General features: G+C 40.3%; 1 protein-coding gene across 2 annotated transcripts; it reads right to left on the bottom strand.

Annotated features, from left to right (window-relative positions):
• Nucleotides 1-6,526: 6,526 nt before the first annotated feature.
• Nucleotides 6,527-55,006, bottom strand: nfasca (neurofascin homolog (chicken) a). 2 transcript variants are annotated; one of them, XM_030776125.1, is made up of 32 exons: nt 54,671-55,006; nt 44,455-44,515; nt 40,269-40,436; nt 37,793-37,810; nt 36,779-36,884; nt 35,684-35,880; nt 35,222-35,344; nt 34,259-34,429; nt 31,634-31,745; nt 31,031-31,215; nt 30,571-30,702; nt 30,335-30,478; nt 29,970-30,081; nt 29,674-29,840; nt 29,323-29,470; nt 29,032-29,156; nt 28,467-28,511; nt 28,101-28,202; nt 27,629-27,826; nt 27,285-27,355; nt 26,972-27,194; nt 26,760-26,875; nt 26,387-26,597; nt 26,063-26,185; nt 25,566-25,739; nt 20,792-21,016; nt 20,049-20,168; nt 16,339-16,485; nt 14,959-15,090; nt 14,680-14,749; nt 13,261-13,290; nt 6,527-9,336 (listed from the first exon to the last, which is right to left on the bottom strand). In XM_030776125.1, exons 3-32 carry the CDS (start codon nt 40,360-40,362, stop codon nt 9,108-9,110), a joined length of 4,050 nt encoding a protein of 1,349 aa, XP_030631985.1. In that variant the 5' UTR covers nt 40,363-40,436; nt 44,455-44,515; nt 54,671-55,006; the 3' UTR covers nt 6,527-9,107. The 2 variants fall into 2 exon arrangements, with proteins under 2 accessions (XP_030631985.1, XP_030631986.1); XM_030776126.1 differs by lacking the exon at nt 13,261-13,290.
• Nucleotides 55,007-72,089: the final 17,083 nt, after the last annotated feature.

Consider the following 72,089-nt stretch of genomic DNA (forward strand, 5'->3'; position numbering starts at 1 on the left):
AGGCACTGCAAATCCAGGACAACCAGAGGAGAAACACTGCCTCTCCAAAGTCAAAGGCAATGGGGTTCTGATACAGAGATAAAAGACTCAACCTCCGTGATGATTATAAAGGCTGACAGAGTGCGTTGTGGCCTGCCTGTGCACTACACAAAGAAAGTGAGCCTCTTGACAGCATGGCTTTGGAGTAATGAGAGAGGGTAATGAAAATATCAATTACCCTGAAACTAATGTCTGCATCACTAACTAAAGGGTTGTGTCAGGAGAAGGACCAGGGAACTAATAACCAATACGAAGAACAAAGAGGTAGGTTTCAGCATTCTAAAAGTACTGCTCAGGAGGTGAATATGCAAATGTCACAAAGAGTTGGAAACGATGCATTAATAATCTTTTGTGTGGAGTAGTGCTTCATTGCCACAGAGGTAAGTTACTGAGAATGTTGATTTGGGGCAGTTGGGAGATTTTTACCAACAGAAATTATTTTTATTCATCTACTGATTCATGACTTGACTCTACAAATGCAATGTTTGGTGTCTCGGTCTAATTAAGCACACGTACTCAAAATATTCCATTACCAGCTACTTTAGAATGTCATGGGGTTGTTCAGTACCATAGCAAAATATCCATTATACCAATTTCACACTGAACTTGAGGAAGTTTGTAGCATTATGAACAAATGTTTAGATTTGGTCCAATATGAGGCAAAAATTTGTTCAGGATCTCTTTGGAGTGAAAAGTAATAAAACAATATCAATTTGTGTTCTAGGAAGAGACAATGATATTCTAACATCAGACAAGACCATCTAAACCATATATCATCCTTTGATTAGAAAGACATTAGGCGACAGCAATCTTAATGAAATGCATATTTGAAAGATTAATAAAGATGGCTGAGGGTCTCTTGATAAATAAAATATCTGCTTGTTGTTCACTGTGGGAAGTCTGATGAATGCTGTCTATTCAGATGTGCCTCTTTCCACTCATGGCACCACACAGTCAGGGCTGGACATGAGGAGCGAGAGGGAGGGGACATTTACCCTCTCTGACATGTGAGCTAATTGCCATCCAGTGGCATCTGCCCATTGTTCCGGCAGGAGCAGTTCATTAAGAGCCTCTCTGATGTGGCCTTAGGGATTTGCCCCCTCCCGCCCCCCGGGGGGAAGCGGTAGGGAGGTAAGGGCTTTCATTCCGCCAACGCTGAGCGGCGACGCTGGGAGCGGTGGAGCACTTTGTCTCCTTCAGCCCTTTAGGACATTAGTGTGCCTTGCTTTCTCAGATATTACAGTCTGATCTTATTGGCTGCCCGTGTCTCTGGTCAGATGCCTTAAGTGACATTAATTATTGAAAGCCTGCTGAGTGATGGAGGCTGTGGCTTTTTAGCGCAAAATACACCCCAATGTTAAAACCCTCTCTCCATGACAAATGAATGGTAACAAGATTACGCACAGACTTTCTTTGCTGTTTACTTCCAGTTGATGGACAAGGTATGACGGATGAATTGCAAGATGTGATTTATTGCTGAAGGGTAAGATGGATGCATGTGTTAAAATCTCCATAATGCCCCGAACACAAATATTTCTTTTGACTTTTGGGCTCTTTTTGTCTGTTTACTCCTTTTCTGATGTACATACAGGTACACTGATATTTGATTTGCCCTGTAGGAACACTAAGTTTTTATTGTAGAGTACAATGTATTTGAGCCTCCCACAGAGGCAGGGAAGACGTCTGAGGTGTACAGAGGGTGCAGGCTTGATTTACTGTGCTGCAGAGTGACTCATGATCCACAGGCCACTCAGAGAGATTGGGTGTCTGATGGGTCACAGAGCCAGAAACAGCTGTCATCTTACTGAGAGACAGACAGCTGTGTGTCCATCACTGGCCATGTGGTTATAGCAGATCAATACTGTACACTGAGTGGGAGAGAGTAACAAGGGACTGAGAGTGAAAATATGGCATTTTATTCCTACCTAACCACTATAGTTACATACACACGCATAAGACACATATGCATAAGACACATATGGTAAGACTACCTAACTACTGTAGTTACATACACACATATAGACACATATGCTCTTTGACCTCATTGTAACAGATGAAGGTAAGGTTTGTCAGTTTAATCCTGGGACAACTGCTTCCTAGTTGTTACTCCAAGGCCCTTGTGGAAAACCAAATCCAGGAATAACCAATAGATTCAACAAGACACCTTGTCCTCATGACACTTCTTCTTCACAACACTCCTCTTTTCTGTGCACATACACACTTACCAATTCTGAACAAATAAGATAGCATACAGCATCTGTACTGTGAATTGGTGAGACAAAATGAGGACATGAGAGAGCTGGAGACTGAATGCGATCAAATACAGTGTAACATCAAACATGTTTATCATTAGAATGCTACACTTGGACAGAGTCATTCTCTTATTCTTAGATGCTGCAAATGTTTAAGTTCTCTTTTCATCGATGAAATAGTTTTCAGCATCAAGATTCTAGCATCGGTAACCTTGCACACAACATAAAAATATAGGAATATATGCTTTATTTTAAACAGTTCCACACAATGTTTTAGAAAGAGTGATATACATTAATAATTCTGGCAGCCTTGCTTTGGCATGATTTTGGGGAGTAGCTGCTGATGGGAGTAGTGTCTCTGAGCCCCGTTCTTCTGAGTACAAGGTCATAGGCTTGGCAACACACAGATCAGTCAAAGAAACACATGACACACATGAAATAAAGGAGCATTGCTGTTTGCAGCTTTGATGTGGCAGGTGGGTGGCTTTGGGGCATGCACCAACACAAGGAGTCAGTAAAAAATGTGGAAATAATGCTCCCCATGACTGGAACTGCAAGAAATCTCCTATTTACATCTGTATCCCATGCATTCTATCACACTGAGAAGTCATATCCTCTTGTTACCCAACAGCTTATGCCAAAAAATTGTTTGTTTAGGCCCATAAATTCCTGTGCTTTCTTCAAATATTCCTCTGTTCTCATGTTTTCATGCATGCTGACAAAGCTCAGGTCAAGATCAGTGTTATTACTAAGGTGAATTGCTGTTGTTTTACAAAATGTTTTCTCTTTCTTTATGGCCTTGCAAACATCTTTTATGATGACTGTAAAATGGTCAAGTGCTGTCTTTAGCTCACAGACATGCATGACTCCCTATGGTGCATGAAATATTTTCACTGTCATAAAACAATCAATAAAATCAAAGAAATGCATGAAGATACCATAAACATATGTCACAGCTCACTTTACCCTGTAATAGTAGCAATACATGTAAGGGTATGATCTCATTTATACGAGCAACACTGAGAACCCGAGTAAGAGGTCTGCAGTAAAACGAAGCTCAACAAGATTTCTCATAACACAACTGAGAAATTCAGTTGGCCAGAGTCACTCAGCAGGTATAGGCTGTATAATGTCACTTAGTCTAAAATGACCATATGACCCTGTTCATTTCCTGTAATATGTTCTGTGGTGTGCAATAGGCTACATGCCAGTGGAATGCATTTGTAAAATTACAAAGTCAAAAAGTGTTTGATAAATAACATATGTTCAGGAGTAAAGGGCAGTTTTGGCACTGGCTGCTTTGCCATAACCCCTCATCACAAAACCAAATGAAATCAGGGGTGAATCTAATTCTGAAGAAGGGTCAAATGAAATTCATGCACTCCAGCTGATTAAACTTGGCCACCAGCACACTCCAAGACAGGTTTAAGCGTGGCAACTGGCTTGAGTTTGTGTCAGGAACATCTGGCCCTTTTTATTCTAATTGTCCTCTGAGGACCAACAGACATAAGCTTCGTCATGAGGCTAAACCTTCGTTATTTAGATTCCTTGAAGGACTGTAACACATCTTTCTATTACACTCAAGACTGTGGCAATGGACGGTGGAAGATGATCTGTATTTTCAACTACCAGATGAGTCATGCGCAGAATCCTTTCAACATTACCCTCAGCAAGGCAGCATAACATATTTCCAATTTTTTTCCTTCAACTTGAAATTACAAGCGAAAAATCGATTTGATTTTTTTTTCTTTTGATTGACTGAATGAAAGGACCATTGAACTTGTATGTGTGGAACAGTTGCTCAGTCTTTCACAGAATGTAAGCGGATCTGAATGGCATTTCACAATTTTCACGTTTGACACTTTAAGATCTCGCTCCAGATGGCTGTGTCTTCTCTGAGACAAAAAAAATTTAAAAATCTTTGTGAACACAGGAGGGGCATTCATGAAACATAATTAAACAAACTACTTAAAATCACTTTAGACCCATGCCATTATCTTTCACTGTCGAAAAAGGAAACTCAATTAAAACTCATTTTATCTCAACATTACTCTAATTAATCACGAGTAAATGCACTTTGTAAGTGCCCTAACATTATCGGAGTAACCTAACCAAATTTGTTTTATTAAAAAAAGAAAAAGGAAGAAAAAAGCCATTACTGAGTACCGTCTGGAAATGAGAAGCCAGTGTAGTTTTCAGTTCTGGGCACAGGTATGCCTGCTAATGGTTTCCACGGGAGATATATGTGACGTGTGTGGAGCAGGCTCGCTCTGCTTCTCTTTAGGATGGAGACAGGGGGAAACCATTAATATTTACCAGTCTCATGAGGGTCGAGGCAAAATGTATTCAGCACTCTTTAATAAAATATGCTTGTGGTAGACTCTCCCCTTCTCTCACGAATCACAAATTGATTTATGCTCAGTCCTTTTATTAATCTTACAACTGTTTTTGTGTCTTCCACCCCCATAAAGAAAGGAGACTGGCCACCCACTTTAATAGAAAGTGTGTAATCCAATGTGAACTCTCTGAAGCTGGATGAATCAATGGGAAGAGTTATAGCTCTGTGCTGTAGGTGAGCCTGAGCCTAGCAAGTGAAACTAATGACTACAACACTGCTGACAGGTTGGAACCCTGAAGAGCTGCCATTAGAAGTACGATATGGCTTCAAACTTACACTTGGATTAGAACCTTTGTGCAGAGCTTTCTGCAACCCTGAAGAGTTTGTGAATGGAAGCTGTAGTAAAGATATTTTAAATATGCAATGGCATTGCTAAGGACCTCTTACTTACTGTAACCTTCATACATGAGGCTTCTATCCACCTTCAGTAAACTGTCCAGACAATAAGTTTAATATTATACGAACTCCATTCCTTGAGTTTGGAGAGATGGTTATTTAGAGAGATGTTGTTAATGTTTTTAAATTCTACTTGTTTGGCTAAAGCGACTCATTAAGTTAGATATATCTACAAAAATAATTACACTCTATTTCACATGTTTGTGAATCATGTTTTGTCAGCAGAAGAATGCGTTAGTATAAAAGAGGACCTCGTGGTATATTGAAGGGATCCCAGAAAAGACAGAAAACAGAGGTCAGAAGATAGAGAAAATGACATAGCTTTACTATAAAGAAAGGCGTCTCTAGCAGATTAAGTTGCAGCATCTCATCATACACGCATACATGGTGAATATGGTAATATGCCATTTTCTTTTGATCATATGTGCCTTATAAATACTGTTAATCTGCGTGTAGAAGCAGTATTTCAAAAAGCTGCTTTAATACACAGATGACTGTAAAAACACAATAAAATATTCCACACAAATTAATACAAAATCATTTCAAAATAACATGGTAATAATAATAATAATAATAATAATAATAATTTTGGATTTTAGAAATGCAATACGTGCCTCATTATGCTCATTTGATTTAAAATCCCTGTTTTCCTGATTTTCATTCTTTTTTATTTATTTATTTATTTTTTAATAGACCCATTCAATTTAAAGAATGCATGGTATAGAAATGCACGATGATATTCAAACTCTTCATTGCTTGTTTAAACTTGAAACATTGATATTTTGTATGAGCAAAGTGTGTAGACTATGCATACATAATAAATGCAAAATAAAGACATGATCGCAGTTGGAATACAAATTGGAATACATAATTAGAAAAGCAATTCAAAGATAGAAGGAAAACAATGAGCATCAGCGTCATCATACTTGTGTATTTTTCTACTAACCTGGCTAGTCCACATTTTCCCCCTAGAATTTTGATTAGGAAATTGTGTTAAGAGAACAATGAGGATAGCAAAACTGGCTGTCAAAGAGGTAAGTCCACAGACCAAGTTTGGAGAAATGAGAAACAGACACAAAATTCAAATTTTCATCACTAAACAGTTTTAAATGTTACGTCCCTCACAATGTTAGAAGCTGATGCACTTTCATTCCACCATTTCTGGACATGTGGTTTCACAAGTGGCATCAAAACACATTCTTTTCACCACTCCTTGGCTCCACTGTGCTCTCATGAGTTGTCTGTGCAATGAACATCACAATCTGGAAGCCAGGGTAAAACAAAAAAAAAAAGAAGAAAGTTCAGGTGGAATTTCAAGAAGAAAAATAAAGAAAGGAAAAAAACCCCCAAAAACAACAACAACAACAACAAAACCAAACAAACAAAAAACGAGGAGCTATTGCTTTGAGGTACTGGAAAAATCAGAATCAGTAAGGATCAGTCCACAAAGAGGTTTCTTTTTAATGTAAAGTCATTACATAAGACATCACATCATCATTAGGAAGCTGGAACACGGACCTGATATTGAGCCCTTCCAAAAAGAGCTGTCGCTAGGTTAAGTGGGCCAAGAGACACGGTGGTGTAAAGCATGATGAGAGAATACGACTCTATGTGTAGCCTCACCCAGCAGGACTGAAGTGAATCAACACATAAACAGGAAAGGACAGACTGTCCCTCTGGCCTCGTACAATGCACTTTGTTTTCAAAAAAAAAAAGTTAAGTTACAGCTTTTGAGGATGTGTGCAGAATGCTATCGTGTTAAAGTCCTACAGCTCTTGCTATTTACATTACCAGTTAATATTCCTGACAGATTCTCTAAACAGATAACTGGGAGAGAAGTGACAATGCACCTTACAAACAAACCACAGGACAGAAAAAACTGACTTCAGGCAAATTCTGAAGAGAAATGTCGAACAAATCTCACTGATTGACACCGATCCAAATCTAAGCCAAGAATTAATTTAAAAGTGTGCACGAAGTCTGCCATTTTGGGATGCACCAAATACATTTTTAATGTGGATTCAGATTTGTAAAGCAGGTAGTCTGTGACAACCTGAAAAATAATATTTACACAGATAAAAGGACATTTGACAACAGCCCTATTTATGTAAAACAAATTAAGAATATATGCTTTATGTGCTATGTAAAAGTTATATTATAAATAAATTCTAATATGAACACGTAACAAACATTAATACAATGACAATAATACTACAAGAGCAGCAAAGCAGACAGATAAAACATACTCTCTTTGACAATGTCATGATATTTTGTTAGTTTACAGCAAAATGCCTATTGCAACACAATATCCGTCTGTCATAGCAGGACCACAATGCAGTTCTATCCCACGCTATATGAAAAATCTCTCGAGACATGTGTTTACATCACTCTACTGTGACTTAGTTAAGTCTGATGTTAAATCGAGACATTAATCCTTTAATAAATCAATTAATAATAAATGAAACACATCAGTGGTATAAACAAAGTAAAGGCAAACATAAAAATGGATATCTTGTGCCATACAGTGAGAGCAGCTGTAATAGTGCAGTAGAGGAGAGGTGCTGCAGGTCTGAAGCTATACAGACACCTCCACTAGTTTGGGTGGCACCAGACTTACAGTGGCATGTCTTCTGGGCAGTGTATTTTAACATGCTCCAACCAGAGATCCAGATACTTCTGATAAGCCTCTAGTTATGAAATATGATCTTTACTGTCTTTACGTAATATCTCGTTCATTTGCTACTACTCTACAGTATATGACCAGATTCTCTTGTTCTGAACAGACTTGCCTGCATAACTTACCGGATAACTTCCATAACCGTGTGATTTTTTTTTTTTTTTAAATCTGAATGAGGTTATACTGTGAAAGTTTCCAAACAGTTGTGCAGAGGACCTCTGGTCATCTCTGCCTGTATAGAGCCATTTAACTTTGCATACGCCTTTATGTAACCATTTAACTGACAAAGCGTTCAAAGGCAGTCCACCAAATGCATCGATGCACCCCAACCTTTTAAGACTTCTTGAACAAAAGATACCAGATATCAGTACTGTATACTGCCATTCAGTTATAAATCAGGAGAACTTAATATCATTATTCAACTGTCCCCCTGGTAGGGTTTTATCCAAGACTGATCCATTCCATTGTCTCTTGCACTAATATACTACCATGCTTAAAATCAATAGGTTTTTTTTTTTTTTGTCGTTTACAGTTGATGTCTAACCTGGAGTTATAAACATTTGTGGCAATAATGACATTGTTATAGCTGCAGCAACTGAAAAAGAAAAGCACGTATATAAACCCAGAAGGGTAAAAGTAACAGCAGCGTTTTACTTAAGGGTTTTGTTTTTCTGCACAAGTCAACATTAAAAAGGAAACGAGATTTTTTTTTTTATCACCTTAATTAAACTTCAAACATGATGTGGTAATACATAGTGCATAGTTTTCTAGGGCACAAAGACGTGTGCCGGCACTGTATACAGCATTCTTGTAATTATTGACATAACTATCAGCTGTGAAAGGATCTTTCACTGCAGAAATATCAATATGATAAACACGTCCGCTGACATCCTGCTCTTCTGATGGTCCACAGTTGATATGTCATGGGACTGGCGCGTGTGTCTCCTTTTCTTTGATGCTAGCTACAGATAAAGGGGGGAGGGGGTGAGGGAAGGATTCTGAAAATTAAAAAAAGAGCTTAAGCCACACAAAATGCTTTGAAAAATCCCAATGGTGCCACTTTTTGTCCCTACACCCCACTGCTCTAAAGGCACACCGCAGTCTGTGTGGGGCAAATGGGGAAATAGGTGTCGTGCTGACTGCATCTCCGCCAGCCGCATTTGGAGTCTGAAATCAAGACCTGGCTCGCCTGGGTGTTTTGTTTTTGCTCTCTCCCATTCAGCTCAGGAACCGTGCATCCCATTGCTCTGTGTGTGTATATGTGTTTTCACTTTTTCTCTATAGATATATTGATTTAAGTGTGTGTGATACAGCACCTTCACGCGGTGCCAAGCCCGGCTGGGGGCTATGCCAGTGAGTAGATGGCATTGACGGGCGAGGTGGCTTCTGAGCTTTCATTGCCCTCTGTTTCCTCTTTGTCCTTTTTCACGGTGTATTGGCCAATGAATGAACCATCCTCATTGAACTGGCCATCCCCTCCCTCACCATAGTCCACCAAGCTGTCATCACTCTCCTTGACATTGCCGTCCAGGGACGTCTGGCTGCCTTGCAGTGGCTTGTTGTCTTCGTCACTGCTGGAAGGCAGGAAGAGAGCATAGCTGTCAGAAGAGAGTACAAATTATACATGGAGCATCAATGACATCCAAAGTTAATAAAGGAACACCATGACCTGGAAACTTACAAAAGCGTCTATCCCAAGGTCAGATATTTTGGTTGTGTTCGATTAAAAACCACAAAAGAATTTCTCTTGCACAGGATAAAATAAGGTCGAATGCTCTGTTTTCATGGGACGTGTCATCTATAATGCATTACAAAACTTCTTACAAAAACATCTTCCACATTATAATTCTACTATAGTCAAAAAAGAAGGGTGAAAATACCTTTCACGTATCCGAAAAACACAAAAGGAGCCGAAACAGAAAATACAGTGGGATGGAACATTTTTAGAGTGATAAACATATCAGGTAAATCAACAGGGTCTCAGATGCTCTGCTAAACCAGTCCCTGCTCATTGCATTCCACTACACATGCTGCTTAGACTGAGATAAATGCCTGCGAGGAAGCAGCCTGACCATGCACGGACAGAGGGACCTGCATGTTCCTTCCATCACAGCAGGCAAGTAGTGCAGGACCACCACAGCAAGGTACATAACAAGAAAAGGATGCAAGACTTGCCTTTTTTTATATAATGATTGTTTAAAGGAGTTATTTACAAACTGTTCAGAGATCTACTTTCGTATGTAGAACATCGACTGGCTATGACCCAAGATGGATGGTCCTGTTGACATACAGTCTTAAACCCTTCAGAAGAGCGGATACATTTTATTGTTGAAACAATAATAATTCATCTGAGTAATAAAAATGCTTTTACCTACTGTACGCAGCATTCACTTGACCACAATAAAAAGGTCTGAACTGAACATAAAAAAATGATGGTATTACTGGAAGACACGGTGCCTCGCATGCGACATGCTGCATGTCACCACGCTGACTGGAAAACCATATCAGTAAATTGTAAATAATCAATTAAAACATTAATTAAAATAAATAAATAAATAAATAAATAAATAAATAAATAAATAAATAAATGAACAATCAATGGCAACCAAAATAAATAACATCCAATATCTTGCTCTGCCCACACGGGTAAACAGAGATTACTTTCCATTTGCCTAACCAAAAAGATAAAGAGAGTCGGCAATAAGAACAAATACGTTTTTGTTTTAATCGATTAATTCACCTGGATGTTTCAAAGGTTAGACTGTTATACAACTATTTCACGAAAAGGACGGCGTCACACAAGCTAATCTTTCAAACAGACATAAGATTTGAGAATATTTATTGCATAGAGTGCATGTACTATTTATAAGTAATAAAGCATGTTGATATAATTACTAAATAACTGTCAATCATTAGGATGGGTCGTAAATTAAGTGTGAAATCTTACAGCTGTGGCTCACAAATCATAGCTCATTTATAGATGTATGGTTGCCTAGAGCCAAAGAAATCTGATTTTGTGTTCTATTTAGACGGTTATAATTCAAGTCGAGTATGTGTCAGTTCTATTTCTGATCAGGACAACTTCTACTATTTAAAAGTAAATAATTCATTTTCCATCATTTCATGAACTCTGTTTCAACTAATTTTCAGCACTGACTGTGCTCAAGCAAAAATAACCTTGTTATGAGGTGGTGCACATGTTTCTCCAAAACAGACTCAGTGAAATTGCCAAATGGAAGGGTAAACTGGAGTTAAATGAGACATGTGTAAGGAACAACCTTTACGTTTTTAAATGTTTAAATGATTTACAATATTTTTTAAGAGTCTTTTCAATCTTGAATGATTTGAGCAGAGTTGCATTTGGATGCTGTGACATAAAATCTTGTCACTTTCTAAATCTGACCCAAACAAACCTCATCCATAATGTTACAGTAAAGTAGAAAGAGATAGTTTGCAGTTTGATGCAGGGTCCTTTAACAGTTCCTGCATTCAATAACAGAATGGAACAGCAGATTAGGGCATGTGTATTAATCGATTAAAGCCACAGACTCAAAGCACAGAATGCAAGTACTGGGGAGGTACTGGGGATTAAAAACTCCAAAGCTAGGTACATTTAATGCCTCTCCTTGCATACCTTTCAAGAGACCTTCAATGGACCAACAAGTAAAGAAAAGATAACGGATAAAGGACAGAGAAGGAAGGAAATTCAAAAAACAATACTGGCAAAAGACAAAGTACTCAGAAAGCTCTCAAAATCACAGAAACAGAATTACCTATCACTTAATAAGGTCATTCACAGTTGAGGGCTCTATATGTCAGCTGAAGTAAATTTAAGTGTGTAATAGCTGACCAAACTTTAAAAACAGAGAGCAGAGCTCATCTGTGACAAGGTGAGTTGCTTCACTGTTTACAGGCAAGACACTCCTACCATAATTTTATGTGATTTTATAAATTATATAAATTAAAACGATCAAAAATCATATATAATGATATCCTACATTGCATGATCTTTCATCAGGCCACTGACAGAACTAGGAACTGGTCTTGTTCAGAGAACACCCATGTGACTCAATGCGATCAATAACTAAAGAGACACCTTTAACCTCACCCTCCCCCAAAAATGAGGCTCAAATTTTATTCACACCCATGTCTATCCCAAACCTTATTTTGGTTTTGAGTTCATCTCATTTACAGATGCATTGATTTTCCCCTCATGAAAAATGATGGAATTGTGTCATTTCCCCAGCTTCTGTGTATCTGCAGGCTTGGACTCGCTGCTTAAATAATCCGCCATAGACCTGACTCATCGGCTGACTTCTGTAGGATTCATCGGCTGCCCTGTGCTTGTGCTTATACTTGTGCATATGAAAACAATGCACATGGGCTAAATACTGGATGCTCTTTCTTTTCAACCAGATGCTAAGCAGCTTTACAGAAGACGTAAATGAAATAGCCAAATAAGGTTTTTGACAGACACAGGGGTGGAGCGTAAATACTTTACTGCTAATAATTGACTGAGACTGGAGAATCAAGGAGTGTATGAAATGTTTGTGGTCAGTTAAGGAGCATCGTCTTTATTACTACAATCCTAAAGGTCAATTAAAGAATATGATAGCTGAAAAAAATATTTTTTACTAAAGGAAAGAGTAGACTAACAGTTAATAAGAATAACATCTAAACAACTGAACACTATGAGACTTAACAGTTTTTGTTGTTGCTGTTGTTGTTGTGGGTTTTTTTGTTTGTTTTTTTTTGTGAGGAGAACTTCAAGGGTGTCAAACACAGACACAGGGCAACACTTTGCCCTCACTGTTACTCCACTGAAAGTGAAGTCAACTCTGCACTTAAGGGTTGGAGCTTTTCAGATATCTTTAGAGAAAACAAAACAATTCAATTCACACAGAGAAGAGACAGAACCCTCTTTCATATGGAGCAAACAACTTCAGGACAATACAAGCTGTCCTTTGAGACCTACATAAAAGTGCCCAATATTCAGTTTTACTTTCCCCTAATAAATGATTTGTTCCTTCAAAAGGGTCTGTTAGCAAAGGAACTTGCTGATAAATCGTATACAAGATCTACTATTGCACAATTCATTCAAGTACACTGCTTCTGTTCTCAACAGGCACTAGTGCAAATGACAAAATTATAATAGTAACAGCTTAAAGTTTTATATATTTTTTTTGTTCAGTTTTGTGTTCCAAGAGTATATAAGAATCAAAACTTCACAACATGCCTTTGAGTCATCTGAGCAAGGTATAATATACTGCTCCTCTCTATGATACCTAACTGACATAGTTTAATAGATATATTTATATCCCATTATGCTGCAAGTTGAGACAATTAATTCAAACACGTGGAAATGAAATCATGCTTGAGTGTGTGAAAGTGTTTGACGCCCCTGAATACTCAGGTAAGAACATTAGCTTTCCTGCCATTCCTGGTACCCAACCAGCAATCCACAGGATAACCAAAAACATGCTCAGGCTAAGGGATGCGTCGTTGAAACCAAATACCTGTTCTCGTTCCTTTAGAACCGAGCCGCCATTGTCGAGAGGGAGAGAGGGAGTAACCATGAGAATAGAGAGTAAAGGTGATGAGGGAGAAAAGGAGGAAGAGACAGGGCAGATAACTCACGTCTAGATGTGAGAGTAGAGTTAGTGCTAGTGTAACTGAATGTAAGTGAGAGAGTGAGCATGACATGGGTTTCTCCTGGAAAAGATCTGGTATTAATAAAAGTCATTGACTGATTAAGATTAGTGTTTGCCTGTCTTCATAATTCACAAGGTTAAACTGACGTATTCGGTGAGCACACTACTGTGTATAGGATAGTAGCTGGTTATGGAAAGTTCATGACCAACACTCTTCTGAGACACAATGATGTGTTAAGTGTCATTAATGCATCTGATACATATTTCCACCCTGTTTTTGTCTTTTGCAACCTATAGGATTCAATGAACAAAACTGTAAAAATGTATAAAAGAGAAATTAGGTATTTAAATATACAGTTAAAGGCACACTATTTCATGTTGGTAAGTATATATAAAGAGTTTTAGTAGAAAAAGCCTCTATTTCAGACAAGCAGTTGCAAGAAAAAAAAAATTAGCTCCTGTTTAAGATCCAACTAAGGAACAAATGGGATATAAAACATGAGGTTACACTAAATTGACCTGAGCAATCTAATTAAAGTACCTATGTACACAGACCTGCTTCAAGACGAAACTATCATCGTGAAGTGTAGGTAATAAGGTCAGAATTTTGATTCTGAATATGCTGAGGATCCTGATCAACACTAAAATAACACACAGATCGACTGTGCATCCAGAATAAAGCACCTCTCTGCAACTGTGCCCAGCTTAATGGGCACAGCTTAATGGGGCCTTTGGGTCAGGTTCACAGTTTGGCTTAGAGTTAAAACTGAGAACTGAGGTAGACAAAGTCAGAATCATATATAAAGAGTTTTTTTTTGATTGGACAGTTTGCAGCTCACAAACCTCCCTTTGCCAGAGGTCTCAAATCTAGTGCACAAGTGAAATCCAACAGCAAGCCAACACTATTCAAAACAAAGTAAGTCCCTGGGGTTAGGATGTTTTGCTGTAAAACAGTAATATCTGAACGCAATTGTTAAAACTTGTTTTTGGATATCATTACTGTTGTCATTTAACGTGTTGGTTAAATTAGTTGGTTAAAAAGAGAGAAGCCCAGTCCTCATACTGATATCAGTATGAAATCTGTGTGGAAAATCAGTGGGACCTGCAACAGGTAAAACAAAATGACTTAATAACAGGCATAACACTACACACACACACACACACACACACAAAATCTCTCTCTATCTCTCCCTCCCTCTCTTATACATACACCCAAACAAAACCTTTATTGTTATGCTAATATTGGTATTTTGTATGGGAACTTACTGGTAGTCAAATGATCCATCCTGGTCTTTCTGGTCAACAGGATCCAAAGGTAGGTCTTTTTTGTCTCTCACTAGGAAGAAAAACATTATCACAACTTCGTTTAATATCATATTTCACGTAGAATAATATCATTTTTAAAAACCCAATGAACTGAAGTCAGTTCATATTCAAATTAAAACAAGTCTATTGCACATGTTGACACCCGTAACTTGTTTGCTCTTTAGTGGTAGAGATCTATGGCATTGGAAATGCAGTGGCATTTTTTCTTTAGGGCCTTACCTGGGTACTTCCCTCCTCGACTCCTCTTGATGAAACAGACAATAAGCAGGATGAGAACCAGCAAGGCAATGGCACACATAAGACCAATGAACCAGCCCTGTGTAGCTATGTCCACATGTTCCTTACTGTAGGCTGCCACCCATTAGACACACGCACAAACACACACAAAGGAAAGAACACAGAGACACACAGAATAAATATGGGGGATTAGAAATACTATAGAATAATATTGAAATATAGAATTTGCCAGTATAGTCTATTAGTTTGGGCATATTCAGCTAACTGAACTAAGGCATTATCTCTAAGTTCATTTTTTAATTTTTTATCCAGCTGGACCTCTACATAAATTTCATGGCTTTATTTCAGCCTGCAGCATATGAGTCTGTCTTTCTTTTTTCTTTTATTTTTCAAACCACAATCTTAAAACATATCAAAAGTGCATTGGTGAAAAGAGCACTGCATTGAGAGTTGATTACTTATCCTTGCCTTGGATTAAAATCAACATGAGCCATCTTGAGTTCAGAACCATAAAGTAAAAAAAGAGGCTAAATATAGAAAGTATATCCTTCTTATTCATCCTCTACATGAACCCCTTCTATCTTTCAGCAGCTGTATCCTCCCAGATCCAGGACAATTCCACAGCACTTGATGTTTTTTCTAGTATTACCTCCAGTCCTGCAGTCTTATAAGGTGTGTTCCTCATTCTCCTGATGCAACAATTTTGAGTAATCTTTATGTCTTTTCAAACATGTACTTTACCAGAGTAACGTAGAGTAGTAACTTCACTACAGGTACTGCAGTGTGCTACCAGCCATGTATTTACATCATGCTTCAAAGGAATCCGAAACATGCTGTGTGGAAATCTGCTTGTTTGCTATGGTGTATCACACTGTCACAAGCCACAAATTCTAACTCTGAGAGGAGAAAGTTGCATAGAAGGTAAATGCTAAAATAATCAATGTGAAAGTGATTGCACATCATATTATAGGAAATCTCATGTTGCTTACCACACCTGAGTCATACATGTATAGTCGATCCTTGATGAGAGTTTTCAAAAGAAACACAGCTCTCTGCTTATTGATTTTGTTGGGTTAATGAAGATACTATGAACAATCGATGACACCAAAAGAGAAATTCAAAAGCATTGAGATTGGGTTTCTTGAGTTAGAAAAAAAAAAATCGCAGATCCACTAGGCCAAGCATAAGGCAACCAACAGATTCACATGCAATATGGAGAACAATAGTTCACATCATTTATAGGCAAAGATGATAAAAATGCCAGGGGCTTTGAGCTGTAGTTTCACTTAACCATTTTTTTTTTCTTGGGAGCAGCCAGCGACAACCTCACCCTTTCCATTCATTCCTCCAACCGTGCCTCACCTGTGTTTGTTTCAAAGGTGACATACTGGCTGGTGATGCTGTCCTGCTCATGGTAGTAAACCCGTAGTCGGTACTTGGCCCCCGCTATCAACCCTGCTACCTTAATGGGGGGCTGGTTTACAAGTACAGTTTTCACTGTGCCGTTACCTTTAGGGAAGACATAAGAGAAGTGCCCATCAAACCGAAGAGATTGACCTACCACCACACAGGGAAAAATCGACAGACAACACAGCCTTCTCCCATGAAATGGAGGGCCATGTCCTTGCATTGAGAAAACAAGTTGCATCTGCTCACCCTCCAAATTCTTTTGTCTGCTCAGTAAGAAGAACAACTATTCCATTTATTAGGAACAAGAATTTTTCAAAGACTTCACAAGTTTTCTCAACAACCTTGTTCTGCGGTGTTCAGCATTTCAAAAGTATCCACTTCAATCAGTTACTGCAGAGAGACCATTTTCTCTCAGGGAGTAATTCTCAAGATAAATGTTTGAGAAAAGGACATTTTGTGAAGTAGGAAGAAAGTGTTATGGCCAGCCAAATACTGGACAGCCCTTGCGTGTATAGGAGGGGCTTTCACGCAGAGCTGTTTCTAAATTTTTCATAGGCATCTTGACAGAAAAGAACACTACATAGGAGGGGAGGAGCGTTGTATCTCAATTATCCATAGGCCACTTCTCATCTCTGAGGAAGGTGTTCAGTACCAACCGACAAGCCACGAGCTGCTTTTGCAGAGAGATAACATTGTCAAGAGGTAGTCATGAGTCCATGGCGTTTGCTTGGAACTCATAAAGATGATTTCATGCACCATGCTGTAAGGTGGCTTCAGACAAACAGAGAAACAATACAAAGCGTATTGTAATTTCACATGGCTATTCATCATGAGCTTGGTCATTCCCTGCAGCATCTGAAGCAGCCACTATCATACCACACATGTTTGCTCAGTGAGGCATCAGGAGAGAGTGTCCAGAAGTGGTGTCTATTAATGACTTGGAAGTGCAACTGCTGGCAGAATACATTAGCGAAAATGAAGCAAAAGCTACAAGCTGAATGGTTAATAAGCACAACAGACAGGCTATTAGATTGAAGATCCATTAAAAGTATGGCTAGAGTGTATAACTATTGATCAAATAGAATGATGGGCTTTGAGCTACCTAAAATAGTTTGTAGCTTTAGCTTTGCACATTGTTTGTACAATCTTTGCACATTTTTGAATTCAAATATTTGCATGCTGTATTTTCCAAAAATCATGCTTCTGTCTTGCTGAGCTACTCAGCAGAATATTTTCACATTTTCTTTCCAAACATATCCACAGATTCACATGCATCCAAATAACAGAACTTTAGTAAACTATATTTCTGCAACCTAATTCTTCATGCCTCTCTTTTATTGTGAAAAACTGTGAGGAGCAGTGAAGGACCCCAGCTGAGAAACTTAAAACAGGCTCCCTAACAAGCTTGGAAATGGAAATTTGTTTAGAAAATAAAAAACAGCGCTGTGCATTTGAATCTTTCTGAGTTGATCTAATGTTGTGCTTTTAGATAAAATGTACGTAATATGGACACAATGTAACCTAAATTATATCTGGATAACTATGAGTACTGAGTTTAGTTAATACAATGTAAGAGACTTATTACTTTAATAATACATTGTTTTGGTTTTTTTTAATTAAATGTTTAACACTGTGCCACCTCAATAAAACTGATGCAATCTGTTTCCTCGACTTTCTTGTTTAAAAGTAACTCAGTTTCATGGGCTATGTCTCTTGCATTACTGAAATGAAGCGTTCTGTATTTTAGGATCCAAACCATACATGCAATCAAGAACCATATATTGTCTTTAATTTTCCACTCACGATTTTTTAATATGTAAAAGTGTACAAATGAGAGAGACTTCGCAAGTCAGCTAGAAACTATCATCACACAATTCTCTGACAAAAATGTATGTATAGAGTCTTGATAAGGATCTTTTAGTGCTGAGTAAAAAAGTAAAATGTAAAGGTAAAACTATATATCTTGTTGGTTTAAAATGTTATGTTGGTGTAATATGTATCTACTGAACCACTGAATCATTTTTACAGGGTACAACTGACCTACTCCCCTGTCTTTCTCATCACACTCCATCAAACACCATTCCACATGAAGAGCACCCAGCTGGACACTGAGAAGGAGCTGAGCTGGGCAGATGAAAATCAATAAAATTCCATGAAACATCCAGTTATGAAGAGGTAGAGCCTTGTGTTAGACTCAAGGTCCTCAATTACTGTGCCCGTACTTGCTATACACTATTTGCTGACACTTTTTCTTATGTATTTTAAACTCTGAGTGATACTTTCTCTGATCTGTTGTAAAAAGCAGGTTCTCCTTCGCATAAATAAGACTAAATAAGAGTTTGCTTTGTGAATACTAGTTGGACAGAAATGAAAGTTTCACATGCGTGACAAAATATCAGTAGACCACTGCCCACAATCTTCATTTTGAAGGTCATTTGTGTGATTATGGCAGACCCATGGTGGTGACCTTGGGATAAAAAAAATTCTCTCATTATCTCTTCACTCCCAAAACTCCTCTCTTGTTCAGATCTGCCAACACACCCCCACGATGTGTTCAGTCACTGAGTCAGTTGTGCCCACTAGCTACAACAAGCCAAGCACAGCAGTGAAGCAGCCAGACAAAGAGCATTGCCTATTAGCCATTGTGGACAGCATGGGTCAAGCAATAATGCTTTATGGTAATGAGAACATATTTGAAGGGCAAAGGAGAGAGGAAGAGAGAGAGAGAGAGAGAGAGAGAGAGAGAGAGGGAGGGAGAGAGAAAGTGAGAAGAAGAGAGATGGGGGGAGAGAGGTGGGAGACAGAATGATATCTGTATTTTTTGAGAGTGAAATATTTCTAAATGGAAGTGGATGTGAAAACATATTTACTGTTTTCTGGTTTTGGTAGCCACATCATTCCTTAAACTCTCATTAGACACACACCTTTAATGGAAATGATTCCATTCACGTTTCGGCATGTTTCACTGTCTCTGTTCAAATAGTAGTAAAACCACCAAGAAAAAAAATTACCATGTACTTTTCCGTGAACTTAAATGGACACTAGATGTAGTTCAGAGTCGCTGCATACAGTTCTACACCCTCCCATAATAGAGCAAAATCATATTGATTCCCCTCTTTCACTAAGTATATTGCTCTAAAACTCTCTTTCTCTCACTCTCATAAACTCCAATCTCTCTCTCCCCTCGTTCTTCTAAGCCACTGGAGAGAAAACAGGCTTTCTACAGGGAACATTCATGACCACTTGAAACACAAATAACAGACTCCACAATAAAGAGAGAACCAAGGCTAAATTCTTATTTCCAATGAACATAGAACTAAAAATTCACTTTCAGATTTTTGTGGAAGCATTATTAGCAGTAGATTGCTCTAAGGAAAATTTAAGAGCCTCACAGTATGAAGACAGTGATGTGATAAATGTACCATAATTTTACATTCATTTGTAGTTCTCAGATCGAAAACATTAGTTGTGATTTTCTGTATTGATCAGCATTATAATCTCTACCATAGAAAAAAAAGTATCCTTATACTCAAAAGAGTAATCTTGTAAAGGTTGAAGATCATTTTCTTGTTCTATTGTGGAGTGATTTGAGTCTCTAACAGGCACTATAAAAAACACAATGTTCCCTTCAAAAGCCCACCGTAATGGATTCTGGTTCTTACTGTCCAGTGTGAGCTCTAGCACAAACTCGCTGCTGTCAACGGGGAAGTTGTGCTTCCAGCTGACGTTAGCATAGTCACTGTTAGCATCCACTGTCACATTCCAGATCTTTTTCCCAGGGGCTATGCAGAACCGGTTGGAGAGGAGTACATTTCAGCAATCTCAAAGACAGACAACACCCGTGAAGAAAAGTAGAGCTCAAGCTACCAATAAAAAGCAATAACAGAATATAAAAGTGTACAATACATCCAAATGTTAAAAGTAACTTACTGTAACATTAGTCTTTTCAAAGTTGTATACACAGTAAGATTGATTTTGTTTTCTTCATTGTCCAAAACTCATGTTAAGGGTTTTGTTTAGTGTCATGATCTGTAAGCTGATTTAAGTCAGACGGTCCTATAATCCCATGAAATGAATTACCAGCAGATAAGAACAAATGGTCAATAGCAATTCTGTCTAATTTAAGAAAACAAGCAATATCTCTACTTGCCTAAGGGCAGAGGTCATGCATCAATTATGTCTCTGTCCTCAATAATGCCTTCCTAGCAGAACAGAGCCCAGATAACAATCTGGTACTGAAAACACTAAATACCCACTGATTCAAGAGAGCGGAAAGACAACAGAAATTCTGAACAGGAACTCCGCATTTCGGTGCTTAGTTAATCTTAAATGAGAGACGAGAAGCTTTTGAAGAATGTCCTCAACTGAATCTACAAGCTTAAAATATTAAGCTGGGAGTATCTACCCAGTTTATTCAGATCCACTCGCTTAGCTGTGGTTGTAGGAGTGGTGCTTGAGGTAGTAGTGGTAGAGATAGTAGTGGCTGCAGTAGTAGCTGCAATAGTAGCTATGGTAGGTATCGTGGTGGCAGTTGTTGTTGTTGCTGAGGTGCTAATAGTTGTACTGGGGATGGTAGTGGGAGGTTTAGGAGGTAATGTTGCAAACACCGGGACATCTGTTGACTCAAATACTAGAAGGGGAAAAGAGGAGAAGTTAAGCACAAAATTAAGGAATAACACATATGCTGTATAACACACATGAAAAGGGAGAAAATAAGGAGAATAAGCCATTATGTCACTAGATCAAATGGAATTCCCACAACTATCCAACAAATGCTAGCTTGTTAAAAACAAGAAAGAAAAAGCATGGACAAGTCTTGGCAGATAATTTGCATCTACTTGTAAATGACATAAATACCTACATTACTGCAAGTTGAATAGAATGGGGGGAAGAACACTGATTTTTCTATTTAGGTCTATTTAGGCAACTTTCTCAAGGCAGTAATGACATATTCAGTATCCATTGGAAAAATCAGTCCTCTGTATATGTCTTTGGCATCACTGGCTCTCACATGTGTTGATACAGTATTGCCACCGTGTGGTCATCCACTGTGACTACTCACAAAACAAATGGAAATGTTGTGGGAAAACCATCAGTTTCTATCAATCCCATCATAATACACAACATCATTACAACACAAGAGAGGGTTTGTCCAGGTTAAGCAAACTGTTGAATCTGGTTCACCTTGTTTAAGAATACAATTATCTATCCTAGTAAAAAAAAGGAATTATCATATACCTCTACACTGGCCAGTCATTCACCTTGGGAAAAAACAGCTTTGAGTCTGTCCAGGGTGAATCTCATTCATGCAAAACACAGAGCCACACTGAAAACTCAGCCCCAACATGCTAACATATCTCAAATGATCAACCGATGGGTAAAAGATGAGATGTATGAATGGTGTCAGCACAGCTAGAGGTGCACTTAAACCTGTCCATCACCAAGGTTACACCAGACAAACCCCAGGGGCACAGTGACCGCAAACCTTGTCGGTTCAAGGTTGAAGCTGTTTGAAGGAACGATGCCAAATGAAAAATGCATTTTTCCCATTTAGCACAGTCAAGCAGCCAGGGGCTCATTGGGCTCTTACCTGTAATCTCAGCCCGACTTAAGGAGTAAAAAGCCAATCAGCAAACAGAAAAAAAAGAAGGGAGAAATACGAAGAAACAAATGTGTGATATGTAGCAAGCTGAAGCAAAAGCAGTGAATGGTGGGAGCAGCCGATGGGATGTGACCTGCTTTTATCAAATGAGCAACATACCCAGTTCTAGCCTCACTGTTTGGAGTGCACTGAAGACTGACAAGCTTTTTACTCACTCTCCTCAGAGAGAGCCATGAGAACTCAGCTTATTACGTGACAAGAAATTGCAGTGACTTCTTACTCTCTATATCCCTTAGACGTGAAATCCTCCAGAGATATAGCACTCTTTAGGTAGAAAAAAAACCCCAGCAACCAGTACCTCAGCACGTCACTCTATGTAGAAGACAAAAAAGCAGAACTTGCTCACCATGTCTCAAAAGTGATGGTACAACCTTACTAACAATGCAATTTGCCAGTAAGTCCACGTCAGCTCATCACCTGTGCAGTCACTTCCCTTCCCCTGACAACCCATCCCTTGTTGCCAGGCAACTAAGCTTTTCAAAAGAGGCATCCAAGGAGCTGCTGAGCAACGGGAATTTGAGGAACTGGCCATTCACGGTGCTAATGACAATCTTATGTATATCGCTGTGCGCAGGATGGACAGAGCATAGCATGCTGTGTAAGGCCAGATGAGGCATGTGACAGGAGGTCATGTGGAGAAGGTGGCTAGGTGTCATCAGGGACTGGGGGCTCAGAGAAGCGGAGATCAAGCAATGGACAGATTGTTAGGACGCCAACCAACTGGACAGCAGGTTTATTAGGAAATAAGAAAGTGCATTTGGTTGATTTCATTCTATTGAGAAGAGTATATGTTTGACAATCCGTTACAGGTTATTTGTGCACAGTCTAGAACTTGTATTAATATCAGGTCAATTGGTCATAGGAGCCAATGGCCATGAATGTACAACACACCTGATTCCGCTTAAGTCATTTACCCACAATAATCTTTTCAAATGACATAAAACAAAAAATGCATTGCCTGTTATCAAACAGTGAGGTAATTTTAGGCAAAAACAAGGCAGATGTAGAAAGTGCACTGGGTGCGTCCCATCCCTGAAAGCACATCGTGACATGGAGACAAATGGATAGAAAAAAAAAGACTGAAGGAAACAAATGAACAAACATTAGTAAGCAGTGCAGTTTTTTGCCAGTCTATGTGTAAGCTCCTGTCTCATATAATCCTGTATCCTGGACCCAAATTAAACCTCATATGGAGCCTCTGGTTGTAATATTACTATCTAGGTATAATATTCTAAACATTCTTGACTGAGAGTTCTCTCTACGCAAAGACTGGTCTCAGTTTAGATCTGAGAAACTCATCCTAAATGTAGTAAATGTAAAACCTATAACCCAATGTTTTAAATTATGGTTTAATTATATTCCGTGAGCAAGTGTTGTCTTTTTTTTTTTAATTGTTAACTGATGACTATTTCAGTGACAACTGCTCAAAGAGCATTATAAACAAGAACAGCACATTATTTTGATTCTTTTTACAATTTCATCACGATCCTTTTGTGAAATGTATTTCTTTTTCTCAGAATATTGCCAAGCTTACTCTGCGCTGTAAATTTTGAGGCACTTAACTGCACTGCTGAAAAACTGCAGAGGAAGAGACAGAGATTGATAGGCAGCAGACAGAAAGACAGATAGGCAGGCAGACCATTCCCCCATTACCTATGTCTGTAGAGTCAGTAACTGTGCTGGTAAAGTCCTCTGTCAACACCGTGGGAGGAGAGACAGAGAAGAGAGGGGGAGACGGGTGAGAGCAAGTTGAGGGAAAAATAGGAGAATTGGACAGGCTGAGACAGAGAAAGAGAGAAAGACAGTGTTAAGAAAAGGAGAGTGCAAGCTACAGGGACAGATACAGACAGACAGAGAGAATATTCTCACACTTAAAAGAATATGACTGACAGGACAGACATAGCAAGAACAAGAACAGTGAATGATTTTACCCTGAGAAAATTGTTGTATGTATGAGGTGTAGCTGCAAGACTGAGTATGGATGGGGTGCTGAAGGCTTCCATTTGTTAATGTTCTTAATTTCTTACAAAAAGGACTCCTCATTAACTACTGTTTAAAAAAAAACATACTTCAGTACAACCTAAATTAGGACCAAAATAGATCAGGTACACCATTTTATTTTTTGGCTTTAGCCATCTCTCACCTCACAAATCACTGTGTCCGCACAGTATGGTCTCACAACTCCAAAAATCAGTGCCTCTCTTTGCTTCTGTTTTACTGCTTGACATTGTATGTGTTCAGTCCGAACACAGGAAGATGGTAGTGCATGACAATACAATAAAATGCACTACTGCCTGACAAATATCATTTCATATAACATATATTTGTGAGTTGTGCAGATAATAAAATATTTGAAATCAAAAAACATTAGTCACCATAATATTCTGATAAACATGAACATATCATGTTACCTCAAAGACTTTTTGTCTCTTTCAGCCAAACACTCTCATATAGGTGTGGCTTAATATAGCTGCTGTCACAGAGAAACATCATTCTCTGCTGGTTGTTTCCCATATAAATTGTGAAGTGTGAACTTTAAAATGTATCGCTACATCAGTGCTTACAACCTGCACTACATAAAAGAATCATTTGAGGAATTAGATCCACTGAAATTAAGAGCAAGTTGAGTGGAAACGCTGCCCCTAGTGTACATAATGCAACTGCAGGTAGGATGCGCTGTTTTGTCATCCTACTGTCTCATGGTCTTTCATTCATCTTACAAAAGTTTTTTTTTTTTTTAAATTCCACCGTAGGGTACTGAAAAAGATGAGAATGAGGACATTCTGTTTAGTAAATATTTTGAACCATATTCAATGGCATCTGATCCCACATTATCCATGTTCAGGTAAATTCTCATTTTGTGTTTTATTGATTTAGATATTTTATGTGCTATTAAAAACTTTATTGGAGTGATGCGAATGTCCACTCTAAATGTGGAATCTCCACTCTTTGTGTTATGTGTAATACTGCACCACAATATTAATCACAGAGTAAACAGGTAAACCAAACAATAAACAGGTAATATAATAGGGCTGTATTACCTGTTTATCCCACTCTGAGTCACTAATGCTTACCACCAATGTAGCTGGTAAGACTGGTTACCGGTAACCTTAGCTTAATATTACTTTCCATAACTCTAAAACTAATTATTTTTTATGTATCAAAACATATATTAAATTGGTGCTATAAGATGTGTGTTTAGTTGTTATGTTCTGTATGTTAACCAGCATTGAGACCCTCATCTTAACATCATGTACTAAACCCAACATACGCTCCACTGTTCATCTTGATTTTTGAGGGTACCAACTGTCACTGCTCCGAACTCTTTCCACCTTCAGCCATCACTGTCAGTGCAAGCTTGGACAGCATGAGCAGAAAATGAAGGCTCACTGAGCACAAAACCAGACGAGGAAAAACAAATCTCCCGCATGTCTGCTGAGATGAATGTTTGTGTCAACTTCAGAGCTTCCCTATGGGTGTGTGTAGAGGATTATCAGAAGTGGCTCCAGTGCCTCACCTTCATTGGCAAAATGCGGGGACTCCTCAGCGTAGACTTCTCCTGATCCAACCCGTGTACGTGCAGCTAAGTAGAACTTGTAGCGGGTGGAGCGGTCAGGCAGGCGGATGGTGAACTGTGTCACATTGGGTAAGAAGCTCTCCACCTGCCTCTTTCCCTCTTTTGTCCCATTAACTAGTAGAGAAAATAGTAGGTCACATAGACAAAATAAGCAAGGTGGCAGAGATAAATGGCAGTAAATGAGCATTAATCTTTAATCTCAATAATAATATATAATATGATCTGAAAGATAAAATCGTTTTGAGGTATTTGCTTCCAGACATCCTTGCTCTAAGAACTAAAGACTGAGTACTGCTATAGTATTACTACAACTATTTTTACCATTACCGCAGCTGTTTTTTACTAGTTTTAATTGTTTTAACAGTTTCTATTAGACTTATAGTAGTCAACATAGACACAAGATCTGGGCTACTTCTGGTTATAAGATATATTTTCACCTGTGTGGTACCGAAGTGTGTATCCAATTAGCACGCCGTTGGGCTCTGGAGGCTCGTCCCATTCTAAATGAATGGTTTCCGTGTTCCTCTGCACGATCCTGAAGTACTTCGGAGCAGCTGGCACTGTTTTACAATAAATTGTTAAAAAAAAAAAAAAAGTCACAAACTGCAATTTTAAAGCAATCCGCTCTTTTTAAATTAAATTACACTGTACAATGTACTGGCTAGGGATTTAACATGTTGAAAATGAATTCATGCAGTCGTTCCTGAAATGTTAAAGGAAGGAACGCTGTGCTAACGCAAGACTTAGCAGAGACATCTTACATCCCTCCTTGGTCTTGAACTCCACAGTGTTGCTTGGAGGTCCCTCATACTGTGTGTTAGCCACCACCATGAGCATCTTGTACTTGCTGTAGGGTATCAGGTCAGTGAGGATGCCTGTGAACTTAGAGTCAGTGATAAAGAAACCCTTCGTCTTGTTCTCTTTCTTCACTTTCAAGTCCTTCACGAGGCTGCTCTCTCTCCAGTAGTATAGCTGAGTAAAAGAAATGAGAGGATTAGGACTGTCAGACCTTGCTGATATACATCTCACACTTCCAGCAACAAATAATGCACTTACAAAGGATGGCTCACTCCAAGAGTATGTAAGGTAGTTCTACAGCAGAAACAGAGTAAGAAATATATTTAGAAAGTTTACCTTGTATTCCTTTAACTTTCCATTAATTGTGCTAGGATCCACTGGAATCCAGTGTATGTTCACTGTGGAGTTTTCGATCTTAGACACCTTCAGGTCGGTGGGTGGAGCAGAGGGGACTGAGACAAGAAAGGAAAAGTCACACATGAGTGAAACCATGGCCAAACATCAATGCTTACGGTCTCTGTAATAATGAAGCCCATTTCAGTACTTACAGTCCTCTCCTGAGTAACCGATGACAATGTCTGACTCAGGACCCTCCCCAAAATCATTCACAGCTTGGATTTTGATTTCATAAGGAACAAAGGTTTCTGTGTCATGTACAACATGCTTTGTACTGGTAGTGGTGATGTTCTTCCAGTCTTCTTCCAAGTCTTTCCTCCTCCACCAGACCACATAGCGCAAGTTGAGTCCATTTCTTTGTGTGTCTAGCAGTGGCTGTGAACACACATTGAGGCCATAGTCAATTTAAGGAGATCTCCAGCAATGCATTATAGCACAAGCCACAGATGCTTGAGCTTGTCTCACCTCCCAGGTGATCTCCATGTTATTCTTCTTTGTGCCCCAACCTTTCAGGCCTCCAGGGACAATTTCAGGAACTGAAACACAGAATATTACACTACTATAATGACACTGCAACCAAAAAGGCATTTTGAAATTAGAAAGGCTTCTAAACACACTATCTTTGATGTCCTTTAAGTGAATCCACAAAGCACTGGGAGGAAAAGAATCCGAACATGCTTCTACTCAGAGACTCCATAATATGTACATTTTGTTCTGAGATGTCATTAAGCCTTCCCGTAGACACATCACTGACTGAGTGTGGGTCCACCATTTCAGGCAAAATTGTCCCATCACGTGGCAAGTCTCACCTGTTCCGCTGGTCTGATAACGCGAAGAGGGACGACTGGGCGGACTCGGACCCACTGCGTTGATGGCGATGACCCGGAACTGATAGTTCACGAACGGCGAAAGCTCCAGGATCACAGAGTTTTGGTCACCTTGGAAACTTGACAAGTTCTGCCACTTTCCTGGCTCCCATCGGTCCTCCTCAAACTGGACTAGGTACTCTTCAGTGACAAAGAGAAGAAGAGAGTGAGACCAAATGAACTGTTACCCAACTGGAGAGCTACCGTAGCAGCATAAGAACATACAACATTTATTGCCAGGAGCATGATTATAGCTCTTTCATGATACGTGTATACAGCACAGCTTAGATACAAGTGTAAGCAGGTACAATACTCTTTCATTTTCTGTCTTAAAACTATAAAATTCCACAATAAATGTATCGACAAGATATGTCTGTAGAAGATATGAGTCAAATGGGTAGGAAAGGAGACTCACCTGTGATGGGGCTGTTATTGTCATCTCCAGGGATCCAGGTCAGCCTGACACTCCGTGCTGAGGGGTCTGACAACTCCAGGTCCATGGGGGCCTCAGGATGGCCTAGAGGAAATAAAGAGAGGGACAGTGCCAAAGACTTTCTTATTTCATTCAAGCCAACACTGCATTCAGGACCATGCCATTGAAATCTACCGTATTATTATATTTAAAACTATTAAGAATCAAAAGTATAATATTTGTTCAGATCCACTACAAAACTGCGTTTAAAATCCAGCATGCTCTTTATTTTGGGATTTTTACCAAGCAGATGCAGAGCAAAAAAAAATAAAAATATCTTTGTCTGCACAGGGAGCTCGGAATGGTTACCTGCTAACAAGTCACTACGATTTGAGGGAGACAGGGAATCATCCTCTGTGAGGTAAAGGTCAGAGGTTAAAGGTTAATAAAGCAAGTATTTTAGTCATCTACCATATTTATTGTCATACTACAAATCAGTAGCAAATACAATTCTGCTACAACACTATTGATTGTCAGAGATAGTATTTGCATTATTATTAGTAGAAGCAGTTTGTTTTTAGAATTTTGAAAAACATGCAACACTAATCACAATCAAAAATGCTATGTTATTCCTTGATTCAATTCACTAAATATTTCTTATAATTATGACGTAGGGAGGAAAAGAAAGACATGTACTTCTGGCAGAAGATCAGAAAAGTGTGAGTTTTCAGTGGTAGTATCATATAATCTAAATGAAGGGCTGGTTAATTTTTAAAGATTTTAGAATAAATGAATGTGAAAATCATAGCATACAAGCATTAGTAAACAAGCATGAATATTTAGTGTGCTTTGATTTGATTAGACAAAGCGTTGTATCTGTGTGTGGATACACACATATACATATGCATATGTATATGTCTATGAGCATCTGTACCTAAAACAGTCAGACGGGCAGAGGCAGAGTCCTCATCGATCTCAGTTCTGACTGTGCATGTATAGGTCCCCTCATCTTCCTTTTGGACATTAGGAATAGACAAAAACTCATCGTACTTCTTTAACCTGTTCAAAAAGAGCATCACAATTACCACTACTTACTATCTGGCAAGACAGCAAATGCAGTACATTCCAGAATAAGGGAAAGCGGTTCTGTTAACTGATACATGCAGTAGAGAGGAAATGGGCCTAGGATTTGGATAATACATAGAGATAGAGTTTTTATAGTCACCTCCATCCAAGGCTGAGAGGTTTGTCATCCTTCAGCCAGGTGACTGTGATAGGGAGACTCTGGTCATATTTGACGCGGCAGTTAAAGCGTGCGACACTCCCACGAATGGCTGAGAGGTGCTCTGGGGCACTTACTATCCGAGTGGGTTCTGACACACCCCACAAACAAACAGCAGAAATGCACAAAGTGACATTCACATTATGAGGAGATAAGTATGAAACTCACAGAAATGTAAATTATGAGATACTTTGAAATGTATGCAGTAAATGCAAACAAAACAGATTTGATGGAAGAATTAGAGAAACTGCAATAGAGAAGTCCTCATGTTCTTCATAACTGTTCCACACTGACCTTTGACCTCCAGGCGAACCTGGTTCTCTGACTTTCCCAAGATGTTCCTTGCCACACAGGTGTAAGTTCCCTGATCTTCTGCTCGAGCCTGTTTGATCTCCAGCGTACCATTGACATACACCCTATACTGGCCTCCATCCAGACCACTCCCTAACCCATTCTTAAACCTGACACACACACACACACACACACACACACACACACACACACACAAATTATTGCCTATTTACCTCTGGGGAAAAACAAAACCCAGAAAATGAGTAACCAACTCATGACAATAAGCCAGCAGAGCTTACCAGCGGAGGTCAGGTAAAGGTGAGCCAAAGAAGGGGCAATCTAGGAGAGTACGGTTGTTCTCAATCACTTTGATCAGCTGATTCTTGGGACCAAGCATTCTAGGTGCCATATCTGAAACAAGGGCAGATATCACAGTTAACCACAGCACTCATTCATCAAAGGCTGTACTTATTATAAAACAGCAACCAAAATGTTTAGCGCCAAAATAGCCGTGCCCATTGATTTGGCAGCTCATACAGTTACCAAAGTTACCAAGCTACCAAAAAGCTAGCAAAAAAATTTCCACAATCATATAAGTTAACACATTCGGGGGGAAAGCTGAGAATTTAGCTTTCTGACCACAAAGAATTGGTGCACATCTTACCTAGGATGCTGACAAAGGCATTGGCCAACAGATAACCATGTTCATTAGAGGCATTGCACTGGTACACAGCGCTACTGCCTATTTGCACTGAACGGAAGATGAGGGTGTCACCGATCTCCTGCCGACTAGGGTTCGGCAGCGAACCTGTGGTTCCAAATGCAGAGAACGGACACAGAGTTACAAAGGCACACTGTCATCAGAGTCATGTAATAAGAGGAGAACTTCTATAGACTCACTCTCAATGGGCTCTCCGTTCATCAGCCACTGAATAGTGGGTTTAGGGTTTCCATTGGCCCGACAGACCAGTCTCCCGCTCTCACCAGGAGCCAGTACAAGATTAGTAGGCTTATCCAGCCAATAAGGAGCCGCTTTAGCACAGTGAAAAAAAAGAGGGACATTTTCACAAGCTTGATAATATGATTACATCATTTAACTCTTAAGTGTAGATTTTAAATGAACTGCAAACCAAATGCTACAATTAAAGCTATTATGGTTTCAGGTCAAGGCAGTTGTCAAATTCATGAGATAGAATGGAAAATAAGGATACTGTAGGGCCTTTGAATGCTAGACACTTGGAGCACTGAGTGTGTCTGAACACTGCCGAAGCCATCCATGTCTGATAGTTACGACAAATACAGCATTGTACCACCTGTAATTTCTTTCAAGCAAAAATACAAAGACTGAGGTGAAGCTGACCTTTGACCTGGACAGAGATGGTATGGCGGATGCTGCCGATCTTGTTGTTGGCCATGCAAATGTAATCTCCAGCGTCCTCCTCAGATACACTTACAATCCGTAGGGTCTTGTTGAAGTTCTCGAATTTTACCTTCTTGAACGGCAGGTCTCCTCCTTTCTTGAACCACTTAATACTAGGAGTTGGCCTGTGCGCATAGTGTGTTTGGAGAGAAAACAAACAACCAACACTTTATTAAAACCTTTCATCTTGCCATGATCATAACCAGTCTTCAAAGTGTAACAATGGCTGTGAGCAAAATTTGTAACAGCTAACGTCAACACATAATTAACCTGACATAACATCATTTAGTTTCTTGAGGAAAAAAACTATCATCAAAGCATCACACTAGACATGATGTGATCCACATGATATAATGTAGTTACGTAGGTTGCTTAGGTAACTTGTTCCAACAACATAATGGCACTCTTGTGTATTTATAGTGTAAAGATATCTGATGAAACCTTTGTCCATCTAACGTAGTAAGGGATCTCTAATTCAATTTGTTTAGGTATGTACTTGGATTAAGTCAACGTCTGAGATCATATTTGTTCAGAGAAACTCACACTCCAGCGGCTATGCACTCCAAAAGAAGCTGCTCTCCACGAAGCACCATCTTAGAGCTGGATAGCCGCGTTGGAGACAGAAAGCTAGGGTGTGTTTCTGGCACATTCCGTGCTAAGTAGGAGATAACATGAGTTTATCATTATACAGGTAAACAAACAGGAAAAGTTCAGTGCATTAGTTGACCTGCCAAAAACACAGTTACAGTTTACTGTTGCTTTGATGTTTGGCATTATGGCAGTTGGTGATATGTGACCCTATGTGGCCCATCAGTATATTAGAAAGTGACCTGTCAAAGAAGGTAATCCATTGATGTTGTGGCATATTTTTTTTATCCTACATGAGATATGCTGTTGTCCTAAATTCTGACATTATATTCAACATCAAATACAAGGACATTCTTATCTCATATCTCCTAGCTTTACTGCTTTATATCTACATGTTCTTGTTCGTGAATTACTTTTAATGACCCAGAGCACTGGCTTTTGCTTTTGTTTCTGAATGTTTACAGAAATAAGAACAATTTCTGACAAAAAGCCATGCTGCTTTTAGATGCAATTTTGTAAGTCTAATATGGACATAAAAGCAAATAACAAATCATTAAAAGAAATAAATTATTTAGGTCCTGCTATTACAGACTGCAGGGAATACATTTTAATGTAATTAGTGCAGCTCTGGGCTTTGCACTTATGACATTAGGTTTGTTATCAGTAGGCCATTAGTAGGAAACATTTGGAGTCTGTCCAGACTCCTGAGTCTGGTTCCAAGCTTGGCCAATCAAAGATTTATGTGTCAAACCAAGTCTAGCATAATATTCTTTGAAACATATCAAATGTATAATGACACAGATTTAGTAAGACAAAATATCTGCTTTTTTTTATGTGGCTTAAGACATGAAGAAACTGGCTATGCGCTAAACACGATGGCAAGTGTCATCTATTCAGAGGTCATATTTATTAATGAATCATTTTCCCTTTAGCCCTGGGATCATTTTAGCCTGTTTTCACTGATATAGCCAAGTAGATAAAAAAAATGACAAACATGGAGAAAATAGAAGAGGCATTTCAAAAATTATTGAATTGTGTATTAAGCAAACATTAAAGACTACGAAAGACAGAGAGTTAATTGGAGACACATTTTCATGTTATCAGAAGACACCATAAGCCTGCCTGAAATAGCAGACTGAATGAGCATGGTTTCATTAGCTTCTTTTGTAATGCATATATAGCTGTGAGATTAGCTGCGCCTGAGGATGTTAGCATCGCAAGTGCCCTGCAAACAAAGTGACAACAACCATTGTTAGTGACATAAGACGAGAGGGACGGGCCTCGCCGATTAGTCCAGACAACCGTCAGGGACACATGCTCCACGCCAGTATGACATGTCGCCGTGGCGACAATGGTGCCGGCGGATCATGAATAGGAGCCCCAAGGGCGCTCATGGACTGGCACGGAGAGACTCCCACTGTGTGTTAAAGCGTCCTGATGGAGAACTAGAGTCTAGAACCCTGGAGCCTGTTCGCTGGGGCTCACAAAGCCGCTGTCTGTCAGTGAATGGGCCGTGACAGCTGGCCCTTAGAGCTCAGCACCACCCAGCTCTCCACACCCACCCCACCACTGTCTCAGCCTCCTCCACAGGACCAACCCTAGCTCCACAAGGAAGGATTTGCATCTAGTTATTATTGGATTAATGCGGAGGGAAAAAAAATATGTGAGTTTCCTGTGATAACCATAACTATTGGGTTGAGCTCTTGTCTGCTCACAGCTCCTTAATTAGACAGTGTGGGTTAATAGAGTAATTAAAGCACTGGAAAGGCTTAAAGGTCCTCTCCAGAGACAGACGTTGAGGTGGAGGGGATGCACGCTTGAGATCAGAGCACAATTATTCATCATCTCAGGCTAATACCAATGTTTCTAACCTAAGGGTTATTTCTGTGCTGCAAACATGTGACACTGTGATGTTTCCCTTGGTTTGCAGTTTGGAGGTGTGAGCAGTAGGCTAGTGTTGTTAGGCCAGTCACAAGGAGCTAACACTAAGGTGAGACAGAGCTGGACTGACATCTTGTCGGCTACAGACTCACCACCATACAAGTCAGTGGAGTTGAGAGAAGAGAAGGTATCATTATACGGCTCTTCTGTGAACAGAATTATAGCAGTCCTATTAACATGCAGACAGAGTTTCATAAACACACACACACACACACATAAAACAATGCTCCTTTGCAAAACAATAAATAAATAAATAAATAAATAAATAAATAAATAAATAGCACAGAAAAAAATGTACTAAAATCATAGCACAGTGAATAAAAATTAAACAGTAGCACTACCGCGGTTGTAGGCACAACCACAGTCTTCCAAACTGATGAAAAAGAGATCCAAATCCTAATACCATTTGAAAAACCTGCTACAATAACTCTGATGAAAAGACATATGGGAAAATTATTCAGAAAGGATTAATTCAGAAACATCTGGCCATTGAACACGTCACAAAAGAAAAAAAAAAAGTCATTAGACACAGTGAGAGCGACAACATCACGTCAGTACCAATTTTAAACCACTAGATGTCCTTGTTACACATTGTATGTGCCTGGATGAGCCTTAGAAAAGAGGAGGCATATTACTTACTCGTGATGACTTTGAGAGTGAAGGGGTTCTTCTGCTGGATGGTGTGAGTGAAGAGGAAACGTGCATTGCAGCTATAGTCAGTATTGGCATCTGAGGCCATGACGTTGGAGAAGTACAAGTCTCCGTTTAGCCCCATGGAGACCCTCTCATTCTGTGTGATAGGCATCATGACTGTGGAAGGTCAGAGAGGAACACAAAGAAAAGCAAGGCTCACTCATCATCCGACAAACTGTCTGGCATCACTGCGATGTGTGAACCATGCTGTGCTTCATTGTGATGGCGTGAAAAATTCCAGATTGAAGAAACTTTACTTCACGCCAAGCACGTACAGTGTAGTGAGTAATGGCTTTTCAAACAACTTAACCATCACTAGCTATGACATGGTCCATCTGGTTGTCACACATATGCCTACGGCTAAGCTGGGATCATACATCGCAAAGATAACAGTGAAAGCATATTCCACTCTGAAACTGGAAATAGATATTGCCCTCAGAAGTTATGGAGCAACTGAGGGACACATTTATCTCTCAACAGAGATTAATTGATTGACTCTCATTTAATCACTTTTACTTTGCATGCTTAAAAAGAGAAGATGTAAAGTAGAGGCAAGTCACAAAACCAGAATTAAATGCTGGTAAGCACTAGCTGACGTCATAGCCTTTTAAATATGTACTGAAGTGTGAACTATGATTCCTGACTCTGAGACAGAGGAATCGTCTCCCAGGCATTGGTTGTGCTCCCTCAGCTCTTTGCTAGGCGGTGTTACCGTGTGCACACGCACTAGCTCAGCACTAACACGGTAAAGGACACTGCCTGGCTTAGGAGGAGGACAAGGTGACAGAGGAAAAGAGGGGGAGAAAAAAAACGAAGGAACAGAGAGCCACAGAGATGGAGACAGCAGGACAGATTTGAAAAAAAACTAAAGACGAGATAAGGAAGGAAAGCTGAAACATGATGACTTACTGCTATTCATCCAGAAGGTGTGTGGCGGGGGCAGGCCAGGAGGGGGGTTGCATGGTAGGACCACAGATGATCCTTCACTCACCAGCACCGGTTCCAAGACCTCCTTCGGCCACAGTGGTGCCTCTGAGCAGACAACATAACACGGAGAGATAAAAAAGAATTAACACGGCATTACTGACATTTATAAGACCTGCTAGTACAGTCATAGCTGAAACACGGTCAATATCCATTTGCCTGATTTCTGTAACATTGCTACATAGGCAGGAGCCTGTCTTAAAATCAAGCTGCTGACGCAGAGTGCTAATGTGTGTCAGCTTGATCAGATGTCAGTGAGAAGTTACGGGCAGGAGCTGAAGGGAAACATGGTTGTTTATTCTTGAGATTTTCTAAGTGTTTTTTGCGGTGTTTGATTAGTATTTGTGCTTTGTTTCTGTTGTGAAAAAATAGTGAGTGGCCCCTCACTGGACACTCGAAGCAGGATTTTGTTGGAGATCGCCGTGCCGAAGTCATTTGAGGCGAAGCACTGGTACTCCGCCTCATAGTCCTCCGGCTTCCCGCCGTTCCTGAAATTAATCTCCAGCGTTCCAGAGCGTTTCCGCATGGACACCTTAGGATCTTTAATCATGTTAAAGAACTTCCCATTTCGCCTCCATAAAAACCTGTCCAAAGACAAGACAAGTCACACTTGTTACTATCTCTCAAAACATCACTCCAATGCAAAGCCAAAGTACAGTGATGACGCAGACAGCCTCCTCTGAGAGGAAGGCCTAATCAAATTATTTGGAAAAGAGAACAAACCATATCAAAGTTGTAGTAAATTTTAAATGCTGATTTGAGAGTATGAGTGATTCCACTGAACATTTCATTAGTATGAATAGTCCACTGGTCCCATTATTCTATCACAATGGCTTTCATGGGATGGCAAGAGTGGAGGGTTACATAAAGCCCAATATGGCAACAAACAAACAGAGCTCTGCTCAATGGAGCTACTGTCCTCTGTTGCTTAGCACCGGTTTACGTAAGCAAAAGGGGAGACGCGAGGTGGTATCTAGCAACCCCAGCCCTGCTATCTGATGGCATGAAGGGAGGAGGTCATGGGCAAGGCTGGCAGTGCCTTTGTCAGGATGTGGCACTGGATGCCATTCATCCAGAAATGCGTTCTGCTCTTCGTGCTGTCACTAATGGCTGTCAGCATTAATTAGACAGGGAGAGAGAATACAGGGGAAAGAGACAGGGAGAGAGGGAGAGAGAGGGAGAAAGAGGAGAGAAGGGCAGGACAGGGTTACAGTATGGACGTGGGATGAGCGAGTAAGAATGGATGTGGGCGTTGAGATAGATGCAAAAAATATGGGAGAATGTGGACAAAAAATTAGGCAGTTTCAGTAACGATGGTGCTACAGAAAGTAGCAGAGAGAGAGAAAGATGAGGAATTACACACACACAAACACGCGCACACACACACACACACAGACAGAGAGAGAGAAAGAAAGGCAAAAAATGGTGGGAGCAACAGTAGAGCGGGAGAAAACGGAGAAGAAGGGCATTGTCCGTCCTTACGTTGGCACAGGGTTCCCCTTGGCCTCACACTCAATGATGATGTTATCTCTGGGATCAACAATGTAGTCCTTTACAGACTGCTTCACAATGGTGGGGGGCTGTTTCACTGTGTCAATGTGAAAGAGAGAAAAACTCATCAGACCAGTATTGCACAATGATACTCCACAAAATAATGCTCTCGTATGACTTTGCTTTAGCTATGCCATAAGTGCGTTTATAGTTGAATACTTAGGTCTGAAATCTTGTATGAAGATGTACATTCCCTTCAGAATTACAGAGAATCAAATTAGCGTTTCAAGAACATACAGTTATCCTTACTCTATAGATACGACACAGAATATTCTCCGTCATGTCACCTATTCCCTACAGCCTTTTCAGCTCTGTCGTGCTGAAGAAATATGGTTTAATGGAGCAGATCCACGCAACCTATGTTTTCAGAGAGGTATGACTCTATCCAAGGGGGTGTGGGGGGGAGGGGTAGTGGGTACTGAATCACATCAATATCCATGTCCTCCCATTGGCTTCTGCACAGCTGTGCTCAGTGTGCTATACATATTTAATTGGCCAATTAGCCCAATAGTTCCTGATTGTTCTTGATGTTGCTTCTACTCACCTGAGTATTCTAAGATGACATAAAACCAAAAATAAGCCAATCTCAAAGAAACTGCTCAAAGGGGGCTCACTGGGTATTAATAATAAAAAAAAAAGCTGATTAACTTTTGTGATTATTTCTCTCTCCTTCTTATAGTCAATACCCTCTATGTTGAAATGGCAATGCACCATGTGCTATATGATTAAAGAGTGATTCATGGAAGATTACAGCTGCTATGTAAAGACATCCCTTTTATCCATTACCCGAGAAAGACTTGTGCATGCAATTTAACCCCCAGATACAATGTAGGAATTATTAATTGTGCTCTGTATTAAATATGAAAAAAATCGGTTCAACATTTTAATTAAATTAAGCACAGTTGGTTTACTAAACAAGTTCATCCGTATTAATTAAGAACTTACGGTCTTGCTGGATCTTTGCTGTTAGTTCCAGGAGGAGCAGAGGGAGCGTGAGAGATAAATTGTAGAAAAGAAGGGATGGTGCGGTGGGGGATGGGACAAGGTTGGATAATGGCTAGTTAGTGACATCGGACCACACAAAAGCTACACATTGTTATTACAGTAAAACACAGCCATAACACAATTTAACTACAGTTATCAAGTGCAGTCTAGAGACATTGACTATTCAGCTGTAATTCTAATTGGCCATTTGTTCTACCTGCAGACGGAAAGTACAAAAAACAACAACAATAATAATCCAATGAACCCCAGTGGTGACAAATAACAGGTAAATACATTGTGATCTTGAAAACAGGGGATGGGATGAAACTATCATTATTATATGTTAGTACTATTATGGTGAAAGATTATTTAGCGCATTGTTTGTAAAGACACTGCACAAAGAACAATGACAGAAAAGATAAAACATCAAATGTTAGTAAACTGACACACGCATGTCAATACCAAATATATTCATACTCTGTGAGGTTCTTTTTGAATTTCATAATGTTTTCTCAGCTTTGATTATCTTTTGTCAGTCAGGTAAAGAGACAGTTCAATTTCAGGATTATTGCTGGGGGGGAGGTGTCTCCTTCTGCAGTTTCTTAACTGAAAGCCAAAACTAAAGCTCTTCACCAGCAGGTTTAGGAACAAAAGAGATGATCTGAACTGAGGGAGATGTCTTTGAGTCCATAGTCACTCTGAAACAGTAGATGTTTTCGACAGGTGCATCGACTCTGTTTATTGTCTGACATCATTCATAGTGCACAGCGAAGGTCACATGGAATGGGGCTCATGAAAGACTAATCTGTGTGTGTGTGTGTGTGTGTGTGTGTGTGTGTGTGTGTGTGTGTAATGGGGGGCACAGGTCAGATGAGAAGTGATGACAACCTTCATCAATAGGAGTGCTTGATAGGACGAGGGGTTTAAAATGAGTTAGAGCAGAATAAAGACTGGATTCAAAAAGACACATGTATAAAATATTCATTTTTGTCACTCTTCAGTTGATTATAAACTCAACATGTCCTTGTATTTCAGTTATTAAAAAACAAACGGTATCTACACATCCTTTCAGGAAAAGAAAAGGGCAATTTAAAGTGTGGTTAGTACCAGTGTGCACCTGGTATCAAGACCATTTTTCACTGATCTGACACAGATGACTTTACTCGCATGAAAGCCTGAGGGGTTCCAAATATATAATGCCCACTATGTTGTGTTAACATTTGCAGCTGAAAGGATTTGGAAAGGTCAAGAGGTCACAGGGTCTATTATGTATTGCTCATAGGTGGGGGCAGGAGCTCCAGTCTGTTGTATCCGTGCAGATCAATAGGGGTTCATGAGGATGGACCGGAGCCCGACAGTCACAAATGGAGTACGAGACGTAAAGCCTCAGGAACAGAGGGAGACACAGACAGAGAAAAAGAGACAGAGAGACAGATGCAGAGATATAGATGCAGAGAGAGAGAGAGAGAGAGAGAGAGAGAGAGGGAGGGAGAGAGAGAGAAGGAGAAAGAGAATGGGGTGTAGGGTGGGTGCAGATAAAGAACTCTGAGGTGCTGACAGTCCCTGGTCAGACTGAATCGCTCACTATTGTTCCGACTGGTGCAAAGCAAGCGCCTCTGGGGCTTTTCCTGTGTGCTTTTCTCAAATCATTTTTCATACGAGTAGAGTGAAACCTGCATCGCTATTGTTGCAAAATAGAAAAGAAACGGCGGGAAAAGAAAAAAAAAACAGTTGCTAGATAGCAGCAGAGAAAGCGTATTATCTCATCCTTTGTCTAGGACCTAGGGAGAAATCTATCCAGTGTGAGATTCCACAAAATTCTTTATGGTTTTCCCTCTATGAAAGAATGACGAATTTGTGACGCATACCCTGTTAAGTGAGCACAGTTCAAAAATGAAAATTTATCTTCAAATGTCTATAAACAATTACAAGCTGAATTCATCTTTATATAAGAAATGGATCCAACCAAAATTTGAAAAAAGTATGGTAAGATTGAAAAAAATACTACACACTGTGCCAGCTAAAAACATGGTTTAAAATAATCATTGGAAAAACATGGTTATATTTAGCAACACTGAGAAATGGTTGAGTAGGGAGTATATAATTGATGATGAAAGTAGCACTGCATATATTGAAGTGTTGTATGCTGGTAGAGTCAGGTCTATATAGTGGGGGAAGGGATAGAGTTCAATACTATCAACACTGATTTTCGCTTTATGCCGTGTGAATGAGATGCTCCTTTTAACTTGGGATCCCATCTGTGTTTCATTTCAGCAACACTATTACAGAAACTTACAGATCAAAATTAGTAACCAAAGCATGTCAGAAAACATGCACAAAATTACTTATCACTCTAAGCAGCTATGGCCTCTTTATGCCAATGACTGTTTATTAAATAAGCAGGTAGATCATTTCCCTTGTATTCTCAATAACTTACGATCTAACGGGACCTCGATTGAAGACACCTCTCTCCAGAGAAGTAGTAAGAGTGACAACACAGCCAGAACCGCCAGCTGTCCTTGCGTCCGCATCTCTCTCCCCCGATTGGCTGTCTCCTCCTGTCCCGGCTGCCGATTGGCTTAGTTGCGTACTTTTAACCACGTTTCTGACGTGCAATGAAAAAAGAAAGGGCACAAATTATTATAAGTGTTATTGATTCCGTTTATTTAAAACAAGTAAGCAGACTTTAATGATCCATAATCCTTCTGAAAAGCAGCCATTTAAATGAGCTGTACAGTACATATTTCAAAACCTGTAACAAAAATTCAATATATGTCTTGAAATGGGGTCTCTCTTATGTATTTCACTGGAACACTGGTGCGCAGTATGCAAATGTGAGTGACTGAGAGTATGGGTTAGAGACTGCGCAGGGGTGAATGCTCATACACTGTACATATGGATGTTTCCAGTTGGCCTATATTTGCAGCTGAGTTCAGCAGTTCCCCAGAGATGGTGACTCCTCATAGCTAAAGAGAAAGTTTTCATGCAACAGCCAAAGAAGCATCCAGCACCAGGCAAGACAACACAACCTTGGAGCAGACCACAAGCTCACTCAGCATATCTGCCTCCCAAACAGCATCACAGGTATATGACACGTGCGTGTGTGTGAGTGTGTGCACGCGCATGTGTGTGTGTGTGTGTGTGTGTGTGTGTGTGTGTGTGCATGTGCATGTGCGTGTGAGTAGAAACTAAAAGCCAGAAGGGCCTGTCTCGGCTTCTGTAGCCGAGCAGGTGAATTCGCTGCACCAGTACATCTGTCAAACTCCAGTCAGGGAGATGACAGGTACACTACCCCTCCTGCTGCTTTCTGTCCTCCAAACCATTCTGTGTGGTGGTCAATGACAGACTGATCCTTCTGAGGCGCCATAGACTCAGTCTAGTACAACTAATCACACTCCCATTACAAGCATGGAGAACAGCCCATTAGTAACCGTAGACCCTCAGGTGGTCTTGACGGTGGATGTTAACAACTCCAGATAGTCTCAGCTCTCAACTGCTTTTCAGCTCAGTTACTATATCTCCACATATAATCAGCAACCTACGGCTGAGTCCACTTAGCCAATGACATTTAGACTTTATGTTCGTATGATTAAATGTTTAAAATTGTATAACAGTGAAAAAAGGAGATTAAAAATTACAGGAGCAGTCTAAAGTGTGCTCAAAGAACAACCTCATTATCATAAATTCACGCACATGCTCACACACATGCACATGCACACACACACACACCATCTGGAGTATCAACCAAACACCATTTGACAAAATACCTAATCTGCCCCAGGGGGAAGAAGGCACATTTCTCCAAGCAAGCCCTTCCGTTCATCTGTCACTCATTCATTCAGAGGTGAAATCGAACCTAACACTGGAGGTGTGAGACAGTCACTATAGTCAAGCTGTTGTGTAACCCAATGACTATGCAATGTCCTTCTTAATTACTGTATTCCAGTCACAACAGCATGCAGTGGACTGGGAGTCTGGGCTCCGGAGAAAAGATTAAGATGGAGAAAGGTAAAGCAATGTGAAATTATGCACTACAGTATTTATAAATTTGCACAAGCACACACACCTACCCACACCCACCCCCCCACCCTCCCGACACCCACACGGTTCAGTTGTCTGAGTGCAGTATGCCTGATATACCTACTGTAGCAAAAATAGGTCAAGTCTATTCCACATATCAAAGGACTAAGAAACCGAAGGCTTCATTCTAGTGGTTGAACAAGAGTGAATGGAGAATAAGATTTGTTCACAGATTCTTAAAGAAGTTCACTGAGCTGTGGCTTATACAAAGATCACTGTGATTGTGAGTGAGCATGTGGACTGCAGCATGTGCCAAGGCTACCTCCAGTCATTCTGCTACAGCAGGTCACAGTCCAATGGCAAGTCACCAAGACAGACAGAAACAGACTTCAATCCCTGCTCAGGGTCAGTTCATTTGTCTCAGACACTCCTACTGCCTTATTCACTCATTAAAAACATCAGGGTTGTACAACTATATTTCATATTCGGTAAATGTTCAGCTGTAAATATTTCAGCCAGTATCTTTGGAATGAGCATTGATGCACTTGGATACTAAGTTGCGATGTGAGCATCATTTTGAAAATGATGTGATATATAATTTTCCAGTCAAAGCACCTAATAGTTTTGATCATATTTCAACAAAATGATTCACAGAAGAAAGAACTCTTCTTATGACCAGGACCACCGACAAAGAACGAAAGTCAAATTAACATCATTCATACAGACGAAGTAATTTACATAAATCTAGCAATTTCAACATTCTAAATGGCTTTTCCATACAAGATTACTTTCTAAATTATGCATACTTTTCATAATTAATGACAATGTAAAGACACTGTCATGAAAAGCTTACTCTCTCTTAAGCATATCATATTTCAAAGTCTCTATCAAAAGCAAAAAGTATTTCACTTACATATACATTGTTTTGTTGGGGGGTTTTTTGTTTTTTTTTTTCTATTTCTTTACCACTGATGAAAAGTCACGTGTGTTCCATTATGGTCTGGCTTAGCAATGGATCTGTAATGGCTTGTAATTACAGTGGGTATATGCAGCATTTGTGAGAGGTTTCTCGTATTATTTATTATTTCTACTAAAATGAATATGTGTTAGGAGAGAAAAGGGGAAAAATGTTCAGTTTTCCTCTTTGTTCACAATTCCTGCTGTGAGAGTACCATTATGCCATCTATGAAAGAAAAGGGGAAAAAAATTATAATGGCACTCCTGTACATTTAAGGCTTGCTGGGAAAGGGCTAGAGAGGTTTCAAATGTGAAGCAGAGATGATTAATGCTATGATGGAGCTTCAACCTTTTTACATTTTGGTTTCAGAGGAGAGGTGTGAGGAACACCAGTGCTACTGATTTACATTTTACATTTGCCTCTTAACGTACGGTGCTTTTTATTTTTTTTTAGAGGGGCACTATACCTCTCCACCAGCCTGCTTATATTACAAAGAAGCACACATTTGTAGGCACATAACCCAAAAACTCAAAAGTAATCTCTCGACTGCAGAGGTCTCTAAATGAGTGTCAAAAGGGCTTGATAGCAAAACACTGCCCAAACACACGACAAAATGGTGAAGTGAGGGCAAATGCTTGTGTTTTTAAAATAAAGTGAGCAAAAGAACGGTCTCTCTTCCTTTCACTCAATCCCTCTCTCTCTCTCTCTCTCTCTCTCTCTTACTCTCTCTCTCGCTGTGAAGCAGACCACAGAAGCAAGGCCTAAGGCAGATATATGCCCCCACCTCTGCTCTGACTCTGCCACCCCCCCCACAGGGCCAGCACCCATGAGTCTGATCTATAAATACCCTCATGTCCATCACAGCCAATTACCCTCAGTAGAGCGAGGCCTCGGTGCCCCAGACACTCTCTGTAGTCTATCCTCAGGCACACCCATACCCTGGCCCTGTATCCTCCTTCACCAAAACAGACAAGTAGGGAGCGTTTAAGAGACGTGCAAACACTCTGCTAAACGCAAACAGTCTCTGAGCATGTTCTGCAACTCAATTTTTGGCAGATCTGAAAATCACAGCTCAAACACTTATCTTAAGGCAAAACTGTACCCCCAAAAAACTGCCCTTCCACCCTCCTGTCTCCCAGATACACATAGAGGTTCCAATACAGTCATATAAATATAGAGGCTCATAGACCCCAATATATTCATATACATATAGAGGCTCATAGGCTCCAATATATTCATATACATACAGAGGCTTATAGGCTCTAGTATATTCATATACATATAGAGGCTTACAGAGGCTCATGGACTCCGATATATTTGCATGCATACAAAGGGTCATAGGCTCCAATATGTATTAAATACATATACAAGCCCATAGGCTCCAACATATACATGCTTGCACAAACATTTACATGCATGCATGCTCTTGCACACAAACACAGTCTGGTAAAAAATTGAACTGCATCGCTTAAGCCCCTCTTTGCTACCCTGGGCTTGACAGAAGACAAGACTCAGCTACCAAAGAAAAGACTGAGTTGACAATCTATGTTTGTGAAAGGGTTTTTACTATTGTTAATTATACCCAATGTAAACATACCTTAGATAAGCATGGTCATTTTAAAAAGATTTTTAAGAGAGTACTCACACAAATGTGGTTGTGTATCTTGGGAAAATTCAGTACTTATGAAGGCAGCAATTTATGAGACCTGTAAAGACACAAGACAATAAATCATCATCAGAAAACACAAAACAAGATAAACCCACAGTCAATAGGTTATAAGCAAGTTTCAGCAAAGAGGCACTCAGCACAGTCATACAAAGAACTTTAGACAGTTTTAATAATTAACACTTATTCTGTGGGCATTTATTAGTACATGTGTGACTGGACAATAAACAGCACAGGAAACTGACATCAGAAAGTGGGTCGTGACATTCACACTGAATTTTCACCTTGGAAAGTTTAAACGGAGTGAAACCACAGAGGAACTTAACATTACCTGAAGTTTGTTCATTCCTTGGGGACATACGTCCCACTAGCCTCAGTAATAAAACAAATAATAGCTACTACCATTTCAACTTAAAACTGAAACAATTTTCACAGGTTTCCTTCTTTTGTTCATTCTTTTCTTTTCTGCAACGTAACATAACAAAATACACAAAGGGGCTGAATATCAAAGATCTTCACCGTGTAGCTTTTTTTCTTTTCTCACTACATAGCACCATCAGCGGTAAGAGAAGTAAAGTATATCTGCGGGTTAAACGACTTCCGTTGCCTAAGGCAATGACAGCAGTTTGCCCTTCAAGTGAACCTTTATTGCACGTTTATCGCCACTCCGGTCCATATTGACCCTGCTCATCTGAAAGGCCAAGTCCTCTGTCATCACACTTTGACATGGGCTCTGAGAGCTGGTGTCGAAGGTTTAAAAGGTGACGTGCTCTTGCCCCTAAACGCATCCATCAGTATGACACACGTGTCACAGTAAGAGCTCAGCTTATTAAACAGTGTGTCTGTGATCTTGTGTAATCTCTTCATTTGCAACAGGGGAGTTTGCCCTCTGTCATATAACAAGCATCACAAGAGCTTTGAAAAAGCCTGACTCAATGCAGCCTGAGAAAGAGTGAGAGCATGAGAGTGAGTGAGAGAGAGAGAGATGGTGAGGGTGTGATGTGACAGATATGTACTGATGGTGACAGAGACGCAGAGGAGTGAACGAGACACGGATGGGCTGAGACTTGTAATCCCACAGACAGAACAGAATGCACTGATCTCTGTAGACTTCATGGCCATACAGCCTAAGTGGAGGAACATACAGAACATGGCCTGAGAACGCATCCCATATGTTATATGTGAATATAAGCTCAGTGAGACATGCCAAAGATGCGTGACCAGGCGACAGCTTGTCAGATTCGATTTATGACTACCCAAGTCCACATTAATGTAATGCCATAGCATTAGATCAAGGAGGGTTGGCAATGCTCATCTCAGCAGCGTGGGTACTGAAAAAATGACTTAAATCATAATATCAGTGGCATTATATACGTGGCCTTTTGTCCTAAAAATGACCTCACAAACATGTGGCCGTTTTGGAAGCAACTAAAGGATGTTGGGGGAGACGTGCCCTGAATGAGTTGAAGCCAAAGGGAAAGACCTCTGTTTTTTTAAAGGACAAATGTGGGGACATGGCAGTGCTCCCAGCCAACACAGACACAAACAGTACAAATGCCTTGAGGAGTGTGGCCCGAACAATTGTCCTTGCTGACAAAATCTCAGACAACACGTCCTGTAAAATCCCTCCTGTTGCCTCACAACATGCCATGACTCTCTGTCTCCCCAGAACCCTAGAGATGCCCTTCACCTTGGCACACTTCTGTGGCAAAAAACACCTTTTTCAGGCATGTTTTGGCAACTCTTGCATTGCCCATCTCTCGCTCGGTATTCCCTGATGTGAGCACGTGTGTCTTGCACTTTCTTCTTCTGACGGATCGATCCCCTAATCTGGCCTTTAACCCCATCCATTAACAGACCACTGTGGCCTGGAGAAGCTAAGAGGGCGCAGCAATAACTGTCAAAACAGATAGACAGAACGCTCGAAGGACTTAAGAGTGCAACTCAAGTTACTAAATGAAGCTTGCCACACTCCCCTGGCTAGCTCTTGTCAAGTACATGGTCATGGATACTGTGATGTTTTGAACGGAGCCCGACAGGCAAAAACAAGATCGTTTGCATCAGGTCTGAACAAGTCAAGGAGGAAAAAACCCCCCAAAAAACAGGCAGAATGGTGGAAAAAAGGAAATGAGGTGAAATCTATGGCACAAACATATCCAGTGCCACGGAGTGGACCTTGGGGAAGGTAAGATGGAGAGGACAGTTGAACGAGCAGCGCTGTGCAGATCTCATGCTTGGCAGGAGCAATAGCTCGATGTTGCAGAATGACCTAGTTTTAATGGGGAGGATAGAGTGGATGTGGGGAGGGGGCAAGCAGAGAGTGAGAAAGAGAAAGGGGGAGCACAGAGAAAAAAAAGAGGATATGAAAGGCAGGTTAGTAGAAAAAGAGAGGAGGGTAGACAGAGGAGGATGGTAGGGGGAGGATAGAGGGAAGAGGACTATGGGGAGAGGAGAAGATGAGGATAGAGTTAAAGAGACATCTTTTAGTCCTAAGGGCATCTCGAGGAAATGACTTGGTCAATAACAAATAGATCAATCCTGCATGTTACTGATTCATGTAAAATCTATGAAAATCATTTCCCCAGAATCACTGTTACTGCTTACATGTAATTTACATGTTTCTTTCAGATATTAAAGTGTACCCGCCACCCGATGCCATGTAAAAATTAACACACACACACACACACACACACATTCAGTTCTGCAGTGAAGAAAAACCTTGAAAGAGCAGGAGGACATTCTCAACATCGTATTTAAATCAATTGGATCCTGCATCAGCGAGAACATTTCATCGCCTTTGGCTCAGTATTCTCAGTGAGAGTTTCATCATTTCATTTCTGCCTGACAATTTCTACTCATCATCCAAGCAAGACTTGGGCAGCTGTCTGGAGACTCAACCAGAAGCTGTCAGATGAAGTGATGTATAATAATGACGATAACACAAAGGGCATCCTTCAGGCAGGCGGGGGATATGGGTTATGATGTTACGCCAATCCAGTAACAAAACACAGGCTGAGCGCACAGACCTTAAGAAAGAACATTGTTCTGTAACAAATATATGAATGAGAAAAATTAGGGTAGGTGTTTTTTGGATTGGTTTTTAGCAAACACACTTCAGAAAGCTTATGTACAGGTGATAACTTGTTTACAGAGAGTGTTCTCACTTGTGTTAATCAAGCTCCCCTAGAGAGAAACTCATTAGCCTCTTCACACGCAGTCTCACATTTAACACTAGTCACTGGTGTTCCTTTAGCCTGAACACACATGATAATGACATGTTTTTGAAAGCAATAGCCATTATCCCTCTCTATCAAATCCAAAACACCTAAAATACTTTGGAGCCCCATCCTCACCTTGACCTTAAATACACTCAACAACTCCAACATTTCCATTTTCTCCAATGTTATATGCTGTGCGTATACAGTGTTACACATCTATCTAAAGGTCTATCCCTTCCTCTGTCCATGTAATAGTATCCCTGTCACGACACACATGTAAGACACACAAATAGGTTATTTGGTATGGAACTCAGGCCATGTGACGCTCTTGTGGTACTGCATCATCCAAACAATATGATGAGTTCTCAAAGACAACTCTTTCAGGGCTTCGTTTGTGAAGTACTACAATTCACACTTAATTCGATTAAATAAATAGGTATATCGTACCACAACAGTATAATGTCAGATTGTTATCTTTCTTTTTTTTTTTTTTCTTTTGAGTGCATGAGAAGGACAAGGTGCACGTCAGGTCAGAAATGCAGAAACAGAAGAAAAGGAAATAGAAACAGAAGCAGTGAGCAGTGGTAGGAGAAGAGCAGAGATAGATGTAAACAGGCAAATTAGGCGCTATCGAAAAACAAAGTTTATCAAGGCTCCAATACGCAAATCAAACAAAGGAGAACATCTTCCTGCCATCTATTTACACGCCAGCCTTGAAGATTCTTTCTGTTCCACCCACCCCCCCACCCTGATCTCGCCCTTTCTCTCTCCCTTTCTGAAAAGCATAAACAACATGCAGGCTCATTATCAAAACTGCATTTCACTTCCTCTGAGCCCTCTTCACCCCTGGTTCCACCTTGGCCAATGATGGTGGACCTGGTCGCTAAGGCTCCTTAGCAACAACATCGCATGAGAGAGGGAGGGGGTACAGCAGACCCCAGAGGGTGTGTGATAAGAGAGGTACAATCCCCATTACCAAACCAGCGTGAGGGGTAGAGGGTTGGAGGGGCAATGTGTGGTTAACCAGCATGGCTAAGAAGAAAAAAAAAAAAATGAAAAAACAAAAAAGATCCACAATGTTCCATTGTGCTTTAATTTACATTTATGTGTCTGTGAGGCTCTGCCCTGGTGAAGCAGATATCAAGGGAAAAGAAAATCTTCACCAAAAAACAAGATGAAAGTAAATACTGTGTAAATACACAACAGAAGCCTGCGGTAGTGCTCTCTTTCTACTGTATTACTGTGTATTGCCGGTGAACATTTGGCTGAAATATGCATAGTAGTAAAAATAAAAGTTTCTTCAGCTTTTTGTTAGAAACATACATATGATACGGACCTGCTGTTTTTTTTTTTTCAATTAAGCCATAAAAATCTGAAATAAAACAACTTTTTTTGAACATAATGGCCATATAATGGTAGGCTTTATGTTTTTGGCCTGTACATTCTGTATGTGGATTCAGAGGTCAAATATAGGCCATTCATGAATATTTAATGTTCACTGATGTCAGTCCTCCCTTTGAAGCTCTATCCCACAAGAGATCGCACAGGGATCGATGATCGTTGCTGATCAATTTTGAATTAAAAATAGCTTGCAGGCGGCTTCTCTATTCTAGATTATGAAACAAAAGTGTAGCTTTCCAACAAACTGGTAAAGCAGCCACATTTCTGTGCTTTAAAAACAAAATAGGAGGTGGTGTAACAAAGAGAAATCAATGCGTGATAATCAGTGAATGAGGAGGATGATAGAAATAGCTGCTGGGCCTAATTTGCCTGTTTCAGTCCATCTGCCTAAGGTTACCGTGGTGATTACAAGTATTCTACAGCTTCTGGTAGGTTTTTTCGTCCCGCCTCCTGGGACACAGGCATCCCCCTCTCTTCCAGCTTGTACTGAGTGCATGCTGGGTTTTCTGGATAGAGGGAGAGGTGAGAAAAGAGTCTCCAGAGACAACGGCAGTCTGCAGGCTGACAAGAGTGTGAGTGTGTGAGATTGGGTGTCTGTATAGCTAAGTGTGTGAATGAGTGCACATGTGTGTTTCTGTATGAACACTTGTGTGGTGCGCAAATGTGAATGTGTGTGTGTGTGTGCGTGTTTGTGTGTGTGTGTGTGTGTGTGTGTGTTTGTGAGTGTGTGTGCGGGCTATAAGAGGGGGGGGGGGGGGTGCTGTGCGTTGAGCTGCTGACAAATCCATTAATTAAACCCTCAGAAATCTATCAACTGCATAATAACATGTACAAAAAACGCCCACAGAGCTAATTTGGATGGAAGGGTGTTCTTTCTTTTGTCATTATTCTGGACACAAAGTGCCACTAAAAGGAGCAAATACTAGGGTGATTACCTGCCCTTTAACCCACAGAGCATGACGTTCTGTAACAGATATCAACATGCTTTCCTGGTAGAGAAGAGTCAATAAGAGAAGACCTCTGTTTAACCATACCCTCAATGTCACAGAGGCGTAATCAGTGCCCGAGACTCCACAAGCGAACAGACCACTGCAAAACTACACTAGATCTTGCATCTAACATGAGCACTCTTTCTGAAATGCACTAAAACACGTGGAGACAATGTCAGAGATATTGTAGAAATGATACATTGTTCCCTCAAACAGCTGTAAATGCAATGCTTTGTTTTCACTCATTACTAGTAGTGAAGAACATAATGTGCTGTAAAGACAGCGGTAGTTCAGAAGACTGAAGCCCCATGCCTCGTGCCAAGAGGGTGCTGCAGTAGATACACACAGGCATGGAGGATAATGTATGTGCATCTTAATGCAGTGAGCTTCCTTAATGCTAACTGTCAGTTCAACTGTCTACGGTCTGAAGACTCTTTGGGTTTATCCACAAAGAGCTAAGATTTCTCCAATACACAAAAGGGGAAAAAAAAAAAACATTTTTAAGGTGTTATCCAAATACAAAAAATATAATACTGGTTAAGATAATGATCCTTCGAGATGCTAATATTAGCTCTTCCAGTAATTATTGCATTGAAACTAATAATGGTTATGGGAGATTTTAAGAGTCATTAAAACAAAGGAGTACCATTAGCTATAGCAGTTGTATTAAACAGTCTAACCCTGAGGCAGAACGGAGTGAAATCTGAAAATTCAGTGTCTGATCATGGAGGACACTTGCAGAGGTACAGTCTGTAATAAGAGTGATGGTAGTAGAAATACAGGCAGACAGGGAAACATTTAAAAGACCTCTATAAACAATATATTTTGATCAAACAATTATCTTTAGTGACTGCAAATTCTGACTATTGTGGTAAACATAGACACTGATCTGTCTAGATGTCTAATCCTTGTCATTAAAAGGGCACTATTCATGTTATTTTCATTTTTTCCTCTCAGGTACATTCACAGGCATATGTTACAGTGCATTTCCAATCCTACGACTGAGCACACGAATCCACTTCAGTTTTTGTGCATAGGAGAACTCAGAGCGTAAAAAGTTCAATGTTTAACAAGTCTGCAATCCTAGCGTAAATCAATTCGAGCATAAAAATCTTCAATCATGAAGAAATGCCAATTTTTCAGCTCCTTCAACCACCTTATATGTCACATGTGACTACAATGGAAGGAACTGTCATAGATACTTAAAATCAGGGTTAACGCGTATGATAGTTCTTTCGGTTTCATCTATATGTGAGGTTGTTTTTCCACACCAGAATTTTTTGTAGAGACACCGTCATCTCTAATCAACGACTGGATTTACAAACTCCCTCTGACAAGTTTTAGCAAAAGCTAAGAATGGATAGAAAGAGAGGGGGAAATTCATCCTTTGATTTCTTTTTTAACGCTATTACTTTTATTTACATTAATAGAGTTAGACACGGCTGTGCTCTTTAGACAAATATCACACCGCATCAGTTATGACTTCTGTTCAACTTGGCTGCATTGGACTAAATGCCAGACAGTCATCTTGGCAAAACATTATACATCAAGTCTTCATTTATTACATTACTTCTCTTCAACTCATTTAAAGAACAGAAGGAAATTCAGTCAAGCAATTCAGTTTATGCAGAATGCTCTGGGGTACAACAACTGTGCCCCCACCTGGGATCTGAGCAGCTGGCACCATCCTCCCTTTAAATGCTGCCTTTTCTCCTAGAGAATTGTATTCGATGCAACATTTTAATGTTTAGAATGAGGTCTAGCACACATTGCTGCTACACCTTCTTTTTTTTAATCTTTTTTTTTTTTTTTTTGTAAATGCATTACGTTGACTTTTTTTTAAAAAAAATGCTATACTGCTGTATACGGCACTAATTTTGCTGACAGCATTTCTGTTGTGACTGAGATGCCACTGTGTGGCACAGGAACAGCAAGAGTGCATATCTGGCGTTGACACAAACAAACTGTGAAAAGATTAACATTGCATGACAGGGGTGAAGTAGTCAGTGATAAATCTCCCATTATATAAACCAAAGGGGCACTGACTTGCAAGCATAAGAATCAGCACTAGCGGCCATATAGACTGTAGTCTTATAGTCTTTAGTGCGGTCCACCTCATTCATTCACATTAACCCCAGACATATCTATGTAATGCACTGAATATGCTGTTCTAAGAGACCAGAGAGCCAGAAGCAGAGCAAATGTTTCACCAGTACATATTTAACCAGCCAGTTCTAACCACAACTTAACCACACTGGGTGAAAGTAAAGAGACCTACCACGTTAAAATCCCATAACGTACATTTCCAAACACAAACATAAACACAATGTAAAATCCCTTGATGGAATTATTTCAGCAGCCAGTTGTCAATGTTATATGTTCTATTTATGGTTTAAAATGTCAGATGATAACTGTCATCTGGTTGATTTTTACTTAAATAAAAAGTAAAAAAAAAACAAAAAAAACCCCAAAACATAAGAGTGTCTTAGTGATGAATCAAAGAGCATTATTGTGGGGATACTGTATGTCTAATCTGTCAGTAGGGGAGGAGTGGGGAGTTTGAGGGCCCCACTTCAAATATTTGCTCTGAAAGGCAGCTTCTATCCATTATATTTGAGCCTCTGGATACATTAACCTCCACAAAAGGATGGACCTCTGTCTCTTTCTGCACACACACACACGGACACACACACCCACACACAAATGCATGCATGCTCGCCCATGCACGTTTGCCAGTCTGCTTGTTCCCCAGTACACAATCACCCAGTTATACCCCCTCCCACATCCGACTGCATGGCTTATTCAGAGGCATTAATGTTATTATGCAATGTCATAATGTCGTTGTGATAAAAACACTGTAATCCATAAGCATAATTTCTAGGACCCCAAATTCATCCATGGTAATTTTGTATAATTAATTAAAAAAAAAAAAAAAGTCTGGTAGCAAAGCAATGTTAATACATCCAAAAAAGCCTGTTATTGTGAAACACCTGGCTTAGCTCCATTTGCTAAACATATGAGACAGAGGGCCACGTGGGTCAGCTGAGATCTTGTCGCTAGTCCAGATGTGGTTACTGTGCAGTGATACTGCACATCAGCAGAATTAGACCGGATCGCTTTTCCTGGAATCCATGGTCTGGCCTGCCAATGTGACATTTTACAGAACAGCTCGGTAAAGCGACCAATCACACAGGAGCACGCTCTCTGACCCTGCTGAGCTCCACCATACCAAGATAAATAAACACAGAGAGAGAGAGAAAGAAGGGAAGACATAGATAGGAGCACAGACAGAGAAAGAACGGCAAATGAAAGAAAGAGGAGGAATATTTGAATGAATAATGAGTGTACATAATTGTGAGGGTGAGCAGGAAAAAGGAAAGTCACACGTTACAATGCTACTAATTGCCGTTTAATGATCCGTGAAAAGGAACTGTGATAACTATTGCAATCACTCACTCTTACACAGCTACAAGCTCGAACCTTAGCTATAATCCTGGGTAATAGGAAATGAAATTGCTATAATTACAACATTCACCGCACTGTATTTACTCCCCCCCAAAAACGTCCGCGACAACAAAGAGCACCATTATGTGACAAAGATTGCGATGAGATGTGTTAATGAGTCTGTTTTTGAGTGTGTGTGTGTCTGTGTGTGAGTATGTCTCTCATCACGCTTGAATCAGGTTTGCTCTGTGCTGAGTGTCAGACCTGATCAGTTCTAGTTTGAGTTAAAGCAAGCAATTTGACAAAACTCAGGGTAAAGCTAAATAGTGAGGTTAACAACAGCAGAGAGTCTAACCCTGACATCACAGCATTAAAATGAGAGAGAAACATGAAAGCAACAGAGTGAAATCATCAGAGAGGCTCCAAGATAAAGTGTAGTTAAAGAGACCAGAGCAGTACAACACGTAACTGTATGCCAATCAAGAGCCCTCATGACTGTCACGTGTGCATTTTTCCTAAATCATGACAGATAAACCCTGGCAATCTGCTGCTGATTTAGGAAAAGCAAACGTTTCCATGCTTTGACTTGAGCACAGAAAAATCAGAACAATCTTACACACACGCAGCGACAAAGGGGACTACGTTCAGCTCAACATCATTTAACTGATGTGTGATAACCGCGACAAACTTCCATGCATGCCCCTCAAGCATACTTTTACAATCAATGGCATTCTCTTTTCAAATAAATTCACAAGCTACATGATCCATTAGACTAATGACCACATGGCGAGCGCTTATTAAAAATATAGTTGTTTACTACAGTCAAACGAAGGGAAAACATCAAGATAAGCTGAAAGGCACATTACGCATGACATTTGACACAGCGTCACGTGAAGCGCCAACAAAGCGCAGCGCTGCGTGGATACGTGTGAAAGAAGATCAGAGATGAAAATGAATGAAAATGAATGAACACACAGACGCCAGACACACTAGCAGAGCGCCGCCGCTCACTGAAGAATGAACGGTGCAATTACCCGTTTAAGTCTGCTTTAGGATCAGAGTCTGCCAACAAAAAAGCCTCTCCCTCATGGGTACGGATCCACCGACACAACTACATTTTCAACAACAAAAAAAAAAAATTACCTCTCAGATGAGGACTCCTGTTCCGTTTAAACACAGCCGACTCAGAGCTGGAGTCATCCCCATCAGAGAAAATCCCTTTTCCCATCAGCCGGACGCACTGGCCTGATTTATGACTTGTGTTCCTTTGCCTTCAAATCCACATACAGTGAAGATACTGGGTCACTGTGACTTATTGTCTTCCACATGCAGCCGTTAAGTCTGAGAGTGTATGTGTGTGTGTGTGTGTGTGTGTGTGTTTGTGTTTCACTGTCCTACTCTAACGAAGCCTCTACAGGATGGTCATCTCTCCCTAGATCCCGTCTTCTCTCAGTCTCTCTTTCTCTGTCCCTCTTTCTCCCTCTCCCTCTCTCTCTCTCTCTCTCTCTCTCACTCTTACACACACACATTACAAAAAAAAAAAAATTGCTCTTTCTGCTACCGCCCCCTTTTTCCTTCTCCCTGCCTACCTCATGAATTATGAATTGCCCCCTGGGCATACATCCCTCCCCCCCTCCCGGTTTTTGCAAAGATACACACGCATGCAGAGACACACACAAGTGCGCATGCATAAACACCCACATTCACGCACACAAGCAGATAGACGTGTATAAAGCCAAGGCGGCCAGGCGTGATGGCCCCCATCCTCCTCTGGCTGCGTTAAGGCAGAAGCCCGCTGAGCTGGCCGCTCAGCTGGGGGGGATTTAACGTTTCTCAGAGCCACTAGGCAAGAGTGTCCTCCGCCTCCGCCCCCGCCCCCACCCTGCTCCACCACACTCTGCCTGTGCTTGACCTCTCCACCTCGACCCGCATCTCACCCCCTGTCCGTCTGTACATCCCGCATGTCAAACCCAATAAGTAACATGGTAAATTCATGCTAATGCCCCAATGTATATAATTAAAAAAGCCCACACGTGGAAGACAGAGATAAATAAGTGTGTGTGTGTGTGGGGGGGGGGGGGGGTCAACAGACGCGAGTGTCAGCCGGACAGCGCGTGGACAGCAGGAGAGGAATCAGGTCCAAAGGCCAAGAAAACAGAAAGTGTTTCATGATATCGCTAACCCTCACTGGACGAAAGTGCAACAGAGGGACACTTTGGACATGAAAAGATTCATGAAGTGACAAGGACAGTAAATACGGGTAACAGGAGTGGATACGGAACACTCTTGAGTCTAGGACAACAATTGATTAGCTGATGTGTGTTTGATTTGCACAGCGAGTGAAAATGAATCTCTCAGTTAATTCAACAACCTGCACTAAACAGATTTCACCACTGTCTGTTTGTTTGTGAACACATAGTGCCGGAGTGTTGTAGCTGTAAATCAGATGATATAAAAATGATATTCAAGTCCTCTCAATGTAAAAAAAGAAACTCATAGGACTTAAAGGTTTCCAGGTGACCCCATGTCCTCCACATTTGTGTATGAATAACAGATTCATAACATAACAATGACCTTGGGCAGAGAAGCAGTTACTGACATTTACTCTCTGTATTATTCACTATAAAACAATGATGTAGTGCCAAGGAAGCTGAAATTGAAATTGGTCGTTAAAAATAACAGTGCTGAATGTTATTCACGCTGACTACTCAAAGCACAACCACAGGCTATGACAAATATAAACAAGGTCAAACAGTGTCACAATAAGAAAAAAATCAACAAAGGGACAAAACCATTCTCGTCCATGTAGGCCTTACGCCTAACTGAGGTAATGCAGTTTTTAGGTAATGTTCTTTACTATCAAAATTCACAATTTTGAAATTTCTGAAACGTACTGAGCTAAGAACCAGATTCATAGAACCCGCTACTGTGCTTTGTACATATTCAAATTCCTGACAGAAAGAAAAAAAAATATTCAGGATATCCACAGAGGTAAATTAAACTGGTTATTGACAAATAAGTATTGATAAAATAGGAAACCACCAAGTAAAGGAGGAGTAACTAGCGGCAGTGGTTAATTTAAAATGCACTGTAATGAAACTTTTTTGTATAAAACTACAGCTGTAATTTGAATAAAGGCTCAAAACTGTTTGGTCTCTAATAAAGGAGGCAGAGGACTCTTAATTAGTGGCTGAACTGTTTACAGAACGCTGTGTGTACAAATCAGTGAATGGGGTGTAGCTGGGTTAAAATAAACAACCAGTCACCTATAACTGAAATGCGGGAGGCATTTTTGGATTGATAGCAAGGGGTTAAAAGGGAATGCTCAAAAGCACATGTGAGAAACGCTCCAAATTTTGATGGGTTATTTCACCATGGAGACCAAATTAAATTAGGATAATGGCTCAGTGAAGCATTTAACAGTGAGCAGTGAACAATAATAATAGCTTAGCAAAACAAATATAAGCAAAGCATAACAAAAATTCTACAGTTATCTCTCCTTTCCTCACACAAACACGTAGATATAAAAATAACAAAGCTTGAATAGTTTGTTCTTCGCATGAGTTTACAGCTCCCTGCTGTAAGTTGGATGTTTAACCCCACCGGAGTGGAACAGCTTGAGTACTGGATGTTCCGCTACTATTGTGCGCCCACACAGGACAATGTGGGAACCTCTGATTATGGGGAATGCTTAGCATTCTCGTGGATTCTAATGTCCAGTGGTTGACACATGTACACGGAAGACATCAGTAAATAACAAGACACTATTCACTGTCTTGCTCTGCAAGAGAGATGATAGATAGTTCACATAGAGGTCTGAACCTACAATTGTGGCAAAGTCCAAAACTGCATGGTGTACGCTCAGAAAGACTGAGATTTCAAGGCACAGTCCAGCCCAATTAACATGGAAAGAATACTGAACACTTGTTGTGAGCTAATTCAAGAAGAAACAAATTTGACAAGTAGAAACAGTTGTTCTGAAATAAGCAGTTTTACTCAAACCTACACAGACAGTGTGTTTTTTCTCTTCACTGTGTTTATGATCAAAGATGCAGTAGTGCAACCAGAGTGGGATGTGGTATCAGTCATAGTGTGGGCTCACTCTTTCCAGTGAAGTACTCTGTCAGACTAATGTCCAGTCAGATCATTTGGAAATTGCCTGTGGCACATCTGGTGAGGGCAGAAGCCAAATTAAGTTTAGTAAACAAAATCTGTCAGACCTTTTGCTGCACTTGAAGAGCATGAGGACACAGTCAAGTCCTTAGTTACCATAGACTGAGCACAATCTGGGCTGGAGTTTTGCAACCTGGACACAAAATACTCCTCAGCCCCCACTGCAGACTACAAATGTGCAACCCAACAACCAACAGTAAAGCTACAGTATGCATACAGTCAAGTGTTTTCTTTAAACTCGGCTCAAGATCCCTCCCCAAAAGAAATATAACACAGGCTACCCATATACATGAGATTAAGATTAGATTAAGATTCCTACCGAAGTACAAGAGAGTAGAGCAGAGAACTTCAGCTTGGGTTGGCATCAAGAGTATCCACAGTCTCAGAAAAGCCACAGACATTCCTCTGCTGTAGTCCCTACGCGCATAGTTTCAAAGGACCTTTTTCTGAGTGGCATCAGGTGCAGTGCAAATTGCACTGTTTAAAAATTTAAACAAGTGTTCAACCAACAGCACGAAAGCAGTTGAGGAAGAGAGAGAGAGAGCGAAAGAGAGAGAGACAGGGAGAAGAGAGAGAACGAGAAACAAGCAGATGAAAGCTGTAAGTAACAAAATTAGATCGCTTCTTGTTTTTAGAATTTCTGGAACAGACTGTGACCCAAAGTGAAGGAAAGAAAGGGAAGAAATAATGATCTCCCAGAGTTGGGGGGGGGGGGGGGGGGGGGGGAGGGGCAGATAGAGTAGGAGGGTCCACATCTAGGTAAAAGGCCAGGTCCAACTTTCAGATATTTGATCAGAAATCACAAAAATCAGAAACAAAGACTGTTGGTCTAAAAACCATATGTAGGACAGGACAGGAAGAAGCTGACTAGAACAAGAGTTAGCATCATCCCTCCATCTGGAAAGGTAATTCTCAGAAATGCATTTATCATTACAGACTGAGGCAGAGAGAGAGACACTGGTAGACAGATAGAGGGAGAGGAAGACAGAGAAGCCGACAGGAAAGGTAGAGAGAGAGAGAGAGAGAGAGAGAGCATGTCTTTTTTTTGGCACTTGCAGGGCATACTGAGCACCAAACAAAAAGAAACACCAAATTTGCAGCATGGGTATTTAACCCAACTGTGGCCTCCCGGAGAGGAACAGCGAGAGTACAAACTGGATGTTCCGCTACTATTATATTCTTTTCCCAGTTATCAGGCCAAGAAGAGCGGCTCATTATAGAGAAATAAGAAGCCTGGAGATGTCATTCGGAGAATCTGAGAGCTGCCAAATGATCAAGAGGCATACACAAAAGTGACATATAACCACCTAAAACTACTTGATTTGAACCAGCCTAATTCATTCCTCGAGGTAATCAGCCAAGCTGTATACTGAGTTCATCAAAGTCACCCATAAAGCCTACTGTAATGTTGCTTATCTGTGAGGCATCCGGTGAGGGAAACAGAGTATCATACAGCCTAACTTGCCTGATTTTTGGTTGGGAAGAGAGCTTTATTTCACAAACGGGTGAAATAAAGCTCATTAATTAGTAAGTAGAGTATGTAGATATGAGATTTCCTTTAACTCGCTGTTTAAGGAAACCAACACTGCATACAAACCAGGTCCAGACAGGAGTGTTCAGGTGTCAAGAGGTCTGTCTTTCTCACGCTTACGTCTCATCATTCTACGCATCACCTGAGGCTACGGCATGCATTTCATACATACATCAGTTATCCCTCACTAGCAGGACAGCTCTGAACACATTTCCCGAGTAAAACCCTAACGTTTACTCATCAAACGAACCTTAGACTTTTGTCTGATCAGTACTTTTCTTCTTGTGTCTGGGTAAACGAACATCTAACTCAAACCATGCTTATGTCCCGTAAAAAGCACATTGTGAAACTGTGTCACGGGATTCTGTTGAGTGTGGAGCTTGGTCCAGAGGCCTGCCCTCCTTGGCCTGTACACAGCTGTCCTCTTTGGTAGCCTTTCCTGCACCCCGCCCCCCTCTCTCCTGTGTACCATCACTGTATCATACTGGGCAGGGAGACTGAAGCTCTGCGCAGATTAATGATAACTCTGAACAGCTGCTGCCACAGCCAGACAGATATATGTGCATCTCTCTATTCATTTCTTTCCCCTTACTTTCGTCTTTCCAGTCTTTTGTTCCATGATGAAACAGACAAGAAAACAAGAAATTAAGCATGTATGTCTCACTGAGTCGAGATCAATATGATTGATTATCGTGTTCACATAAAGGGTGAATAATGTAATCACAGCTGATTCATTTTCAAAGTGTTCGGGATGTTGCAGGTGTTGGCCAGCTGGCAGCTAGTGAGAGTAAAAACTACGACATATAATACAGGTCGTTTATGTGTCTATTGCGCGCGTTTTCGTACAACTATCTCGACCACCTTGGTTTGTCACAGATTTTAAAAATGCCTGATGTAAGAATATGACGAAGTAGCATCACATGTAGGATATTGGCACTGTCCAAAATACAACTCTCTCTCTGAGAAAATGAGTTGGTTCAGTAAATATGACACCAATGAAAAACTAAAAACCTTCTGGCAGTTAACAGGTCAAAAGTTAAGACGAAGTCCTCAGTGCTCCCTGAGAACAGATGTCAAATGGGCCACGGCCCTGGACACAAACACACTAATCACCCACAAGGTTCTGGGTGGCAGTGTGTCTCCGCAGAAAGCCCCAAACACAAAAGCCACCTCTAAGCACATGGTCAGGCGTAATTGAATGAAAACCTTGCTCCCGGTACAAAAACAGGGTTCTCAGAGGAGTTAAATGTCAATGTTCTGATCACAACACTCTGTATGGACAGAACATTGGGTTCACACCTGGCCCTTCTGCCAGAGGCACACTTACATTCAAAGTTTCATTTTAACCAATGGATGTCCTGAGCAGAAGATTGTATAAGAGAGAGAGAGAGAGAAAGAGAGAGAGAGAGAGAAAGAGAGAGGGAGGAAGGGAGAAGTTGATCCAGGCCAAAAATTACTATTACATAACTGTTTCCAGGAACATAGTGCTCCAAAACATAGCCTAACCTCAAAAGTACATCATGTATTGTGCTATCGCTTCTTACCCCAAAAAGAATGGAGGCTAGTGTACACGAGGGCTTAAGCATGTTTTGACTGACTGATTGATTATTTCATAATATCCAGTGAACTACTGAAACATAACAAGGGACGGAGGGAGACGCATTAAGGCACAATGTTAATCTATGTCAGTTTGGTAAGCTGCCCTCTTGTCTTGACATAAAACATGTTAAGCCCTGAGGTCAGTCTTTAGTTTGACTACAGACCTACTTTACATTCTCACTGACAGAAGGCTGAAGCAGAGTGTAAGTTAACAAAAGCACTTCCCCGATTATCAGTCAAACAGGGGCTGTCACAAGCAGATCTATTCTTTACTCCTTAGACCCTCCGCCCTCTTTTCTTCAGACAGATCCCTATCAACAGGAGGTGTTGTCGTTTCTTCAGTTAATTGTTGACTGGGGCCTGACTGCCCTGAAGAGATCTGGACGACCCAGGAGCGCCTTGGTGTCCTGCCCGCACACACACAGATACACACACGCGCGCGCACACACACGCATGCAGGCACAACCACGCACACACCCCACAACAACGTCTCAGAAGACAATAGGGTGAAGCAGCTGGACAGCACTACCACGAGGCAGCCCTGCATACTTAATTACCAAAGCAAACTTGCCATCTGTAGTATGGGCCTCATAACATCTGCTTCAAATCAATAACAGACAGAGGAGTAGAAAGTATATTTTCACTTAAGAACAGTTATCTAAAGTTATCTTCACTTTAATAATTCCATCAGATCACTCCATCAGATCAACACACAGTGTGGTTATGTAGAAGAAATTAGTTATCACTTTCAGTGGTTGATTATCTATGTTTGAGTTACTGGACAAGGTCTCTGAACATAATCTGTCCTCTGAGACCTGGTGGGACATTTATACTGTATGTAAACACTAATGGAGACTTGTAACCCCAAGTCTCAGTGGGTCAGGCAAGATGAAACCATAAAATAAGCCAAGGATTGGAGGGCCATGTCTAACCACCAAACATCACCTTAAATCAAAACAAAATCACCCCTGAGTCAGACAGTCCCATATACACACAGCCTAACCCACATTTGCCAATAGAGAAGCCAATGAGAAAGAGATGTCATTTCTCATGGCCAGGTTGTTTGATAAGCATGGAATTACAGACACCTCCCTGTGAAACACCTGCAGTCATGGTCATTATTCCTGGGAACAAAACACTTGCACTAGGACAAGGTTACCAGATCTCACAGCCAATTAGGTGGGAAAAGCAGAGCAAAGAATGCCCAAAACCACCAAAAAAAAGGTGTTGTTGTATTAATAATGACAAAGGATAACCCAGAGACTCCCTATTTCAAGAATGTGAGGAATGCAATACAATAGAAAAGCTGAAACTTTGTCAAGGGAGAGACATAGCACTCTGATCTATATTTCATTTGGAAAGAACACTGCACCCTCCCATTTTACAAAAGGCATTATTGTGTGAGAAGCTTTCTTTCACTTTGCCCGAGGGGAGGTGCTGAGTTACGGATGCTAATTGTTTATGGTTCATTGCAGACCTGCACATTCACAGAACAAGTCAATTTAGTTGTAATTAAATGGGGTTTGGGGAGTGGGCCACAGAAACTCCGCTGCAACCAGGTCGCAGTATTTCTGTGGGCATGGAGGTGGTCTGCTGACCTACATGCACCAGTCAAGGATACCCCAAAGGGTAATACTATATTTAGACACCACAGCACATTAGAAGTTAAATTCTACTGAAAATGGACATTATCAGATCTTAAAAAATCTTGTGTCTGTCAAAGTCAAAGAGAATAATGGCCCTTGTTCAAAAGCAATCGACCTTCATTCATAAAATAATGAGGTGGGCCGTGTAGCTTTACAGCTGCATCGCGTTTCTTTCATAAACAAGCATTCAGCTTCAATTACAGTGCAGGCAACGTGTGCTCTGGGGAAAACTCCTCATTGCAAATGAGTAAAGGTCTGTAGCAGACAACGTGAAAAGAGTCTCTATATCGCCAGAATCATCACAGTCAATTTTTCGTGCGCACAGGCGAAACCGCTTGTGTATATTAACTTATGTTCCTATAAATCTTTCATAAGGGGGTCCCTTCTCTATGAAATGTGCCCATCCCCCTCCCCTTGGATTGGGGTTATTACTGCACATCAAACAGTTGAGTTATGGCAATGTGAGGTTTCCATTTCCCTGAGTTTTCGCAATAAGAGATCAACCCTGACATTTGGAACTGAGGTTCTATGGTTCATTAGCCAATAATCACAGTGAGATCCCTTCTTAACTGGATATTGTCTCCATCAACATGTCAGTGCAGCCACGAGGTCAAACAGCATGAGGTTCCCCAATGCAATGACCTTCACAACAGAGCTTCGGAGGCACTGACCTTTAGGTTATGACCATGGGAAAAGGAAATGCCATAACCTAATCTACTAAAAAAAAAAAACATGTGCATTTACAACTACAGATTGACAAATGTATTTGTGATGCCATTTAAATAAAATACAAGGCCAATAAGAAATGCTGAGGTATTAACAGCTAAGATGCTAGAGAGGAAGAGAGTATGGTCACCCTCTGTGTTAACACACCCCCACCTCTTGACCTTTACACAGACTAACCATTCATACTGTCCCAGAATGGGACTGTCCAACCACATTAGCCACTATCCAATTGCGACCCAATTAAAGCCCTCTAAAGAGAGGTTCAGCGTGTAATTGAGAACCTCAACAACGGGATGGAGTGATCACCCGACATAATATAAGAGGACCAGACCCTTTTTTGCCATACAGATGTGACATTGAAATGTTTCAACTGACAAAACAGAGTCAAATGCATACCCGAGCCATATAACTCGGCCAGCAGTGCAGGAGAATGGTTCCTGACCAGGATGCCATGATGAACTGAATAGCGCATGCCCCTGGGTGAGATTTTAAATGAGATATTCTAAATGAGATGACCTATCCAATCCCAGTATTATGGGGATCACTGTAGGCCTGCTTTGAGACCAGCCTGCACCTGTTCCAACTGTTATTACGGTATCTTAAAAGTCTTGCTGCTAGCTGGACAATACAATGTGATGCCCCATTTCCTGAGCCAAACATTTTATTTCATACATAAAACTCTTATTTCGTATGAAACATGTAAATGTGATGTACAGGTTTCTACTCATATAAAAAATAAAGTTGTGCCATATTATGAAGTAACAGATCAAGTCTAAAGATAGTGTTGATTCATTTTGTAATAAAGAGAAATACAGAACTATTACTGTTTTCACACATTAATGTAACGAAAAGTACATTCAAATCTTGACGATTTCATAAACGTTAATTGGCAATATCAGCATTATTGCACGTCTAAACTACAAGCCTGCGAGCTTGTTTGCTGCATGTTAAGATATCAGTGTAATGTCTGAACAGCCACTGAGGCCGAATTTTTTTTTTTCCACCCGCTTCATTTCTCTGCACGATTCCCCTCTGTGCTAATTTCTCACTCTTCCCCTCACAGAGATTTTAGTGGCACAGATGGATGTGTATTTCATTTGGCTGGTTCTCCCTAAAAAACTGAACTGTCTACATCTGGGACAGAAGCTTTCACAATCTCCACAGCATATGGGTTCTCTGAGGCAGGCTGAGGTGAAAAAAAGCTAGACGCACATCTTTTCACTGGGCTAGAAGGGATGGAGTTTGGTTAGAATGATTCTACAGATGATTTAGAAAGCAGAAATCAACAGCAAGCAAGTTTGCTTTTTTTTTTTTTTTACACACAGGCTTACGTCACAAACTGCATAATTTGCTAATATAAAGCAACTAACTAAATAATAAATATATATATATATATTAAATTTCACTCACTTCTTAAATATTCTAAAAAGAATGTCAGTTATTAAATTCTCTTTCATTCTGTTACCAATGGCTCCCTCCACCTATCTGTGGATCTTATCCCCCCTGATCATTTCTCCCTTTCTTGCCCCACTTTTATCAGAACAATGGGGACAATCGAGCATCTCCCTAAGGACAGTGAAGGGTAAGTTTAAATATCAAAAGCCCACAATGGATATCACATAAGACCCAAAGGAGAACCTCCCTCACCCTGATCCCTATTGTACATCTGCTAGTGTGAGAGGACAGAGAGAGAGAGAGAAAGAGAGAAAGAGAGAGAGAAAGAGAGGGAAAGAGGAGGCAACCAATGTTCAGCAATGAATATAGACAGTCAGGCTTCCGTCTTTGCCTTTTCCCCTTTCATTCTAACATTGTTTTATACACGTCAGCTGTGTTATACATGTCAGTTGTGATTGTCCCCGTCAGCTGTCAAGCTCCCGCATGTGACAGTGCCTCCCCAACCTTGCCAAAACACATGTACACACACACACACACGCACGCACTCCCCTCATACCCTGAGGCTAATGTTTGCTAAAAGGAATGAGTCTACATTTTTCCACATTGTCTTGTCTCTCATAAATATGCTGAACATACATTGTTAGGACTGCATGACATAGATGTTGACTGAAACTAACTATTACACACACTTCAGTAATTACATGACAGTAAGACAGAGCAAGGACCATAATATAAGGTCATGTAACATATTATATGGTAGATGCATTTCTCCTAAGGTAGCAGCACATATCTCTGTATCTCTGAGGACTACGTCTGAACACAGTGATCCACATCACTAAGCAGAGAGAACAGCAGCATTAGTAAATTCAGTATTCGATTAGTTCTGCAGACAATTACATGTGGTCCATCATGTACAACAATAGTGTGCACCTGAACATAATGACATAAGCTGCACTAAATACAGGCCCTGAACACAGCATGCTATGACCTAAATCGCATCAGCCCCTATTAACACATCTTGTTATCTGAAAGCGGCGAGAGAACGTCAGAGGGCAGGGGATCGATACTGGAGGGAGGAGGGAGTGGGTGCAAGGGTCTGTTAGAGCACCTCTGAGGGCAGGAGGGTTTTTGTCTATCACCTCTGCTGTTTTCTGAGGACAGGTGACTTGACCCTGGCAGGTTCCTAGGTCAGATTACTGAACCTCCATGCCGTCTGAGCCTCCAGGGCAGGAAATGATCTAATGGTGCGGCTCCACCCAGCATTAACACAGCAACATGAATAACTCCAACATGAGTTTTGTTACATGGGCACAAATGCACACAAACGGGAAAAAAAATTCTAGTCTCATGAGGACTATGATTTATCCATTTTTATGCATAAAAGCAATGCGACATGAGTTAAACAACATCTTAGTATTAACTGTGCCAATCTCAGTATGTCTTAATAGTCTCCTTTTTGTATCATTAAGTTGACCTCACCTAGAACCAACAGAGACTACTATGGTATAAAAGCCTAAAGGTATAAAACTATCGTTGCTGTTGTCTATGTCATCATCAACATCATCATCATCATCATCAACATCAACATCACTGTCTCCACGAGGATCTCAAGAAGAAATTCTCTGCAGATTATTCTGACTGTGGATACAAGGATGAGAGGGAAGAATGGAGGTGCGGACTACTGAAAGAGGGAGAGGCATTCAAACACTCAGCATTCTGAATCTGACCCAGATCTTTCATTCATTACCTCTACAGAACTGTAGGCATCAAATCGTCAATTCAAACAAACTGAAAATAAAGTAAAAATGAGTGAAGTAAAAGTCAGTTCAAAATACCCACACATTTCCTTCCTCCACTGACTTCACCCATTGACCAGAGCTTCAAACAGATTAAATTTAGAGCAAAATCCACTTCCCAAAAATTTAAAGGAGGCAGATTCCACCAGAATGCAGTATTAAGCCAGAGAAAATGTTTTTTTCTTTTTAAATTGGATTCATTGCTTTCAATAACTGTCTCTAAATTACATAAAGCAGACTTCAAGCCCATTAATAATTAACTGGTAGGATTTACTGTGTGGAGATTTTCTGCCTCTCAAACAGATCCATATGATGGACACATGCTAGCTGGACTAAAAGCCAATGCCACCTGCTAGTATTTAACTCATTAACCTCTTCAGATCTTGACATGTGAAGAATACTTCAGCTGAGGCAAATGACATTTTCTGTGCTTCACTCAAACACAGCTGTGATGCCAGAACAATACTGACCGCAGAAAACAGCATTTAGTGGTCACATAAACTTAGCCAAGATTAACAAGCATTGTAATATAATTTTTTATGAAGTGTGACTAGAAATCCAGATGTAATTATGTAAGCAGAAAGACAATGACATTCATAAAAAGAACCATTGGATCTTCAAAAAACTCTCTCTTTTTCTCTGTCATACATTCTATGCGCCACTATTTATCACCACTTGGATGACAGAAACTGACAGTTCACACACAGACACTTTTCATCACATCTAACTGGATGGCCACACACACACACACACACACACACACACACACACAAACAGACAGAGAGAGAGAGAGACAGAGAGAGAGCGAGAGAGACAGATACTAATTTCCATCATTACTCTCATCACCACTCATATTCCGTTACAAAGCATTAGCAATATTTCCTTTACTTTACATGTTTAATTTATGACCTTAATCTATTACATTATGTCCTTGGGGGAAAACCATTGTCCTTGATGCATATGCATGACCCAGTGCTTCAGAGGCTCGTGCAGGTGCACTGGTGATCACTTCACAAGTCCCTGTCCCGCAGGGTGACAGAGACACCATGTGCAGACTGCTCAAAGTCACAGCCAGCACATCAGTGCTACAGATGGGAGCTGCAGCCCTGTGGGTAACTCTTCACCAAAAGCACTTCGCCAGGCTGACGCAAAAAGCCATAAACAGACAGAGGCCAAGACATGGAGGTGACAGGGTACCAAAAAAAAATTCTTTGGAATTAAAGGAATAGGGGTATCAAACTGACCAAATAAAAGGTCTATGTAGGGAACCAAACCACAACATAACTTCTATAGATTTCAGCTGAGACGGCCTATCTATCTTTGATGTTACACATCAAAAATACACACAACCAAAAAAAAAAAAGTCAAAGTGATCATCGTTCTTTGTTTTTTCTTTCATCCTAAACCTAGGGAAGACAAGGGTGAACTACTACAATAGATCAAAGGATTTGTGATAAAAACAAAACAAAAAGGGGGGGGGGGGCAGAGATAAGAATATGTGCAAAAAGCTGGTGCTGTGAAGTAAAAACAACATGTGAACTTGTGACAAAAGTGCTTATGACTATTAGAAATAGCATACAAAACAGAAGGAGTGTGCACTAAAAGTAAAATGGTGGATCTTAATGTTTCTTATACGCCAGTCTCATACAATGGTCTGTGAAATGAAGTTTAATGATCTGCTCTGGTGTGTCTCACCACACTGACAGGAGTTAGGGCCAACTAGCAAGCAGGAACCAATCCATCTGCTAAAAACAGATACAACCTGAGGATCCAGTCATTCCAGACATTAATTCAAAAACAATAACAGCAACCTCCATCAATAATTCATCAAATCAAATTATGTGGTTATCAAATGTGGTTATCGAACTCAATATTTCTAAGTGAAACAAGAAAAACCTTGAAGAATTTTTTTAGTTCAGCGCAGGGAAATGTGAAGAAACGTGAAGTTTTAAGGGAAACCACAAAGTGTTACCCCAGAGACTATAACTGTTTCTTCTTCATTATTCTCAACCCACAATAAATGCTTTTTATGATCTTCAGATAGTTATTGAGGAAATGTCCTTGAACAACACGCATTATCAGAGCAGAGAGCAAATAGTTTTCAAATAGTTGTAGAATGAAATAAGACAAAGTGGTCAAAATCCTTACTAATGCCCTCAATGATGCGGCAAAAAACAAACAAACAAAGAAAACAAAACACTTCTCTTCCACCCCATATTCCAGTCAGCACCTCTTTTGTATATTTGGGCATTACTGTTTATCGTAATCTTCAGAGGACTGTCAAAGACACCAAATTTCTTAATCCTACTATCACTGATGCAGGGCTATGGTGGGGATGCCTAACCATCTCTCCTCAGGACAGAACTGTTAAAATGAACATTTTGGCACATTTAAAGGTTCTGTTTTTCATGCCTTCGATATGTTTGTCTGATCGGTGAAGGGGCCTCGCATTAGTTTAGCTACTTTCAGCGGTCTACACTGACAGGAGGTCTGGCAATCACTGATTTTAAATTGTATTAAATTATGCGACTGCAAACATGGGAGGACTGCAAAATGATGACCAACTGCTCTAACCTTGTTCAGAGTGGCTTCTCCGGTGTAAGGGAGAAAAAAGTTCCTGTTTGGACTGGACGGAATGGACTCTGTGGACTGAATTTCATTATATATTTTTACTGATTTCTATCACTGTGGTTTTATTGTATACTTGTCTGTTGTGACTGATGCTGCAATGTGTTATGTTGTACCCTTCCATGTTTCAATATTTTGTTTTTGGGCTTTTGAGAGATAAAGCAAGATGATTACACAAAATTACATTATGTGGTGACTCTATAAGCACTTTGAAACTATATGAATAGGCATATGAAAATGTATATATTAAGCAAAGTCTCAAACAGTAGCTAGCACTAGTTTATGTACTCTTGCATTGATAAGACCTGTCATATTATTACAGAGATGAATTCATGCACTTGTACTAGAGGGCAACGCTTATTGATTAGGCATATGTGTCTGCATCCAGTATCCTCATTGATTCAACTTCTCTTCAACATACTGAAATGAAAAACTCTGTATTACATTAGCTAAGCCCATCCTAGACTTGAAGCCTTGACGGATCTTTAAAAGCCCAAGCCTTGCAGCAATATTTCCCCTTACTCCCATACACTCTCTCTCTCTCTCTCTTTCTGTCTGTCTGAGGAGAGAGCTTGGAAAAGGGCTGGAGGTCTGCCAAAAACCCAGCCCTGATCTCTCAGTTCCATCACAAGCCCCAGCGTCCAGAGTACAGCAGCAGCCCGCACTCCCTGCCTCGGCACAGAGCCAGGCATCGCCCTTAAGACTGCCCTCGTCCAGACGCATCTTTCACTCTGACAAAAATAAGTAAACAAACAAACAAATAAATAAATAAACAGGTCCTCCCTTAGGTGCGAGCTGCTATTTCACATCTAAAAATAGAACCTTGGGAAACAAAGACCATTAGACTGAAAGGTGTGTATCTGACTGCAGCATTAGAAATCTGAGAAGGATTGATGGGGATGCTGGAATGGAGGGAAGTCTCCATGGAGCTATGCATGTGCCAAAACAAGAAGGTTAAGTCTTTAAGTGGATTCAGAGTTGTTTTTGTTTTGTTTTGTTTTGTTTTTGTTTTTGTTTTGTTTTGTTTTGTCACATGCTAATAAGGAAAAGATCATTTCGTGATGAGATTTTGCACAATTAGATCAATTCACGTGAATTCAAACTCATATCAGTTATAGTGTGATATTCCATATCATCTCAAAAACGTGTTTTTATTGGGACAATACATGTTAAAAACTGTGAATTTAGGGCTCTTCAGCTCACAGGATTTCCTCCCTTTATGCCAAGCGTAGCAGGGAGAAAGCTTGCCAGGCTTCTCTAATGCAGTTTTAATTGAGGGCCCACTGTGTATATCCACAGGGCTCTCCACCACCAGCATACGATGGTCACGGCCATCCTCCATTGCTAAAAACCGCTGAAATCCTGCCAAAGAGGAGGAGTCCTTAAAATTTACCATATGGGCAAAAATATCACAGTGAGAAGTGATCTGGACAAACAGGGAGATCACACGAGTATATATCTGTGTGTGTGCAAGGGTCATTCAGACTTAAGCATTCATGATCATAGTGCTTGATTAGTCAAAGCCAGTTAGAGAGAAGGAAAAGGAAACATTACATCAGAATATATCAGTGTGCGATTTTTAAAAGAGAACACTGACACAATTTTTTCCCACTCACAATACATTACAGTTCTTTGATTACACACACACTACACTAAAGGCTAGACTGCATATATATATAATTTTTTTTTTTTTTAAAGAATACAGTGGTGTATTTGATAAAGTCTAGACACACCAAGTAAAATGAAATATGAAATATCGCCATCTAGTGGCTGACCTGAAGAAATGCAGGTTAAAACCATCTTAGCTCTAAAACATCATGGAGGCATTAAACCTGTAGCAATGGGGTCTCAGTCTTGAAGAGGGCAGATGGTTTTAACCACAACACAAAAAAACCCCATAAAAGCACAGAAAACAAAATTCCATGTGGAACCTCTCATCTTCAAACACCAAGAAAGGAAATTATTGACAGAAGAGGCTGCCATGAGGATGGTTTTGAACCACATGTTCCTTTGACATGTGTCAAAACCACAAAGACTACTGAGCTGGCATTTATGCATCAAAATGAACTAACAATACAAACTGTTCATGTCATACATAGCAAATAGAGGTAACTGACTGGTGATTCAAAACACTCTATGTATCATCTTCACAATTCGTCAAAGAAAACCTCAGCCAGCTTGTCAACTGTTGTGAACCAGACACTACAGATCACATTTCACATCTCACAGTCAGCTGAAGCTCCATAGACAACCTTTAGGGATGATGTGAACACAATATTACAAAGGCTAACACAGAGGGGGAGATGATGTGTGTACGTCATTGAGCCATTCAAAGCACATGGTCCAGCTCGTTGAAAATGTGTGCCCTGGCCAGGTCACAAGACCTTAGCTCTGTTAGGTGGGATGCTTTACATCTTTAATTCATGCTGGAAAATATCTAAGCTCAGAAACTGGGTTGGTTCTGTTGGAATTGAGATCCCTATCTCCCCAAGCTGCAGTCAATAATTAAAAATGGAAATTAGTTTCCACAAATGAAGAGTATATACTCAGATATCAAACTAAGAATAGAGCAGTTCACTATGCACAGCAATAGCTGATTCACCTTTTAGAATGCTATCTCTATATATACAAAAATAAAAAAAAAAAAACATAACGTTTTATACATCTAGCATCTATATATCGAGAGTGCATCTAGCTAAATAGCTTTCATACATAAAGCAAGAAGGATGGATGCGTGGATGATAAAACAGATGAAGTCATGGACTGCCGAAGTGGCAAATGCAGGCGACCAGACAGGGAGATGAGGAGTAGAGGTTGAGGAGTAGTGTGTAGACGATGTAAAGACATAGATGAAACAAACGTTCATTAAGTTCATTTTGGCTGTGAGACAATGCAAACAAAGTTAGTTTGGGAATATATAGTCATTTGAGTTTGTAATGCTATTAGTTTCATGGTCACAAAGAATTCTTGATTATACATCAGATAGGATGCGACTAGGGCCTATTGCATCTCGTCCTACCGGTCACGCTACTACTCAAATTAACTTCAGACTGAAAGATTTCTAAACA

This window comes from Chanos chanos, chromosome 6 (genome assembly GCF_902362185.1).
Source record: "Chanos chanos chromosome 6, fChaCha1.1, whole genome shotgun sequence".
Lineage (NCBI taxonomy): Eukaryota > Metazoa > Chordata > Actinopteri > Gonorynchiformes > Chanidae > Chanos > Chanos chanos.

Bases quoted from the DNA above. Each gene is read 5' to 3' on its own strand.
- nfasca (XM_030776125.1), bottom strand. From the start codon at position 40,362: ATGCGGACGCAAGGACAGCTGGCGGTTCTGGCTGTGTTGTCACTCTTA. The intron at 26,876-26,971 runs GTAAGTACTGAA...TTCTTGTCTCAG, and splicing joins CGGTTACTCAGGAGAGGACT to TCCCCTCTGCTCCACCCACC. The intron at 14,750-14,958 runs GTAAGGCCCTAA...TTTTCTTCCTAG, and splicing joins TCGAGGAGGGAAGTACCCAG to TGAGAGACAAAAAAGACCTA.